We start from the raw sequence: 72089 nt of genomic DNA on the forward strand, positions 1-72089 counted from the left end.
TTTGAAACTAACAACAATCATTTAATTATACTTTTGACTGTAAAATTTGAGAATTTAACAACAATTATTATTATAATCATTTTAAAATGATAATATCATTTTGATTAAAATATTTTGTTTTACTTACTTATTTTGTTGTATTTTTTTTAAAAATATGTTGTTTTTTAAATTTTTAGAAAAATTAAACTAGCTTTTTGAACAGGGCTACAACTATTTGAGACAAGAATTTATCTCAATTTTAAACTATCTTGAGTCATTCTGAGTTTTTGAAATCCTTTAAAATACATTATTAAGCTTTAAAATATTTAACAGACTTTTCAAATGTATAAAATCAGGTTTCTGTACTAAATTGGTTATTAAGGGCATAGAGGGGTAAACACCCTTTTTTGGTTTTTGATCTTATTTTATATAGTTTTTACTAAGCTACAAGATGCTTTTTACAGATTTTTAAAATTCAAAATAATTTTTGAGATATAGCCGGTCAAAGTTGGAGCCAACAATAGGTTCCTTATAGGAGGCGCAAACTAAAACTGCAAAAATAGACTATTTTACTAAAAATCTATCTTCTCCTACGTTTTTTGAGATAACTACCTCAAACTTTTAGGAAATGTTCCTTGATATATTTAGAAAATTCTGTAGGAAGGAATTTTGAAAAAAATAAAAAATAAAAATTTTATATAAAAAATAAACAAAAAAAAACAGTTTTTTAGTACTATGAGTAACTAAAGTATAACTCACCTTAAATTTTCTTAACTGAGAAAAAGTTCAATATCAGAAAAAAACTAATAATTTAAGTTCTACAAGCAACTTATAACTAGCCTCAGTCATGCTGAATTTTTGTAAAATATTAAAACCAGCCTGACTTGGTTTAATTTTTTCATAATTTTAGAATAGTCTGAAGTATCTTGAGAGACCTAATTATTAGAAAACTCAGATAAGCTTATTTAAAGTATAATTACATTTGAGTTTTTTAGGTTAAAATAATTTTTATTTTCAAATAATAATTGAACTAACTGATTAATATAGTGATTTATAAGGTAGCAAAATGCTTAAACTACAAGTTGAATAAAATTATACATAACTTGAACACTAACCTTTTTAATTTGTTTATTAAATTAAAGCCTATGATATTTGGTCAATTTGAGATTTTCTTTGGGTGACTTTAGCAGAAAAATAATTTATCATTATGTGACTGAATATAACTATGAGAGTACAAAAATGGTCTTTTAAGAACAAAAGGGTCAATAAGAAAAAGTGAAATAAGATATTAAATTTAAACTTGACGACCACTGATTAAATTTTAATAAATAACTTGAAAACTTTAAGAAATTATTTATTTTAAAATGGCTGAAGAACTGTGATATAGTGCAAATAAATTTCTAGGTGTTAAACATTTGACAAAATGTTAGGTTCCTGCATAATAGTTTATTTTGAATACTAGCCATGTTAGAATCAACAATTAAAATAATAACATGTCAATGAAAGTATTAAGGTTAATTAAAATATAGTATCAAAAATAACATATAACCAGTACATCATCTTGAATTATACCAGCATTTTTATTTTAAAAAATTGTACAAACCTTAACAGATGTAACAGGATACCAAAATGCAATTGATAACTTTTTAAATAAAAGTTTTGAGTTAAGTTTCTTGTTCATCCAAGCGTTTCAGTGAAAGCTCGCAAGGCTACGTGTTATACTGATGCAAGTTCTGACAAGGAGAAAACAAAGAGCAGTCACGAGTTTACTGATCCAAGTTTAGACAAGGAGAAAATAAAGAGCAGTCACAAGTTTACAGTTGCAAGTTGAATCCTAACATCTCAGTAATTTATAAACTTTTAACAGTTGGAGCATGCATACTAGCCACATCCTGCTGCAGTAAACATGTTATTTCAAAATTTAAATAATATTGTTTTCTTGTCTTATATAAAGTATTTTTTATTGTTTATGTTCTAAATAGTATAATTAATTTGTATTTTATATATTTCTAAAGTATAGTCCAGTTAGATTTGTGTTAGTGTCGTGTAAAAGTTTTGACCACATTTAAAGTGTTTACTTAAGTATTATGTTAAACATTTGTAAGTGTTTGCAGTTGTTCTTTAACACCATGTGTTCATTTATGTCTAGTATTATATAGAGTAGCCTTAAGTTTTATTTAGCATTAATGTTAGTATAGTTTAGGTTTAATTTAATAATGTACTTTAGTGTGGTTGTACTTTACACTAGAACCCTACATAGCTATTTCTTATTAAAATAAACTATCATCGACTAAATACTTGATAAAGGTTATTAATAGTATTAAGCAAATAAGCAAACTACTAAATATTTGTAAAAAAATGTTAACTAAAGTTTTTAGAGCTATTTTCAATATGTGTTTTTTATTTTTTTATACCTCTTACCTAAGATCTGTAGTTTGCAAATTCAACATTCTGAAGTTGTTTAGAAAGTTAGAACACTTGTATTAAAATATGTAAAACTTCTGATTTCTGAATAGGTTTCGAAGAAATTTAGACTTCTCATTTTATTTTGTACTTTTCAGGGTTAGAAGAGACGATAAAAAACTTCGAGCATGACACTTTTAATAAAATAAAAAAAAACTTTATTAAGTATTCAGTGTTCAGAATTCCTAATTTCTAGATAAAATTTGGTTAAATCTTAGAGTTGAAAATATTTAATATTCTAGTTAGTTGGAAAACTTTAAATGAAAATTTACAAATTAAAACACAAAACATACGGTGGAAAAGCCAACTTAAGCCTAAAAGAATATTTTAAGGTTCAAGATTGTTTGAGTTTTTATCACATTTGTTTTAAAAACTCAACCTGTTTTAAATTTTATGTGCAAGTATAAAATTATGTGATATATATTATCTAAATTTCATGCTACTTTATAAAAAAATTGATATTATTTAAGCTCATTTTTGTTTCCAACAATTCACAAGTATGACATTCTAAGGTTGGCCAGTTTGTTTCAAAGAGCTAAAGGCCAGTTTGCTTAACTAAATACGTTGTTTAACTAAATACGTATATATACCAGCGTAGAAGATATTATGATAAATCAGTATAGCAAGGAGGGCCAGGGGTAACAGCTCAGCTTAGGATGTAAAATACAACCATATTTTTAAGTTGAGTACAGATGAGGTTATATACAAATTGTTTTGTTGATTTTATAATTAACTTAGTGAGTTTGTATGTATATCAAGAAAATTAAAAAAAAGTAACACAAAAATTTGTTGCAGAATTTAAAAAATAATTTTAGTAATACAAGATTACTTTGACTTTTAAGTACTTTTACTGATTTAGGAAAATAATCTAAAATATTCAATAAAAATGACTATTCATTTTACAAGTTTTAACCTATTATCGCAAAATTATCTTTCTTTAACTTTTTTAATTATATTTAAAAGTTTAAAAAAAAATAAAAAAACTTCAAAAATATTAAGCATGGAAGGAAATTAAACCAACTACCTTTATTAAAGTATTTATCATTGTTACTCATTTTAACAGTACTACTTAGCTAATTCAATTTACACAAAAAATGAACGGAATTAAACCTGACCATTTAAACCTTGATAAGCTTTAAAGAAAACTTTTCATGCACAATAACTATGCATAAACTTAAGATATAATTAAATTAAACTGAAATTTTAAGATGTTAAGTATAGATATTTATATTTTACAGTACTACCAATCCAACTAAATATTACACACAAAAATAAACATGTCTAAGACGCAACTTCAAACCATAGAAGAAATTGATGATGAAAAAAATTCCTGAAAAAATTGGAATCTATGAAAATCACCACTCCTGCGCATAAAATTCAGATAAAAACTGTCAGGTTTAATCTTAAAGTAAAAGTAGGAACATCATCAGGAATTACGAAGTTCAGTGGAGCGGAACAACATGAACGGATGAGAGTTGACAGAAATTTTAATGACCTTTTTCTAAAGAAATATAAAATCAAAAGGAGTCGCAAATCAGTTCGTTTCGCCCCGATTAGTAGGCCGGTGTCTGGAAGGGAAATTGAAAAGGTCGAGATAAAAGTTCTTGATGAAAAAACGGCTCCTACACTATTAGTTTCCATTTTAAAAAAGAGGTAAAGGGCGAAGTAGAGCAGGATGTGACAGCAATAGCGTTGGAAAAACTTCATTTGTAAATTTTTAATTATTGTGTTTCTATTTTTTCTTGGTACAACTCGCATTTGGATTTTGGTCTCTTTAGATGTTTAATGCATTACTTTAAATAAAAAGTGTAGTTTACAAAACTGTTATTTTTTTAATTAGACATTTTTAAACTCAGCTTATAGTATATATATTATAAGTATTTATATCTGTTAGGAAGTCTTTTTGGAAATATAAAACAAATTACTTTTTATTTTTGAATTATTGTAAACTAGTATTCACTTATGACATTTCCGTAAAAAACTCTTTATTTCTCTTTGTTTTTATTTTACCAATTTTACTTATAGCTTAAATCTTTTAACCAGAAAACAAAGATGTGATTAAAATAAGTTTGTATTGCTAGTACTTTTTAAAATTGTAAAAAGTTGTTATTTGGTAAGTTTGACTTATGTATTTTCATGAACAAAAAAATTCTTAGATAATTTAAGATGAATAGAATAGATATCAACTCAGTTTGAAACAATAGTAAAAATCAAAACTGTTCTGCTTTCTAATTATTTTTCTACGTACATCCTTAAATAATCTTACTAAAATCACTTTTAAAAATTGACTTGGAATTTGCAACTATAAAAGAGAAAGTTTATTAGTATGAAATATTAAGATGAAAATATTGCCTTACCGTAAAATTATTTATTGTTATACAAAAAAAAAATCATAAGTTAAAATTATAAAGAAATATAGTTATAAGATATGGGGTTTTAATTTAAATTAGATAACTCGATAGGACTTTTCATCTTTAAAACATATTCACAGTAAATTATCTTGTTCTACTAATTTTAAAATTGTTTAAACAACCTCTAAAGCTATAATGTTTCATATTAAAGTACGCAGTTATGTTGAAATTTTTAAAATAAATTGAATGTTGAAGTATGAGAAACAACTGTTTACACTATACAGGGTAGCTTTTGTTGCTTCAAACCCATTATGAATCCTCATATGTATATGCCACATTTGTTAACTTAAAAAAAGGTCGGCTGCGGTTGTAAGATTTTGGAGCTTTTCTCTTTCATAACATTATACAAATGAGATATATTAATAACACAGCAGTATGTAAATGACACCTACAACCCTAACCATTTTTACCCGAAGTTTTTAGTCTATACCCTTATCTCTAACTAACCTTACCCAAATATATAAAATATAAATCAAAAAAAAAATTCTTAGGACCTAGTAAAACTCTACCAAAATTTTTTAAAACACCTAATATAACCTGTAGTTTTAAACTAATTATCAAGACAAACACTTCAAATATATAAATAATATGTAAATCATGGCCATAGTAAATCTAAATTATGTTATCATTGACAAAAGCTTTAAACATAAATTTTATAAAATTATTTATTGCAATAATGAATATTATAAGCATTAGTACTTGGAAATTATGGTTGAATTTATTTTTGCAAAAAAAAATTGCAAATTTTGGTAAGTATCTATAGCATCTATCTATTTCGTAGCAACATCATATATCATTGTATAATGTTAACACTCAAATTTTTTCATTTATTGTTTTTTGCCCTTAAGAACTTATCTAGTTCTTATTAAATTAAGTTTTCCTCCCTAATAAGATAGTGTATGTAAATTTACTAATTATACGCAGTGCCTTTTGGTTAAGCTACAATATGGCTTCCTATAAAACTTTCATTGAAATAAGTAGAAAAAAATCATAAATTTATTTTTAACAAATTAGCTAGGCCTAAAAAGTAAATTTTGGTAAATCTTAATTTGTTTTTTAATACTGTTGCTTTTATTATATTTAATGTTTAACTTTTAGGATATTATTAGGAAACTAAACAAATATGCAATAATGAAAATCAACATGTTTTATTATTTTATTTAACTTACAATATAAAAAATATATTTTATACAAAGTTAAGGTTTAAAAAATGTTCAATTATCTTAATTTTATAAAAATTATTTTTTGAAAAGCATGAATAGTATATATGGCTTGTTAAATGTTATTTTTAGCATTGGTTGCATAAAACTGTAAAAAAGAAACAAATATATTTTTCCTATAATGGTATACTCTAAAAAAACGACTTGAATAAACACAATAAAGCAATTTAAAAAATACAAATTAAAACTTTTTGCACTGTTATTTTAAGATAATGATAGAATATCTTAAAGCGAAAGTTTTTCATATTAAACTTTTTTGTGAACAATAATAAAATATCAAATTTGTTACTAACAAAATATTTTAATTATGTTCATTTTATCTTTATCTTTTTTCTATTATTATCCAATGAGTTTTTCTTTTCTAATACCAAATCTAATTAATTTCAAGCTTTTTCCATGTTTCAAAGTAAATTGGCTGCCCTGATATTTTAAATAAGGTTATATTTTTTTATTTGGTCCAAAACTACTTTGATCTTATTTTCTAATTATCAGAACATATATTTTTTTATATAATACGAGAAATTGTGAACAATAAAAACTCATAAATAATTACATAGGAAACAGATGACAACAAAATTTATTACTATCAACTCAAAGTTCTTAGACAGTTAACAATAAAACAGATACACTAAACTTGCTGAATTTAATAAAATCATTTACAACCTTGATTTTTTAAAAAAGCAGCGAAACAGTAATGAAACATTTTTCATCCTTGGTAATACTCAAATCGCACGAACAAATGTAGAGACGCTTCTCAAAAATGCGGAATCTTCAAGCTGCTGAAGTAGTGGATCCTGTTTAACACCTCATCCGAACCTATCTCCTTCACGTCCGACCACTCTCCCGTGCCCGTGTCATACTCGATCATCTCGAACGAGTGAAGCTTGAACAGTAAAATTTTGCCGCCGAGCGTCACTGGTGACGTCGCGAAAACAAATTTGCTCCTCGGCGCTGTGACGTACTGAAACGTGTTGCTGAAAACGTCAAACACTTCAGGTCTTGTTCCGTCTAAATAACTACTGAATACGTACAATTTGTTCCTGATGGCTGCAGAGGTGTGGTCGCGTCTTTCTTCCAGCATGCTCGGCGCTTCGACCCATCTGTTTTCGAACTCGTCATACGAAAAAACAGAATTCTTTTTTCGACGGTGTCCGACATTACAGCCCCCTGAAACAAATATCTTGCCGGCAAAAGTTGAGCAGGCAGCTTTGAGTCTTTGCTCCTTGAGATTAGCTCTTACTTTAAATCCTTTTGCAGGGTCAAAACTTATGAAATTGGATTTGTTTGTCTCGACAGGGTTACCTAGGATGTATACTTTGCCCATGAGAACACAAACGTTGTGATTGTTCTCAATGCCCGGGCATGTTATGGGCGCATTCCATTTGTTTTCAGAGATTGAGTAAGAAGCAATCGAGACTGTTCTGTTCACTTTAAACACTGAATATAATGATCCGTTCAGGAAAACTATGCCATGACCATGTTTCACCTTGTCAGAAGTTGCAAGCGTAGTTGCTTCTGAAAATTTATCACTTTCTAAAAGGTAAAGAACATTTGTGAGTTTTCCATTCAAATAGTGTCTGCCATCACTTAAAACGACGTTAAAATTCTCTTGACTGCAGTAACGGTGCTGCAAGTTAACAGAAGTTGCATCAATATGCAACTGCTTTTTAAAACTCAATGAGCTTTGAATGTAGTTTTTACATCTGTAACATTCAGAAAACACGCTATTTCTCAGTAGCAATGTGTTTTTAGCTGCATCAGACAACAACGGCAAACGAACTGTTTCGAGCAAATTGATCGCGAGCCTGCTTCTTTTGATTTTGTCGTGTTTTATCCAGCTCTCAATGGCATGTACAAGTTTCATTTCAGATGTGATATTGAGTTCAGAGCTCCGGCATATTTTAATAAAGGCTTTAAAACTCAGTTCCAATTGCTTTTGATTACTCATTATAAGACAAAACCACCTTTCAATGTACTTCAAGCATTGCATGATCGCTTGTTCATTGTTGAAAAAATGACTAATTTCCAACAAAAAACAAGCGCTATCTTGATTTAAAGCATCTTTTGTACTGAAAAACAAGTTTATATTGTCCTTCAAGTTCAGTGTTTTGTCCACTTCGTAAGCCTTCAAGGCGTTTGGGCAGCAATATAGTTTGTTATCTGTAAATAAACGTTGTTGATAATACTGTAGTAAGTTTTTCAAAGTTTAATTTTCTTAAAACTTTAAATGATAAAACAAATTAAGATATAAATGATACATATGACTTTTTTTAAAACTTCTGTTGTTCAAGATTTTTCTAAAAACAACTTAATTATCTATTTATTAATGCAATAGATTTGTTTTTTTTCTCTAATACAGTATTAATACTTTAACATAAAGTTTAGGTATGTAAAATTTCAAGTACACTTAGCAACTAAGTTAACTATAAGTTATATAAATACTATAATTGTAACAAAGCTTTAATAACAAAGTCAAGCTTAAAAGTTTTTTGGTTATCCTTAAGTTTGTTTTCTATAATATATATACATATATATATATGTAGATATATATAAGTAGATCGATTTTTGTACTGAATTTTTGTAATGCACAATATTACGTCATACTGTTTTTTGTTTTTTTGTATAACTTTTGCATCTATGTCTAGCAAAGTGCTTTTTATTTAAAATTTAGATGGCTGATGATTAAGGCGTCTAGTCTTATGAAACACGTGTACCAGTAATTTTAAAATCTTATTTTTCTAATAAATTATCTAAAAGCCCTTTAAGTGGGCTCAGTAGAATGTGTTTAAGTTTAAATAATAACCTTGTTATATATATATTAATTCACTGAAATTAGCTGAAAAATTCACACCAATCACAAACAACGATCAAAACTTAATACTACATTCCTGCAAATCTACAATCTTTCACGAAAACAAAACATGAAAAAAAAAACACCTCTGACCTCTTTGACGTTAGCATGGGATCCTACAATGGAGCCGAAGTGTGCGACATGGTAGGACTTTTCATGCTAAGCGAAATAAAAAAAAAACTAATATATTCAATGAAGAATAATTCGGTATATATAGAGACGACGGCCTTGCGGTCATCCAATCTAAATCGCCGAGAACCATAGAAAATACCATATAATAATTACACAAAATTTTTAACAAATGGGGTTTTAAAATAACAGTGGATGCAGGCCTGATCAAAACAAATTTTTTAGATATCGAACTAAACTTACCCAACAAAACATACATCCCATTCAGAAAACTAAATTCGGATATCCTTTAAGTAAAAAATAAATCAAACCACCCTAATCAATTATTAAAACAATTACCTATAACTGTTAACGAAATACTACACAATTTATCAAGTAACGAAGAATTAATTAACCGTATAAAAGATAGTTATCAATTAGCACTAAAATCCGCCAACTACAAATTCAACCTAACATACCAAAAAGCAAATAAAAAACAACAAAAAAGCAAAGAAAAAGAAAATTTATTTATTTCAACCCACCTTTTTCCCTAACTGTTGCAACTAAAATAGGCAAAGAATTCTTAAACCTGGTAAATAAACACTTTGACACAAACCACCCATATCACAAAATCTTTAACAGAAACACCCTCAAAATTTCTTATAGCTGTATGGAAAATCTTGAAACAAAAATTCTTAAATATAATAACAAAATTTTAAACAACCTAAACTTTAAACAACAAGAAAAAACCTGCAACTGCAGGAAAGAAAAATGCCCGTTAAACAATAATTACCTATCAAAAAATATAATCTACAAAGCAACTATAAAAACAGAAGATATAACAACATTTTACGTTCCACTAGTACAAAATTTAAAAACAGGTATAGCAACCAGAGTTGGTAAAATGCTAATAGTTACTATGGTAATTCAGCAATGAAGCGTATAAACTTTGGTTTGTTTTAAGTTAGTAATTTCACGCTCGAGTAAACAAAGCAGAGCTTTTTAACATGTCTGATAGCAACCATAAATCAAGCTTTACTAACAAATTAAAAAGTCACAGTACCGAATTATCGAACCATATTTGGGAAATAAAAGACGCAAAAAAAGACTATAATTTAAAATGGGAAATACTCTGCAGAACCAAAACAAAACCGAAAAACAATAAAACATGCCATTTATGTTGCTTAGAAAAGTATAAGATTGAAAAAATTAGAAAATATTTATCATTAAATAAAAGAAAAGAAAGGCAGCAACCCTGCCTCCATAATCAAAACATGTATTTTAAAAGAACAAAAACCACTAAATAATAACAAAACAATAACAACAAAATAAATCCAAAAACACGAACAAACAAAGCAAAAATAAGTTGACTTATACATAAGTTGTTTTTGAAATAGGCTAGTTAAAATTATTCAATTTTAGTTGAAACGTCACAATGTGTTTTTTTTTTGTGTGATTCTTTAAAAATTTTACTTTGTTCTTTATTTCGTTCTGAGGATATGCACAAAGCATTGAAACTAAGTAAACGATTTGAAAGTTGTTTTTTTTTTGATTTCATAAATATATATATATATACGCATGCGCATGCGTGACTCGTAAAAAAGAAGAAAAGAAAAAAAAAAGAATATAATTTCTTTGGGTAGCTGTCTAATTTGCAAGAGCGTACAAAAATGCAGGAGTGCACAAAATTGCACGAGGATATTTTTGCACGAAGATAAAATTGCACATAGGTACATTTGCAAAAAGGGTCACTTTTGCACGAAGACAGTTTTGCACGAGCAGACAATTTTGCACAGGTTAAATCTTTTTTTTTAATTTTATATACATATATTATTTTTGAGTTTTTTTTTTATTATCACTGTTACCCCTAATCCTTACCCTCGGTCGGTAAATTAATATTTTTTTCAATATTTTTTGTTTTAATATTTTTTTACTCTCACTTTTACCCATAACCTTTACCCTCGGTCAGTAGCTTTATTTTTTTAATTAAATTATTTTTCAATTTTTATTAGTTTTTTGTTTTAATTCTACTATCACTTTTACCCCTAACCCTCGATCAGTAATTTTTTTTATTAAATTATATTTTAGTTTTTATTTTTATTTTAATCTTTTTCTGTTTTTTTTACTCACGTGCAAAGATGTAACTCGTACGAAATTGACCCTTGGCGAAAAATCGTCTTCATGCAATTTTGTTCTTTCGTGCAATTTATACCTGTTCCCTTTTAATATAGCTTACAATAATAGTTTTAAACTACAGGATTTTCTTTTATTAAATTAGTAAATTTTGTGCAGCCCCTAACAAAAATACCACGCTACGCCACTGGTATATACGTAGAAAACGTGGCAACGGGTCAAAAGTACACGAGAACAAAATTGTACGAGTGCGAAAAAAAATTGCATGAAGATACTTTTGCACGAGGGCGCAAAATTGCACGAAGACAATTTTGCACGAAGACAATTTTGCACGAAGGGTCAATTTCGCACGTGTTACATTTTTGCACTAGAGTATTAAAAAAGGGAAAAAAAAAACTAAAGTATAAAATAATAAAAAAGCAAAAAGAAAAAAAAAACTGATCAAGGGTAAGGGTTAGTAACAGTAATATTAAAAAAAATAACTAATAAAAGTTATAATCAAAAAAAAAAAAAAATTAAAAAATAAAACTTTTCGACCGTAGGTAAGGGCTAACAGTGAAAGTAAATAAAAAGTTAATAAATAAAAATTCAAAATTTAAATCTGAAAAATATTGAAAAAAATATTTAACCCGTCCAACAATTTCTCCGTGCACAATTGTCTGATCGTGCAAAAAAGTCCATGTACAACTTTATCCCCTCGTGCAAAAGTGTCTACGTGCTAAAAACTCTTCGTGCAATTTTGTGCACTCGTGCAATTTTGTCCCCTCGTGTAATTTCGTACGCTTGTACAAATTTGACAGCTACCTACAAAATGTTGATGTAAAATCCAAAACCATTAAAACAATTCACATACATTTTCCGCTAAACTTGGTTAGTTGATATAAGTTTTTCATATTTGTATTTTGTGTTACATGTTTTGCAAAAGCATCTAAAACTTTTGTATCTTCTATATTTCTATGTACATCAAAGTTGTTCAGAAACTTTCCATTAGAAGAAGTTAACTTTAATTTTTTACTTGTACTTCTTTCAGATTCTGAGTTGCTCTTTCTTTTTATATATGACATTTAAATAGACTATTTGTCCATGCAAAATCAGCAAAATTATAAAATTTATTTAGTTTTCTGTTTTTAGAAAAAACGAACAATATATAAAACTTTAATTTATTTTATACTATTTGTTAGTTAAACTCATGTAGTTTTTAATTTTATTTTTATATTTCTTTTAATACGGATTAGAAAATTTTAAAACTTTTAAAATTAAAAGTTTCAAAAAAGGCTAAATAACATCTAAATAAATCTTCTTTTAGTTGATTAAATTAAAGTAGACTAAAAGTAAAAAAAAAAAGTTGTTATAGTAAAAGTTTTAGTTTTGGTAAAATTAAGTTTTTTTGTACAAAAAGAACTTTTTTTTTAAATAGTACCTGTATTAAATTTACTTACAGGTATTACATGAAAAAAAATACTAAAATTAAATTAAAATATTTGCTTCAAGGAAATTTTGATCTTAAAATACAAATCTTTTAGAGAAACACAAAAGGTTAAAAATAATTATTTACTATGTTTGTAAAACGTATACCCTTTATCAAATTTTTAACAAAGTTTAAATAAAAAATATCCAATAATAACATTTGTTGTTTGCTAAATTTACAGCATATTAGGTGTAAATAAACATAAACTAGATGGTATCTTTTAAAGCAGGGTTCCCAAACTTTTTCTTCAAATTGCCCCTTTTAAGAAATTTAAAAAGCTTTGGCCTCCTTGTACCAAGATTACTCAAAAACTACCGTAATAAACACTTAAGACCAATCCCAGAATATCTAGTTTAAATTTCAATTTATGACCTCATGGCCCCGTAGTGGCTCCTATACTGCTAATGGCCACTATCTTTGGCCTCTTTGCTGCTCATGGCCCACTTTGGGAAAACCCTGTTTTAAAATTATAAATTAATTAAGTAAACACTTTAACAGCAAATTTATTTATGTCAAATTTAATATTAGAAAAAAAACATGTTCTATAATCTTATAACTAGGTGGTAATATTTTTAAAAAAATTTAAGAAATTTGAATATAAAAATTTTCTTTATTACAAACTATTTTTTGATAACAAATAATGTAGTATAAATTATGATGGGTCAGCATAGGTAAATAAAGATGCAAAACTCTCAACCAAAAATATTAATGTTGGTATCAACTAAACTAACTCTCAGGTAAAATAACAGAACAATTTAGAAAATAGAATAAAGAATGTTGAGTTTTTTAATATCTTCATAACTAGTCTTTGTGATAAATAATTTACATTTAGACTTAGTATGTCTTCGTACAATAACAAAATTACATTTTAAATTTTAGCCATATTAAAAGTATTTGTATTACTAAATCAGTTTTCTTATTAGTTTTATTACAATATCAAAAAACTTACACAATTTAATTAAACAACTATAAATATTATGATAGTCAAGTTATTTATTACGTTTGTAGTTTTAACATTTGTTAATTATTTATTTATAAAAATAAGAAAAAAAAAATATTGTGTAAATGGTACTCTTGTTTAAAAAAGTACCTAAAATTTGAAGTATTAATTATAAAGATATTCATTGTTTTAAACTAAATAAAAAGAAAATGTAAACTACTTTAGATGTTGTTTGATTTAATTATTACCCACAATAAAATAAAAATTGTTATAAACAACTAAAAAGCACTTTCAGTTTTGTTAACACCATAAAAAAGTTAAGCCTATTTAATTTGAAAAAGCTTTAGCTGGTTTTATAATCAAAGAAACATTACGTCTTCAACAAGATTTTTTAAATTTGTTCAATTCTACTTCTGACCTGGACTTTGGTTCTCATAATCTACTTAAAACAAACAACTTATTAAAAATTTAACCTTTAAATTACATAGTTTTAAAACTAAAAATGGCTTAACTAACAAAAACTTAGGTCTTGTCAATCATGCTTTAAAAGACCGAAAATTTGTATGTTTCAACATTCAAAAGTATAGTTATAGATTCGCTAACCAGAGTTAAAGTTAATAAGTAAAACTAAATGACGATACAAGTTTAATGTACCTAATGTTATTGTAAATAAGCGCGGTAGATGCAAGTTAAAAGACTGCGATAAACTAAACTAGTTTGACTATTGAATTGTTTAGTTTAAATATTTTAGTAAACTGTTACTATTTTTAAAAACACAGTTTTAATACTTTGATTGTCAAACAATATCTATAAATAAAAAAAAATATAATTTATAATTTATTAGTAATAGTTTTATAAATTACTTAAGACATTTCAATCATATTAATTTTAAGATATGCAAAACTAAATATAATACTAAGTTGATCTTTTTCTCCAAAAGCTTGTAAATTTTAAACCTTCGTAATTCGTAACTTATGAAACTAACCATATATTAGTAATTGTTTATAATAAAAACTTTTAACTTATATACTTTGAAGATAAAAAAAAGTAAGCTTCAAACGTATGATATAAATTAACTATAAAAAACTCACAGGTTTTATTACTACCATAGCCTTAAAACATGAACGTTGAAGTCTTAAAAATATGAAGAACATTGCCTATGTCACCATTAAAAACTACAAATTAACATAGTAACACGTGCACTTGTAAGACAAGGTCGGCAGGCTGGAGCTAGCCTGGTAAAAGGCATTGTTTTGTTTACTCGAGCGTGAAATTACTAATTTAAAACAAACCAAAGTTTATACGCTTCAGTGCTGAATAAGCATAGTGACTATTAGCGTTTTACCAACTCAGGGCTGGAGGTATTCGCGAGCCCAAATTTCGAATTTAAACATCTACGCAGGCCGCAGTTTTAGTTTTAATCACATAGTTGAAATTATTTTAATTTAGTTTCAACCCGTCTGATATATGAATCAGTCTGAGTTTTAATTATACATATAAGGGTTATTTTTAAAAGGTAAAATCTAGATTTTCGTATTTGAATTCGCTACCTGTCTAATAAACAAGTATTTTTATGCTTAGTAATTTAGTTACTCAATTATCACCTAGCACCGACACAAAAGATCTTAAAAATTTATATTAAGATCACTTTTTTCAGTTGTCTTTATCAATCTCTTTTCAATGTGACTTGAACATAATGCTTTCCTACTCAGTTTTTAATAGTGATGTACCGGACCCACAATTTCGGGTCCGGCCGGACCCGGATCCGGACTTTTTTTTTAAATTAGAATCCGGCCGGAACCGGATCCGGACTTTTTTTTCAAATTAGAATCCGGCCGGAACCGGACCCGGACTTTTTTTTCAAATTAGAATCCGGCCGGAACCGGATCCGGACTTTTTTTTCAATTTGGAATCCGGCCGGATCCGGATATCAGACAAAAATGGCAATATCCGGCCGGACCCGGACCCGGATAGTGAGTCCGGTACATCACTAGAATAAACTAGCCTGAGTCAGAATGAGGTTTTTAAAAACTGAAAAAAAAGAACTTTAATCTAATAATAAGTAGAACAGCTAGCCACAAGGTTTACAAATTTAGGTGTTATTTACAATTAAAAATCTGAAATCAAGTTCTTGAACAAAATACACTAGAAAATAACAAAATATTAAAAACTGGATCAGCTCAAACTCATTCAAAATCTAAAAGAAAACTAGCCTGAGTTTTTATAAAAAACTAAACTAGCCTGAGGCAGTCCAAGATTTTCTAAAATTCCCAAAAATTTTCAAACTAGCATGGTTGCCACTGTTTAAGTCAATAAAAATAGCCAGAGTGAGTATAAACAAGCCTGAGTCAGAATGAGGTTTTTAGAAACTGAAAAAAATACTTTAATCTAATAATCAGTAGAACAGCTAGCAAAGGTTGACAATTTGGTAGTAAAGTTGTGGACTGATTGTGGTACACTTAACTTATTAGTACTACCCATCATGATTAAATCCTACCTTATTTAATTAATATCTAACAAATACTAAATTCTAGCTGAGACTACTTTCTATAATCAGAAACGATAGTTTTGAGTGATGAATCTTTTATATAAAACACAACAAGAAATACTAGCATATACAAAATTATTAATTACTTTGGTAACACTTTTAAAACTGGAAGCTATTTAAATCTATATCAAAAGACTTAAAACAAAAAACTAAAAATTAAATAAAACCTTTAGTAAACAAGAAAATGTAAAATTTTTAATAAACTAACAAACTATAAACCTAGCTTAAATATTTAAACAATTAAACACCTGTTGAAATATTCACTTTTAAAACAAAAACTACTTACAATAAGCATTAACAAAAACGTTCAAGATATTTTGTTACTTCAAGCTACACACCAAACTAACTAACTGCTTACATATAAACTGCGTTGCATGTACTGATGTTTTGTTGCATCAGTATTTAGTTTGAAACATTTCGTCATATGATTCTCATTGGCTCGTATTTCAACCGTATTAACTCTAAATATTCTCTGAGTTCAACTTTAAATAATAAATAATGCAAGTATTCATTCCAAAGTTTTCAATTTTACAACATATGTAAAGAGTTGCATTTCATGAAATGTTTATTTCATAGTTTAAATGTAAAATAATGTAAATTAGTCACGTGTACAAAATGAGCCAATCACGGTAGGTGTTTAATTTTAACTGTCGAAAATGACACTTAATAATTTACACAGGGTTTGTTTTTGAAAAAATACTTTTCAGTATGCTCTTTTTTACTAACTAGATCCGGGTCCGGCCGGATCTCTGTTAGGATCCGGCCGGACCCGGATCCGGACTATTTTTTCAAATTAGAATCCGGCCGGAACCGGACCCGGACTTTTTTTTCAAATTAGAATCCGGCCGGAACCGGATCCGGACTTTTTTTTCAATTTAGAATCCGGCCGGATCCGGATATCAGACAAAAATGGCAATATCCGGCCGGACCCGGACCCGGATAGTGAGTCCGGTACATCACTAGTTTTTAATAACATCGTAAGTTAAAAAAAACTGCAATTTTTAAAACTAGTAAACTAAAATATATATAAAAACAAATTGTACAGTAATATTCCTTTATTGTACCAACACACATTTCTTTGTGTTAAAGAATTAACACACTTCAACTGGGTTCTGTAAAAAACACTATAATGAAAGAATAGAAGCTAAAGTAGGTGTATACATGTGTTTGTAAAAATTTAAATAAAATAGTTTCTACAGATTTTGGAGGTTAATAGTAATGATAGGTAAAATACTCAATGTTAAATCCAACTCTTATAAAATTATATATAACTATATATTTATGTAACATTTGTATACACCTACTTTAGCTTCTATTCTTTCATTACAGTATTTAATATTTTACAGAACCCAGTTGAAGTATGTTATTTTGTTAACATAGAGAAACATATGTTGGTACAAGAAAAGAAGATTACTGTATAATTTGGTTTTGTTTATATTTCAGTGAACTGGTTTCACTAAAATCTTTTATTAACAAGCACTTAAATCTGTATTTTAAAATGTTAAAATAAAATATATAAAGAAACTAAAAAATATTAACTTGGTTTATAAAAAACTAAGGCATTATACGTTTAAACCTTTCAGTAAGCTGTTTATTTTCAAACAGGGCCAAACTTTGAGACAAGAAAGTTAGCCCAGGTAGTCTAACCTGATTACTTTAAAATGAAAATAAATATTATTAAAGATAGTTGAAAGAAACAATGCTAATCAAGTACTAATACAATTATTATTGTTTTGATTACATAAGTACTTAACTTTTTTGCTAGAAGACATAAAAGTTTAAAAAGTTTATATCAAAATAAAGAACTTATCTGCACTAGCTTTATATTTTCAATATAATATTATCAAACTTATAATATATACACATTACATTTATTTAGTGTCATAAGTAGTTGGTACAAACAGAACAACTTGTTACTAGTTTATTGAATGTCAAAGCAAACTCTCAAAATATTTGGTTCTAGGACTTGGTGCACGAAGAACCTTTCGGTTATCGATTCGTACACAACGGATACCATTTAACTTATTTTCCAGGACAGGACTTACTGTTCTCAAAAATTTTTAATAGGTGAAAACTTTTTCTTACCTTAACAATAATATTATGATTTTTTAAACATATGTTTAATAATGAATTATAAAATGCAGTGAAAAATATTTTTTAATGGAATGTTGCACAGAAATTAATCGTTTAAAAAAGTACTTAGTGAGATTAGAACTAACTTGATAGTTAATTACTGTTAAAAATTTAAGTTTAAATTAGATTCCACTAAAATTTGTATTAACAAAAGTTATTTAGTATGTATTGAACAAAAAAACTTACAAAATCCAAGAAAAACTCAAGATAGAACAGTATTCTACAGTTTTAACTAGTTAACACTTAGAGATGAAGAAGAAAAAAGCTGATTTTTCTACTATGAAGAAACATCCATAAACAGACAATCTGTCTTTTTAAGTTTAAGTTTAAGTGGCAAAACTGGTAAAATAGTTTTTATCAAGGACATAAAATATGATAAGTCAAAATACAGAACTCAAACCAAAACAATCAACACAAAATATGATATTTAGTGTGCCAGATCAATATGCTCACGGGCCGCAGATTTACTCTTCGAGGGCCGCAGTTGGCCCGCAGGCCACGTGTTGCTAATCCCTGTTGTGTGAAGCAGATCTAGTGAGGCTTCAATATATTGTACTTTTACCGGTTTCTAAGGAATTCCAACATATGCATTTGTTGCACTGTAAAATATAAAGAAATAAAAATGATTATTGCGTAGTTACTCCACTTACACAATAAGAATAGCAGCACACACTATACAGTAAACTACAAACAAGTCAATCAATTCTCATAAGTAGAATACAAAGATAACATGAGATATGTTTCCTAAACTTATACAGTAACAAAGTAATCATAGAGCAATCAAAAGAGTAATAAGAGATAAAAACAGTTATGCTTATTATGCTTTTTATAAGAAGATTTGTTTTTAATTAAAATAAACTTACAGGTAATATTTAAAATTCTACATTAAGTTTTGAACAAAAACAACTTTTAATTAAGTCGTTGACCAATGTCATTGATATATAAAAGATAAATTTTCAAATTATTAATTGCTTTTTGAGCAAAACAAAAACTTTTGAATGAATAATTTAGGAACAGGTCTTTTTGAGTTTGTGATTAAAGCTTTTTAAATTATTTTAATAAATGTATTTTATGACATATTTAAAAGAAAAGTAATTTTCGTGTCAACAGGTTTTATTTGCTTAAATGTGTTTTAGTGCAAGGTTTCAAAGCTTTTAAACTTTGAAAGCTTTAAGAAGTTTTATAACTTATAACAAAAAATAAACAGACAGAGTAAACAAAACATCTCAGTTTTAAACTAACTAACTACTGAACAAAAAATAATTATTGAAACAATAATCCAGCATGTAGTTTTCTAGTTTACAAGTTTCAGGATTTAAATACAAAGACTAACAATTAACGACAAAGCTTGATGTAAAAAAGTGCTTATCAGCTAAAAACGAATAACTTCAAGAAATATTCTTGAACCTTTTAATAAATAACTCATTCTTTATACAAGTTCTACTTGTACCATGCAACTAAAAAAAGTTAGCATACTTTCTAGTATTCAAATTTAATATACGCTCGGGGTCGCCCTTAAATTGCAACTCAACTTCGCATCCGAAATGCTTATTGTGAATAATGTTAAACTGTTAAATAATGTTTAAAAAAATTGTAAATAAACATAAGCTTTTACTACTACATAAGTAAAGCTAAATGTTTCTGTTTAAGATGTACTGTAATTTGTATGAAATTAATTAATTGTATATACTTTTATTTGCTTCGATTTGCTTTCATTTATGTTCAAAGTGCTTTTATATATCAATAAAGGTTTTTAATTAATTTTCTTTTTTTTTTACACACGCATGCACAGCAAGTACAAAAACAAAACATTCAGAGTAACCGACCTCGCTTTTAAAAACTACACAACCGAGTAAGCTTGAATCTGTTTTACGAATCGAACTTTGAAGACATCAAAAAAGAAGTTTTGCCAAAAAAAAAGACATCAGTCAAAAAGGAATCGAGTTACAGAAACCGTCACCAATAAAAAACAAAGAGAACAAATTACCCAATTTCGCTAAGAGACAATTCGTTGCCATGCAACAGCCCCCTAGAAACATCAGAAGCTCTTTTAATTTTCCGCTCCACCGACTTCACCTCTCTCTCCCCCTCTTGCTTAGCAACGAGATGCGCGTTGTCATGCCAATCAAGGGTACGCGCGGGTCACACGGGCGACTGATTGCTTGTTGTTGTTGCTAGGGATCGTTCTCTGTTGTTGGGGATGACTCTCAGGGATTCTTTCGGGGCTGCAGATTAGTTTTCTAACATTTTTATTTACATTCGCTTTGAGTGATTAAGTTTAAGCAGGATAATCTGATACCAGAAAGAATTTTTACGGGATCTTGTTTTGAATGGTTGGAATTTCTATTTGTTAGTTTTATTTGGTAAGCTTATAGCTGTATGTATGGAGTTTGCATTTTAACTTAAATATTTTTAGCAAGCAAGTAAATAAAAGATGGTGTTAAATACAGTTTGAATTGATAAGGATAATATAAAAACGTGCATCACTAATAAAATGTAGTAATAAGAAATATTCTTTTTTAGTTTAATTATTGATTTTTTGCAGTAATTAACATATAAAGTTTAAAAATTTTAGTATAAAACTTTTATTCTTATATTATGAGTTTCTGATGCTAAGACTAACCAAAAAACCACACAAAATTAATGTACAATTAAGTTAAAATAATACTTCACCATTTAAACAAAACTAGAAATAAAAGTTAATTGTGATAAAGTTTTTTTTACCTATTTTTATTTTGTCGGATTTTGACCAAAGTAAAACATCTTATTTTGTGAGCTGAAATCTTTCAAAGTTTGTCAATTTGATATGAAATAACTTTACAAAGTATGGGTAATCTTATAAGTAGAAAGCTTATTGCGCAAAAACTGACTACTTTAGATAACTGGCAGAAAATAGAAAAACGAGTTTCTTTGTTTCAAAACACAAAAAACACAACTTAAGCAAATTACGTCACTGAATTTAAACTAGATTTAATTATAAAATTTTTACTTGTAAATATATTAATGCATACATTTTAAATACAAAGACTTTATCATCCAATTATAAATCATTTCAAAAAATTAGTATAAGCTCTAATATTTATACTTTTTGAAAAGTACAAAATTTGTTGTTTATATAAATTTTACTCTAAATTTTTTAATTTATTTGTACTATTTAGCTTTACTTTAACTCAAAGCTGCCAAATTTACTTTTACCACATAAACTTAATTGTTTTTTCTGTTTCTTACGTTAAAAATTAAAATTTATTTTTTGTTGAAATCATTTAAATAAGCTCTAGAATAAAAGTCATTATCTCATTCAGTATCTTTAAATGCTATGTTTGCTTTTTTACATCAGGTGTATTGATTTAACCTTTTTTAATTGTTTTAATAAAAACACTATCACATTTCAACTTAAAAGTAAACTCTTAGTTGTATCTCAATATTCTTTTGTTTTGCATTTTCAAAATTAGCTTAACATTTAATTTAAATCAAACTTTATTAGTTACAACTGTTACGTTTACACTTATTATCTGTTTTTTTTAGTAATGTACCGATTAAACTTACATTCTATTTAGACTTTAAAAGTAATCGTTTAAAAAAATCTTGCTATAATTTGAAAATGTACTATTTTAAGTAGTTTTCAAAATTATTTAAACAAAATTTAATTATTGTATTTATAAAATTAAATAAAGTCAAAAGTATTTCCTTTTAACGCAGTTACGATTGTTAACGCAGTTACGATTTGTTATAACTTTTATAAAACCTAGTTCATTTTAAAACTAAAAAAGTGAATCTATTTCTAAAAAATGATAACAATGTTTTATATTTAACGAGTTGTGCTAGTAAAACTATAAATTATACATTTTTAAGCCTTTTACGCGAAAGCGAAGCTAAAATTAAAATGTTTATTAGTTTAGATCGATGCAATCTTAAAAAATGGTGAATTTGACCGAAAACAAAGTAGTAAAACATTTATCAAGTTTCATACATAAACTTGAACACAATCTGAAGAAATAAAAAGAAAGCATAAGTGGTTATTTTGAAAACATTATAAATCACGTTAACTTTAAAAATATATTAAATTACTGTAAAAAATTCTATAAAGTTATAGTTATTTGATGAAATTTTAACAACTGTGCCTGTGATTGGTAGAAAATGGCTAATAAAGCACAAAAATCCTTTAACATATATGGTGATTTAAAAAATTGTATTTTTTAGAAACTGATGTAAAACATTAAACAGTTTTCGCTTTACACAAAGAATTGATGTTAAGCTAGAGTTAAAATTTTTAGATTCAAAGCGTAATTTCTTAATACTGAAAGCATTCAATAATGTTAAACTTACTTAACCTAGAAATAATTTAGATCAATAACTATAAAAACAAAACCAAACGGCGGCATACAAACATTTTCGTTAATTGCACTATTTTTATTATTTTGGAACTTTTTGAAATATAATTTTATTTTTATTAACTTAGCTTGAACTTTGGTTATTATGCTTATAGTTTTGTTATATCAAACTTCACAAGTACAATCTTGAAATTATGTCGTACTATTATTACCTATTAAAGATATTTTGAAAGTTTTCATACTTTTTGCAATTTTATTAGTGAAACTACAAGACCTACCGGCAAAGTTTTGCGCTCCTCGCTCATCAAGCCCGCGCAGTGTTTTCGAGCGTTTGTACAAATCAAGTTTAGCTTATTCGCATAAAACATTTCCTGCTATTACTTAATCAACAAAAACATTAAGTTTGCAGAACAGAAGCCTGGACTTTCGGTTGTCGTGAGGCAAGCTCAAGTTTAACAAAAGGGTTAATCGACCGAATCGATCATCAGACCACAAGCTTCCGTAGACTGAGACCGGTTTCGTCTTGATTAGGACTCATCAGTCAGTCGAAACTGTAAGTACTGAAAAGTAAAAATTCATTATGAGCAGATAACAACTCAAGTCCTATAGTTTTTATTTAATATTATAAGAAATACCAGTTTGCACGTACATTGTTTTCTTCAGGATACTGTTTTTTATCATTCAGTTTGTAGTTGCCTTAGATGAAATTTACAGTAATTTCAACTAATCAATACAAATAGTTTTTTTATACTCGGACCTTATTTTAAGAAAGAATATTTTAAGAATTTAACTATTAAGAGTTTAAGTTATGCAAAGGAAATTAAATAAGAACAATAATTTTCTTTGCTAATTATTGTTTCCTAATTGTGGCGTATCTCTGTATATAAAACTTAGTTAACTTGTAAAAATTGATAAAAAAAAAACAACATTAATGATGAAGCAAATTTTTATTTCTAATATCTTCATTCATATAACGATTCAAATAAGTCTATGGAAAAACAATTTTGTAGAGAAAAAGAAACAAAGTTTAATTGTGTTTACATAAAACAATAATTTTATAGACACTTAACGAAGAAAGGCATTTGAAATATATGTTAACCTTTTGATAATAGAGCGTATTGACTATCTAATAAAATCGCAAGCAATTGCGAGCAAGTAAAAACTAGAAGTGCATTTTTTAGAAAACTGTTGTTGCATTTAAAATACTAGAAGTGCAATTGTTGAAGTAACTTACAAATGAAGATTTTCCAACACTCTCGCCGCCTTGTCTTGCTCGATTCTCGTCTCTCCTTTCATCTGGCACATCTTCAGAAAACTACTTTGCTTGGCGGTCAATTTGACGTCAGACACCTTCTCGGTTTTCCCGCCACCAACCGGCCTGCTGATCGGGGAGAAGCGTGGCGACTCGCGGCTCAATTTGTACGGACCGATGCTACTCACACCCCTGATTTTGATTGGTTGATTCAACCGCATGCGTCTGTATTCTACAATACTTTTGTTTATTTTTATAACGCCAGGTTTGTTCTTGTGGCTTGCGAAATTGCACCTGTATCTTCTGACAACCGGCGATACACCCAATTTTTCTTCAAGTTTCGTCCTGGCGGGTTTTTTGGCAACTTGTGGCGCGGGAGAGGTGGTTACCATGGATTCCAATTTTTTCAGGAACTCTTTTTCCTCGTCAACTCCATCCATGGGTTGAGGTTTATCAGGATTAGACTTGTCCATTTTGTGTGTAGTTTTAATAAACTTAGCAGTTCTGCAATATAATAAAAATAATATTGATATGATTTTAATATTAAATGTTTAGTTTAATTAATTCATATCTTTTGTATACCAACAGTTATTGTACATGAAAGTTTTGAATAAAATTTTATAGAAATTTACTAATAATAAAAACTTCATTATTTAACCTATTAATTAATTTTTAAATCAAGTTTTGTACTAAATTATATTTTTTTCATAGTCAAATATAATAATTAAATAACATATCAGTATTTTTAACTAAAAATTTTTAATAACAATTAGCAACAAAAAGTTACCACTACAGTACACTTAACATATATTTTTATACTTAACTGTGTGATTTTGTTTTAGAGCAACTTTTATTATATTTTATATTTGTAGTATCAATTTATCTCTGTTACTCTTAGCCGTTTTACAGGGTTGCCCCTTTTTTGGTCATATAAAATGTCCGGAGCCACCCTGAGTTTCTCATTATATCTATAAGTTAATTGTAACTAAATCAAATATAATTAAGAAAACACTGGGGTAAATATTCAGAGATCTAATATTTATCCAAGTTTTTTATAAAAATATAAACTAGCCGGAGTAATCCTGATTTAAATAGAAAACTTGTAATATCCCATCGTGGATTAATCTAACACACTCTAGATTACTATGATCATAATATTTAAAGTATTTTAATTTTTTTATAAAAATAAACTAATGAGTTTATTTATACAAATTGATTCATCCTGAGTTTAAACAAAAACATCACAATATCCTGTATTAATCTATTTCACCCTGAGGTTTTCATAAGTTTAAAATATCTTGAGTTGTTTTAAAGTCCAAAGTATTCTGAATATGTGTCTATCCTGTTTCTTAGCTATAAATAATTTAATTTAATGCCTTATTCTATAACATAGTTTTATTCTAATAATATTTCTCATTGGAGTTCCTTATTGGTTTCACTCATAAATAATTTAGAAGACTTAGTAATACTAATTAACTTTTTAAAACAAAAGCCTGATTTTTTTGTTGAATTTAGGACTTAACTTCTAAAAAAGAAGTTAATTTGGGGTACTGGATAAAAAGTCGTCAAAATTTATTACGACTTTTAAATTAATTAAAGTATGAAAAATACAACATATTATCAAAAACTAAATTACTTAAAAGTTCAGCAAAAACAAAATGTTTGTCAACAAATCTACAAAGAAATAGCTAAATATTTTCCAATATGAAGCAGTTATTTTTATACATAAATAAGAGCATACAAAAAGAACATATATAAACAATCACTGTTTAACTTAATCTAAATGAAAAACACTTCGTAAAGAAATTTTTTATAAAATAGATTAATAAATTTATATTTGATTACAACTGGTATTTTATTTGTATCTTTTACCTATCATTTTAACAATTTGTAGCATATATTTTAGTAACATTTGGAATCTTTTTCAAATATTTGATTCTACTTCTTTACATTTAGAAAACTTTAGTAGATATAGCTAGTTATTTGTTCAGTTATTAGATCAAGTACTCATTTATTTTGTAAATTTAACATGTCACTACCATGAAAATTAATGTTTTAAACATTAACTTTTTAAAAAAAACTTTAAAATATTTTAATATTTAATTAGATGTAAAATTTATTGAAAAAATAAAAATATCACTAAAACCAAGTCATTTTCCTAATAATTAAAGCAATTAGGTCAGTTTTTTGAAATTAGAGATTGAATAGTTAAAAAATATACAAGTAATCTAATATTAAAAAGTTTAAGCTAAAAAGACTAGGGAGCCTGATTTAATGTATCCCTACTTTAAAGTGCTAAGTATTTCAACAAATATGTTACACACACAAAATATTTTTTTTATAGAATGCAACAAATAAAAACTGTAAATAAACATGTGTTAAGATTAGACTTATAAAGTATTTTCTATTAAAAAAAATTACTCATTGAATCAATTAGAATACAAAAAGTGTTACGGTCAACAAAATATCTAAAAATTTAAAAAAATATTGTAAAACTAATTTCTAAAGATTTGTGTAAAATTCATATATGTAACAAAAAAATAAATCATAAAAACTAACATGAAGTTTAAGAAAGTTTTCTAAACTAACCTTAGTTTTGCAAAGAACTTGAACTTGGGTCAACCAAAGTTTTTCAATAAAGTTCAAACTAGACCAAATGTGTGAGAACAGTGAATTTATTATTCAAGCATACTTTTACTAATTTTTTGTATTTACTGTATAAAAACTTTATAAGGACATGAAATAATTAAACTCTTCAGGAAAAAAAAAGTCAAAAAATTAATTATATAATTAGTTAGTCAGTAAATTAATTTGATACTTTAAAATTCAAATATGTTACTGTGTTACAGATATGTTTTAAATTTTGATTTAAAATACATTTTGAAACTGACAACAATCACTTAATTATACTTTTGACTGTAAAATTGTAGAGTTTAACAACAGTTATTATTATAATCATTTTAAAATGATAATATCATTTTGATTAAAATATTTTGTTTTACTTTTTTATTTTTTTGTATTTTTATTAAAAGTATGTTGTTTTGTAAATTTTTAGAAAAATTAAACAAGCTTTTTGAACAGGGATACAACTATTTGAGACAAGAATTTATCTCAATTTTAAAACATATTCAGTCATTCTGAGTTTTTGAAATCCTTTAAAATATATTATTAAGCTTTAATATATTTAACAGAATTTTCAAATGTATAAAATCAGGTTTCTGTACTAAATTGGTTATTAAGTATGAAAATATTGTTATTTGATTACATAAAACTCATTCAAGGTAATAAAGTAAAACTACTACAGTTTTCAAAAATTCTTTTAACTATCCCAAATTAAAAAAATGGCCTGATTATTTCTGAGTTTAAATAAAAACAAAACTGGATTGAGTTATCCTGTGGTTTTTAAAAATTTCAAACTGTACTGAGTTATTTTGTGTGTACTAGTACCTTGAGTGTGTGAAAAACCTGAATGAAGCAAAAAATGGTATTTGGAATTTGTTACTTATTTTAAACACGTTAGACAATATTACACGCTTACCACTCTTTGAGGCAGAAAGTGAGCATGCGTGTCTAAAGACTAGACTTACCTTTCTTTTTTTTAAACTGAAAAAAAATTCAATATCAGGAAAAAACTAATAAAAAATTCCAATGAAGTTTAGATATTTAAAAATCTTAAAATAGTAACAATATGAATATACAATAATACAAAAATTTAAAGCAAAACAACAGTGGAAGATTAAAAAAAGATACTCAAACAAATGTAAGTTCTACAAGTAACTTATAAATAGCCTCAGTCATGCTAAGTTTTTGAAAATATTAAAACTAGCCTGACTTGGTTTAAGTTTTTCATAATTTCAAAATAGTGTGAGGTATCTTGAGAGACCTGATTATATTAAAACTCAGAAAAACTTATTTGAAGTATAATTACATTTGAGTTTTTTAGGTTAAAATAATTTTTATTTTCAAATATTAGTTGAACTAACTGATTAATTTAGTGATTTATAAGGTAGCAAAATGCTTAAACTACAAGATTAAATAAAATTATAGATAACTTGAACACTAACCTTTTTAACTTGTTTATTAAATTTAATCCTATGATATTTGGTTACTTTGAGATTTCTTTGGGTGACTTTAGCAGAAAAAGAATTTATCATTATGTGGCTGAATATAACTAGGAGAGTACAAAAATGGTCTTTTAAAAACAAAAGGGTCAATAAAAAATGTAAAATAAGATATTAAATTTAAATTTGACGACCACTGCTTAAATTTAAAATAATAACTTGAACTTTAAAAAAGTATTTATCATAAGACGGTTTAAGAACTGTGATTTAATATAAATAAATTTCTACGTGGTACACATTTGGTTAAGTGAAAGGTTCCTGCACATTAGTTTAGTTTGAATATTAGCCATGTTAGAATCAACAATTAAAATAATAACATGTCAATGAAAATATTAAACTTAATTAAAATATAGTATCAAAAATAACATATAACTAGTACATCATCTTGAATTATACTAGCATTTTTATTTTAAATAAATTGTCCAAAACTTAACAGATGCAACAGGTGTAACTAAACTGCATTTGACAACTGTTTGAATTTAGTGGAAAGTTTTAAGTTAAGTTTAAGTTTATCCAAGCGTTTTAGAGAAAGCTCGCAAGGCTAAGTTTTATACTGATGCAAGTTTAGAAAATGAGAAAATGAAGAGCAGTCACGAGTTGACTGATGCAAATTGAATCCCTATATATCAGCCATATTTAATTTTCAGTAGTTGGAGCAGGTATGTCACCGCCTGCTGCAGTAAACGTGTTATTTCAGAGTACAAATAATATTGTTTTCTTGTCTTATATAAAGTATTTTTTATTGTTTATATTCTAAATATTTTAATTAATTTGTATTTTATATATTTCTAAAGTGTATTCCTGTTAGACTAAATGGTGTGTAAAAGTTTTGACCACATTTAAAGTGTTTACCTAAGTATAATGTTACTTATACACTTGTTTGAGTTTGCAATTGTTCTTTAACACCATGTGTTCATTCATGTCATATCTAGTATTATATAGAGTAGCGTTAAGTTTTATTTAATGCTAGTATAGTTTAGGTTTAATTTAATAATGGATTTTAGTGCGGTTGTACATTACACTAGAACCCTATACAGCTATTTCTTATCAAAATAAACTATTATCGACTAAATACTTGATAAAAGTTTAAAAATTGTATTAAGCAAATAAGCAAACTACTAAATATTTGTAAAAAATTGTTACGTAAAATTTTAAGAGCTATTTTCAAAATGTGTTTTTTTCTATACCTCTTACCTAAAATCTGTACTTTGCAAATTCAACATTCTGAAGTTGTTTAGAAATTTAAAATATTTGCATCAAAATATGTAAAACTTCTGATTTCTGAATAGGTCTCGAAGAAATTTAGACTTCTCTTTTTATTTGTAGTTTTCAGGGTTAGAAGAGACAATAAATAACTTTGAGCATGACACTTTAATCAAAATAAAAAACTTTACTAAGTATTCAGTGTTGAGAATTCCTAATTTCTAGATAAAATTTGGTTAAATCTTAGAGTTGAGAATATTTGATATTCTATTTAGTTGGAAAACTTTAAATGAAAATTTACAAATTAAAACACAAAATACACGTTTGTTCAAAGAAGTAGAAAGCCAACTTAAGCCTAAAAGATTATTTTAAGGCTCAAGATTGTTTGAGTTTTTATCAAAACTGTTTTAAAAACTGAACCTGTTTTAAATTTTATGTGCGAGTCTAAAATTACCTTATAAATATTATCTAAATTTCATGCTACTTTTTAAGAAATTTGATATTATTTATGCTCATTTTTAACTTCTAACAATTCAAAAGTGTGAAATTCTCAGGTTGGCCTGTTTGTTTCAAAGAGCTAAAGGGCAGTTTGTTTAACTAAATACGTTGATATACCAGCGTAGAAGATATTATGATAAATAAGTTGCAGCAAAGAGGGCTAGGGGTAACAGCTTAGCTTAGGATGTAAATTGTAAAGTACAACAGTTTATTTAAGTTGAATATAGATGAGGTTCTATACAAGTTGTTTTGTTGAATTTAAAATTAACTTAGTGAGTTTGTATGTATATCAAGAAAGTTTAGTGAAAGGTACTAAAAAATTTGTTGCAGAATTTAATGAACATTTTTAGTATTACAAGATTATTTTGACTTTTAAGTACTTTAACTGATTTAGAAAATTAATTTAAAATGTTCAATAAAAATGCCTATTCTTTTTACAAGTTTTAACCTATTATCGCAAAGTTGATTTTATTTAACATTGTTTAATTATATTTAAAAGTTAAGAAAAATAAAAAAAACAACTTCAAAAACATTAAGCAAAGAAAGAAATTGAACCAACTACCTTTATTAAAGTATTTATCATTTTTACTCATTTTTACAGTAGTACTTAGCTAATTCAATTTACACAAAAAATGAGCGGAACTAAAGCTGACCATTTAAACTTTTATATGTTTATAGACAAAACTATATTTTTCATGTACATTTACTATGCGTAGCTTAAGTTATAATTAAATTAAACTAAAATTTTAAGATGTAAAGTATTTAAACATATAGATATTTATATTTTACAGCACTACCAAACCAATGAAATATTAAACACAAAAAAAAAACATGTCTAAAACGCAACTTCAAATCATGGAAGATATTGATGAGGAAAAAAAGTTCCTGAAAATATTGGAATCCTTGAAGATCACTACTCCCGCACAAAAAATTAAAATAAAAACTGTTAGGTTTAATTTTAAAGAAAAAGTGGGAACGTCATCAGGAAATACGAAATTCAGTGGAGCGGAACAACATGAACGGATGAGAGTTGACAGAAATTTTAATAACCTTTTTCTAAAAAAATATAAAATCAAAAGGAGTCGCAAATCAGTTCGTTTCGCCCCGATCAGTAGGCCGGTGTCTGGAGGGAAAATTGAAAAGGCCGAGATAAAAGTGCTTGATGAAAAGACGGCTCCTACACGACTAGTTTCCATTTTGAAAAAGAGGTAAAGGGCGAAGTAGAGCAGGAAGAGACTGCAATAGCGTTGGAAAAACTTCATTTGTATATTTTTAATTATTGTGTTTATAGTTTTTTCTTGGTTCAACTCGCATTTGGGTTTTGGAATTTTTAGATGTTTAATGCATTACTTTAAATAAAAAGTGTAGTTTACAAAACTGTTTTTTTTTAATTAGACATTTCTTAACTCAGTTTATAGTAAGTATTTTTAACTGTTATGAAGTCTTTTTGGAAGCATAAAACAAACTCCTTATATTTTTGAATTATTGTAAACTAATATTCACACATGGTATTTGCGTAGAAAACTCTTTTTCTCTTTGTTTTTATTTTACCAATTTTACTTATAGCTCAAATCTTTTTACCAGAAAACAAAGATGTAATTAAAATAAGCTTGTATTGCTAGTACATTTTAAAATTATAAATGTTGTTTTTTGGTAAGTTTGACTTATGTATTTTAATGAAAAAAAAATTCTTATATAATTTAAGATGAATTGAATTGCTATCAACTCAGTTTGAAATGATAGTAAAAATCAAAACTGTTCTGGTTTCTAATTATTTTTTACGCACATCCTTAAATAATCTTACTAAAATCACCTTTGAAAATTGACTAATTATTAATATGCAACTATAAAAGAAAAAGTTTATTAGTATGAAATACTAAGATGAAAATATTGCCTTACCGTAAAATTATTTATTGTTATACAAAAAGAAAATCATAAGTTAAATTTATAAAGAAATATAGTTATAAGATATGGGGTTTTAATTTAAATTAGATTGCTCGATAGGACTTTTCATCTTAAAAACATATTCACTATAAATTATCTTGTGTTACTAATTTTAAAGTTGTTTAAACAACCTCTAAAGCTATAATGTTTCATATTAAAGTACGCAGTTATGTTAAAATTTTTAAAATAAATTGAATGTTGAAGTATGAGAAACAACTGTTTACACTATACAGGGTAGCTTTTGTTGCTTCAAACCCATTATGAATCCTCATATGTATATGCCACATTTGTTAACTTATAAAAAGGTCGGCTGCGGTTGTAAGATTTTGGAGCTTTTCTCTTTCATAACATTATACAAATGAGATATAGTAATAACACAGCAGTATGTAAATGACATCTACACCCCTAACCATTTTTACCCGAAGTTTTTAGTCTATACCCTTATCTGTAACTAACCTTACCCAAATATATAATATATAAATCAAAAAAAAAATTCTTAGGACCTAGTGAAACTCTACCAAAATTTTTTAAAACACCTAATGTAACCTGTAGTTTTAAACTAATTATCAGTGACAAAAACTTCAAATATATAATTAAATTGTAAATCATGGCCATAGTAAATCTAAATTATGTTATCATTGACAAAAGCTTTAAACGTAAATTTTATAAAACTATTTATTGCAAAAATTAATATTATAAGCATTAGTACTTGGAAATTATGGTTGAATTTATTTTTGCAAAAAAAAATTGGAAATTTTGGTAAGCATCTATCTATTTCGTAGCAACATCATATATCATTGTATAATGTTAACACTCAAATTTTTTCATTTATATTGTTTTTTGCCCTAAAGAACTTATCTAGTTCTTATAAGATTAAGTTTTCCTCCCTAATAAGATAGTGTATTTAAATTTACTAATTATACGGACTACGGAATGCCTTTTGGTTAAGCTACAATATGGCTTCCTATAAAACTTTCATTGAAATAAGTAGAAAAAAATCATAAATTTATTTTTAATAAATTAGCTAGGCCTAAAAAGTACAATTTTGGTAAATCTTTATTTGTTTTTTAATACTGTTGCTTTTATTAGATTTAATGTTTAATTTTTAGGATATTATTAGGAAACTAAATAAATATGCAATAATGAAATTCAACATGTTTTATTACTTTATTTAACTTACAATATAAAAATATATTTTATACAAAGTTTAGGTTTAAAAAATGCTCAATTATCTTAATTTTATAAAAATTATTTTGTGAAAAATATGAATAGTATATATGGCTTGTTAAATGTTATTTTTAGCATTGGTTGCATAAAACTGTAAAAAAAGAAACAAATATAATTTTCCTATAATGGTATACTCTAAAAAAATGACTTGAATAAACACAATAATGCAATTTAAAAAACACAAATCAAAACTTTTGCACTGTTATTTTAAGATAATGATAGAATAAATATTCATATAATTAAGCGAAAGTTTTTCATATTAAACTATTTTGTAAACAATAATATCAAATTTGTTACTAACAAAATATTTTAATTATGTTCATTTTATCTTTATCTTTTTTCTATTATTATCAAATGAGTTTTTCTTTTCTAATACCAAATCTAATTAATTTCAAGCTTTTTCCATGTTTCCAAGTAAATTGGCTGCCCTGATATTTTAAATAAGGTTATATCTTTTTGCTTTGGTCCAAAACTACTTTGATCTTATTTTCTAATTATCAGAATATATATTTTTTTTATATAATACGAAAATTGTGAACAATAAAAACTCATAAATAATTACATAGGAAACAGATGACAACAAAATTTATTACTATCAACTCAAAGTTCTTAGATCGTTAACAATAAAACAGATACACTAAACTTGCTAAATTTAATAAAATCATTTACAAACTTGTGTTTTTTTAAAAGCAGCGAAACAGTAATGAAACATTTTTTTCATCCTTGGTAATACTCCAATTGCACAAACAAATCAAGAGACGCTTCTCAAAAATGCGGTATCTTTAAGCTGCTGAAGTAGTGGATCCTGTTTAACTCCGCTTCCGAACTTATCTTCTTCACATGCGACCACTCTCCCGTGTCCGTGTCGTATTCGATCATCTCGAACGAGTGAAGCTTGAACAGTAAAATTTTGCCGCCGAGCGTCACTGGTGACTTCGCGAAAACAAGTTTGCTCCTCGGCGCTGTGACGTACTGAAACGTGTCACTGAAAACGTCAAAGACTTCAGGTCTTGTTCCGTCTAAATAACTACTGAATACGTACAATTTGTTTCTGATGGCTGCAGAGGTGTGGTCGCGTCTTTCTTCCAGCATGCTCGGCGCTTCGACCCATTTGTTTTCGAACTCGTCGTACGAAAAAACAGTTTTCTGTTTTTGATGGCGTCCGACATTACAACCCCCTGAAACAAATATCTTGCCGGCAAAAGTTGAGCAGGCAGCTCTGAATCTTTGCTCCTTGAGATTAGCTCTTACTTTAAATCTTTTTGCAGGATCGAAACGTATGAAATTGGATTTGTTTGTCTCGTCCGAGCTACCTAGAATATATACTTTGCCCATGAGAACACAAACGTTGTGATTGTTCTCAATGCCCGGGCATGTTATGGGCGCATTCCATTTGTTTTCAGAGATTGAGTAAGAAGCAATCGAGACTGTTCTGTTCACTTTAAACACTGAATATAATGATCCGTTCAGGAAAACTATGCCATGACCATGTTTCACCTTGTCAGAAGTTGCAAGCGTAGTTGCTTCTGAAAATTTATCACTTTCTAAAAGGTAAAGAACATTTGTGAGTTTTCCATTCAAATAGTGTCTGCCATCACTTAAAACGACGTTAAAGTTCTCTTGACTGCAGTAACGGTGTTGCAAGTTAACTGAAGTTGCGTCAACATCCAACTGCGTTTTGAAACTCAATGAGCTTTCAATGTAGTTTATACATATGTTACTTTCAGAAAACACGCTTTCTGTCAGTAGCAATGTGTTTTTGGCCGCATCAGACAACAACGGCAATTGAACTGTTTCGAGCAAATTGATCGCAAGCCTGCTTCTTTTGATTTTGTCGTGTTTTATCCAGCTCTCAATGGCATGTACATGTTCCATTTCAGATGTAATATTAAGTTCAGAGCTTTGGCATATTTTAATAAAAGCTTTAAAACTCAGTTCCAAGTGCTTTTGATTACTCATTATAAGACAAAACCACCTTTCAATATACTTCAAACATTGCATGATCGCTTGTTCATTGTTGAAAACGTGACTAATTTCCAAAAAAAAACAAGCGCTATCTGGATTTAAAGCATTTTTTGTACTGAAAAACAAGTTTATATTGTCGTTCGAGTTCAGTGTTTTGTCCACTTCGTAAGCCTTCAAGGCGTTCGGGCAGCGATATAGCTTACTATCTGTAAATAAATGTTGTTGATAGTATTGTAGTAAGTTTTTCAAAGTTTAATTTCCTTGAAACTTTAAATGATAAAACAAATTAAGATATAAATGATATATATGACTTTTTTTAAAACTTCTGTTGTTCAAGATTTTTCTGTATACAATTTAATTGTCTATTTATTAATGCAATAATTTTGTTTTATCTCTAATACAGTACTAATACCTTAACATTAAGTTTAGGTAAATAAAATTTCAAGTACACTTAGCAACTTTAAGTTAACTATAAGTTATATAAAAACTATAATTGTAACAAAGCTTTAATATGAAAATCAAGCTCAAAAATATTTAGATTATCTTTAAGTTAGTTTTCTACAATAAACAATTGATAGTTTAAATAAGTATATATATATATATATATATCAGGAGCGTAGCGTGGAGTAGGACACTGGCACATGCGTGATTCGTAAAGAAAGAAAATAAGAAAAAAAAGAATATATTTTTTTGGGTAGCTGTCTAATTTGCACGAGCATACAAAATTGCATGATAGGACAAAATTTCACATAGATACTTTTACACGAAGGGTCACTTTTGCACGAAGACAGTTTTGCACGAGCAGACAATTTTACACGGAGAAAATTTTACACGGGTTAAACCTTTTTTTTTAATTAAAAGTATAATTTATTTTTAATTTTATATATATTTTTTTAATTTGATTTTTTTTTTTCTTATTTTGTTATTTTTTTATTCTCACTATTACACCTAATCCTTACCCTCGGTCAGTAGCTTTTATTTTTTAATTTCCTTTTTTTTTTTTCAATTTTTATTTGTTTTCATTTTAATTTCACTATCACTTTTACCCCTAACTCTTACCCTGGGTCAGTAATTTCTTTTTATTAAATTATTTTTTAGTTTTTATTTCTATTTTAATCTTTTTCATTTTTTTTGATTTCGTGCAAAAATGTAACTCGTGCGAAATTGACCCTCGGCGAAAAATCGTCTTCATGCAATTTTGTTCTCTCGTGCAATTATGTCATCGTGCAATTTAGTCCCCTCGTGCAATTTAATAACCTCAAGCAATTTAGACCCGTTCTCTTTTTATATAGCTTACAATAATAGTTTTAAACTACAGAATTTTCTTTTTTGAAATTAATAAATTTTGTGCAGCCCCTAACAAAAATACCACGCTACGCCACTATATTATAGAAAATGTGGGAACGGGTCAAAATTTCACGAGAACAAAATTGTACGAGTGCTCAAAAAAATTGCATGAAGATACTTTTGCACGAGGGCGCAAAATTGCACGAAGACAATTTTGCACTAAGGGTCAATTTCGCACAAATTAAATTTTTGCACTACACTCTAGTGACTAGAGTGACACCAAACTCTAGTGACTAGAGTGTAAAAAAAGGGAATAAACTCAAAGATAGAATCATAAAAAAAAAAATCAAAAAAATACTGACCTAGGGTAAGGGTTAGTAACAGTAATGTTACAAAAAGATAAAATAATTAATAAAAGTTATAATCAAAAAATAATTAATAATAATAACTAAAAAATTAAACTTTGCGACTGAGGGTAAGGGCTAACAGTGAAAGTAAAAAAAAGTTAAAGAAAAAAAAAACAAATAAATCAAAATTTAATTTTTAAAGTATTGAAAAAAAAAAATTAACCCGTCCAACAATTTCTCCGTGCAAAATTGCCTGATCGTGCAAAAAAGTCATTGTGCAACTTTATCCCCTCGTGAAAAAGAGTCTTCGTGCTAAAAACTCTTCGTGCAATTTTGTGCACTCGTGCAATTTTGTCTCTTCGTGCAATTTTTTACGCTCGTACAAGTTTGACAGCTACCAAAAAATGTAGATGCAAAATCCAAAACCATTATAACAATTCACATACATTTTTCGCGAAACTTGGTTAGTTGATAAAAGTTTTCCATATTTGTATTTTGTGTTACATGTTTTGCAAAAGCATCTAAAACTTTTGTATCTTCTATATTTCTATGTACATCAAAATTGTTCAGAAACTTTCCATTAGAAGAAGTTAACTTTAATTTTTTACTTGTACTTCTTTCAGATTCTAAGTTGCTCTCTCTTTTCATATATGACATTTAAATAGACTACTTGTCCATGCAAAATCAGCAAAATTATAAAATTTATTTAGTTTTCTGTTTTCAGAAAAAAAGGAACAACATGTAGAACTTTAATTTATTTTATACTATTTGTTAGGTAAACTTATATATTTTTTAATTTTATTTTCATATTTCTTTTAATACGTATTAGAAAGTGTTAAAACTTCTAAAATGAAAAGTTTCAAAAAAAGGCTAAATAACATCTAAATAAAACTTTTTAGCTGATTTAATTAAAGTAGACTAAAAGTATTTTAAAAAAAAGTTTTACAAACTATTTTTTTTTACAAATAATGTAGTACAAAGTTATGACGGTTTAGTATAGCTAAATAAAGATGCAAAACTCTTAACCAAAAATATATTTTAGTTGATGTTGGTATAAATTAAACTGACTCTCAGGAAATATGACAGAACAGTTTAGAAAATAGAATAATGTTTTTCAATATCTTAATAAGTAGTCTTGTGATAAACAATTTATATTTAGATTTAGTATATCTTCCTACAATAACAAAAGTATTACTAAGTCAGTTTTCTTTTTAGTTCTATAACATTATTAAAAATTTACACAATTTAATTAAACAACTATAGATATTATGATAATCAAGTTGTTTATTACTTTTATAGGTTTAACATTTGTAACTTATTTACCTATAAAAATAAGAAATAAGATTTTGTTGTGTAAATGCTACTCTTGTATAAAAAAGTACCTAAAATTTAAAGTATTAGTTATAAAAATATCTATTGTTTTAAACTAAATAAAAAGAAAATGTAAACTATTTTAGATGTTGTTTTATTTAATTATTAACCCACAACAAAATAAAATTATTATAAAAACTAAAGAGCACTTGCATTTTTGTTAAAACCACATAAAAAAAAGTCTATTTAATTTACAAAAATTTTAGCTGGTTTTATAATCAAAGAAAAATTACCTTCTAAACAAGTTTTTATAAAATCTATTCAGGTTCAACTTTTGACCTGGATTTTGGTTCTCATTAGCTCCTTACAATAAACAAATTTTTTAAAAGTAAACCTTGAAAACTTCATAGTTAATAAAACTAAAAATTGCTTAACTAACAAAAATTTAGGTCTTGTCAATCATGCGTTAAAACACCGGAAATTTGTATGTTTCAACATTCAAAAGTATAGTTATAGATTCGCTAACCACAGTTAAATTTAGTTAATAAGTTAAACTAAATAACGATACAAGTTTAATGTACCCAATGTTATTGTAAATAAGCGCGGTAGATGCAAGTTAAAAGACTGCGATAAACTAAACTAGTTTGACTATTGAATTGCTTAGTTTAAATATTTTGGTAAACTGTTACTATTTTTAAAAACATTTATTTAATACTTTGATTGTCATACAATATCTATAAATAAAATAAAAATGTGATATATAATTTATTAGTGCTAGTTTTATAAATTAGTTAAGACATTTCAATCATAACAACTTTAAGATATGCAAAAACAAATATAATGCTAAGTTTATCTTTTTCTCCAAAAGTTTGTAAATTTTAAACCACCTAATTTAGCTTCTATTATTTCATTACAATATTTATTTTTATACAGAACCCAGTTGAAGTGTGTTAATTCGTTAACACAAAGAAACATATGTTGGTACAATGAAGGAAGATTACTGTATAATATTTTTTTATTTATATTCCAGTGAACTTGTTTCACTAGAATTTTTTATTTACAAACACTGAAATCTATATTTTAAATAGTTAAAATAAAATATATAAAGAAACTAATAATTTTTAACTTGTTTTATAAAAAATTAAGGCATTTTGCGTTTAAACTTTTCAGTAAGCTGTTTATTTTCAAGCAGGGCCACATTTTGAGACAAGAAAGTTAGCCTAGGTAGTCTAACCTGATCACTTTAAAATAAAAATAAAAATTATTAAAGATAATTAAAATAAATAATGCTAATCAAGTACTAATACAATTATTATCATTTTGATTACATAAGTACTTAACTTCTTTGCTAGAAGATATAAAAGTTAAAAATAAATTTCTCAAAATAAAGAACTTATCTGCACTAGCTTTATGTTTCAGTATAATAATAACAAACTTATAATACATACATTTATTTAGTGTCATAAGTAGTTGGTACAAACAAATCAGCTTATTGTTAGTTTATTGAAGGACAAAAAGTGCTCAAAATATTTGGTTCTAGGACTTAGTGCACGAAGAACCATTCGGTTATTTAGCCCATACCACGGATACCTTTTAAAGTTTTGTCCAGGACAGGACTTACTGTACTCTAACATTTAAAAAAATTTGAAAGTATTTTCTTACAAGTATATTTCTACCTTAACAATATTGTTACGAACTTTTAGACGTTTGTTTGAAAGTAATTTATAAAATGCAATATTTATTTGGTAGAATGTTTCATAGAAATTAATCTTTCAAAAAAATACTGAGTGTAATTAGAACTAGATTGTTAGTTAGTTACTGTGCAAGGTTTAAGTTTACATTAGTAATTACTAAAATTTAAATTGACAAAAATTGTTCAGTAAGTATTAAATAAAAGCTTTACAAAATCCAAGTAGACCCTAGATAGAACAGTATTTCATAAATTTAAGTAGTTAATACTTAGAGATGTAGAAAAAAAACCTGATATTTCTACTGTGTAGACGTACTCATAAACAGAAAAACTGTCTTTTTAACTTTTTAAGTTTAAGCGGAAAAACTACCGGACATAAAATGGAATAAGTCAAAACACAGAACTAAAAAAATCTGTATAAAACAATTTTTTTCCTGTGCCAGATCAACATGCCTGCGGCCCATAGAATTACTCTTCGAGGGTCGCAGTTGGTCCACGGGTCACGTGTTGCCGACGCCTGTTGTGTGAAATACAGTTAGTTAGGCCTAAATGTATTGTATTTATACCGGTTTCTAAGGAATTCCAACATAAGTATTTGTAGCACTGTGAAGTAGAATGAAAGTACATTAATTCATGCGTAGTTACTCTACTTACACAATCACAATAATAGGACACACTATCCAATAAACTAGACGAAATTAGACCAATTTTCACCAGTAGAGTACAAAGCTGTCATGAAACAGATTTCCTAAACTTATATAGTAACAAAGTAATCATAGAGTATTTAAAAGAGTATTAAAGGACAAAAACATTTAGAACAAATTAAAATTAATTTAACTTACTTATTATGCTTTTTGTAAGATGGTTTGTTTTAAATTAAAATAATCTTACAAACAAAATTTAAAGTTATTCATAAAATTTTGTCTTACGTTCGAACAAAACCAACTTTTAGTTCAATTATTAACCAATGTCATTGATATATAAAAGATAAATTTTTAAACTAATAATTGTTGTTTTGGCAGAACAAAAACTTTTAGATGAATTATTTAGGAACAGGTCTTTATGAATTTATAACTTTTTACTATATTGTTTTTTATGATACGCTTTTTAAACTTATTTTCATATAGACAGGTTTTAATTGCTCAACTGTTTTTTTAGTGCAAGATTCCAAAGCTTTAAGAAGTTTTATAAATTATAACAAAAAGTAAACAGATAGAGCAAGAAAAACATCTCAGTTTTAAGCGAAGAGTAATTAACTAACTAACTATATATGTACTGTACAAACAATAACTATTAAAACAATAATCCAGTGTGTAGTTTCCCAGTTTATAAGTTTCAGGATTTCAACACAAAGAATAACAATTAACGACAAAGCTTGATGTAAAAAAGTGCTTATCAGCTAAAAACGAATAACTTAAAGAAATATTCTTGAACATTTTTATAAATAACTCATTCTTTATACAAGATCTACTTGTACTATGCAACTAAAAAAAGCTAGCATACTTTCTAGTATTCAAATTTAGTATATGCTAGGGGTCGCCCTTAATTTGCAACTCAACTTCGCATCCGAAATGCTTATTGTGATTAATGTTAAACTGTTGAATAATGTTTAAACAAATTGTAAATAAACATAAGTTTTTACTACTACATAAGTAAAGCTCAATGTTTCTGTTTAAGATCTACTGTAATTTGTATGAAATTAATTAATTGTATATACTTTTATTTGCTTCGATTTGCTTTCTTTTATGTTCAAAGTGCTTTTATATATCAATAAAGGTTTTTAATTAATTTTGTTTTTTTTTACACATACATGCACAGCAAGTACAAAAACAAAACATTCAGAGTAACCGACCTCGCTTTTAAAAACTTCGCAACCAAGTGAGCTTGAATCTGTTTCACGAATCGAACTTTGAAGACATCAAAAAAGAAGTTTTGCCAAAAAAAAAGATATCAGTCAAAAAGGAATCGAGTTACACCAAGCGTCACCAATAAAAAACAAAGAGCACAAATTACCCCATCTCGCTAAGAGACAATTCGTTGCCATGCAACAGCCCCCTAGAAACATCAGAAGCTCTTTTAATTTTCCGCTCCACCGACTTCACCTCTCTCTCCCCCTCTTGCTTAGCAACGAGATGCGCGTTGTCATGCCAATCAAGGGTACGCGCGGGTCACACGGGCGACTGATTGCTTGTTGTTGTTGCTAGGGATCATTCTCTGTTGTTGGGGATGACTCTCAGGGATTCTTTCGGGGTTGCAGATTAACTTTCTAACGTTTTTATTTACATTCGCTTTGAGCGATTAAGTTTAAGCAGGATAATCTGAAACTTTTTACCAGAAAGAATTTTTACGGGATCTTGTTTTGAATGGTTGGAATTTCTCTTTTGTTAGTTTTATTTGGTAAGCTTATAGCTGTACGTATGGAGTTTGCATTTTAACTTAAATATTTTTAGCAAGCAAGTAAATAAAAGATGGTGTTAAATACAGTTTGAATTGGTAAGGATAATATAAAAACGTGCATCACTAATAAAATGTAGTAATAAGAAATATTCGTTTTTAGTTTAATTATTGATTTTTTGCAGTAATTAACATATAAAGTTTAAAAATTTTAGTATAAAACTTTTATTCTTATATAATAAGTTTCTGATGCTAAGACTAACCCAAAAACCACACAAAATTAATGTACAATTAAGTTAAAACAATATTTCACCATTTTAACAAAACTAGAAATAAAAGTTAATTGTGATAAAGTTTTTTTTACCTACTTTTATCTTGTTGGAGTTTGACTAAAGTAAAACATCTTATTTTTTCAGCTGAAACCTTTTCAAAGTTTGTCAATTTGATATAAAATAACTTTACAAAGTATTGGTAATCTTATAAGTAGAAAGCTTATTGCGCAAAAACTGACTACTTTAGATAACTGGCAGAAAATAGAAAAACGAGTTTCTTTGTTTCAAAACACAAAAAAACACAACTTAAGCAAATTACAAATTTGTTAACAAGTTTAAAGCTTCGATGTATAAATAACAGCGAGATTTAAATATTTACGTTTCTCAATGCAATAATCGCGCAAATTAAATCGCAAAAACGAGGTTAAGAGATTATTTTCGGCAGCAAAGTATTGAAGTAGGGGTGCTTGGTTGCTTGCCAGAAAATAAAGTAGTAGAAATTTGTTAAAATATCTCCCTATCTAATATCTGGCATGCAGAACAAAAGAACACGAAACGAAACTACTAGTTTCTCTTAATTGCGTTTAATTAAAGTTTATTTACGGTTTTAACTGTACGGTTTTTCATTGTTTTTATTTTTACCTTTTGTAATTTTAAGTGGTAAAACCAGAAATTTTAGTTTGCTCTTAATTCTTTTTTTCAACTTGATAAAATTAAAACTTTTTAAAACTAGTGCAAATGTTATAACACCTGTTGAAGTGTTACAAATGACTATTTAAAATAAGTATCTTATGTATAAACAAACTTTAAAATATTTATATATTTATCAACGACTAAGCATACATTAAACAAAATGTACGCATTGAATTATTTTTGAATCGTTAAATATGATTAAAGTCATTTTTCTTTTTATATTTGTTTTATGGTAAAATAGTTTATTCGGAAGTTTTGTAATTTTTTACTAAATTAAGTTTTATTTTTTATGACGCTTCATGTAAAAATTAAAAGTGTAAATAACTTTAAAATAAATTATTACCAAAAAGTAGACGTAGACGAATTAAACGATTTCACCAAGATTACAAATTTATAAGTCCTTATTTGGTTAATAGCTTTAAACTTTGTAACCCTGAAAAATGTTAATTGTTTAAGCTGTAATACTTTGCTTTGTTAGGCTTTGTTACAATATTATTAAGCAACATTATTTGTTTTTTGAATTAAAGTATATTTTATATTTAGTAATATTTTTTGCGTATTTCTGACTAAGTATTAAAACCATAAATGGAAAACTTTTGAAATTTTTATAATAATTAACCTTTTTAACAAATAGCTGTGAATACCAATTATTTTAACTAGAATTTTTTTTTCTATTTTTAACAACCAAACCATTAACTACAATTAACCTTTTAAATGCTTTAAAAATTAAGTCAAGTAGTTTTTGGCAAAGCCGTAAACTTTCAAGTAATCAATAAGCCTGTCACATTCTTACCGAATTAAGCAAACCAAATTTAATTAGCACGTTCAGCGTAAAATAATCAATAAGTATAGTAAAACAAAATTATTACACCTTTTCTACTAAACTTAAGCATTTCTTTTTCACGTTTCAAAACTACATGAAGTTTTTAAACGTAAAATTTGCACTTTAACGTGATAAAACGCTGTACGTGTAATTTTAGTTACAAGAAAACTGAAAAGTTCAGAGAACAAGTGATTGATTAAAACGTGTAACGCCAGCTCAATGATGACGTTTGCTACTAACGTGAATTTCTACAAGATTTTTTTCTAATTTTAAAATATTATAAAAATATATACGAATTGCATTCCAAGTAGCTTTTAATGCTTTTGCAAAGTTTATATAAGTTAATTTTAAAGAAAAGTTTGGGCTTAATGTGACCCCAGTTACTTTTTTTATGCAAACTGTATTGCTGAATAAAACTTTATTTTTTAAACTAAATTTGAATTAATAGTTTCATTATTCTGTTGATGAAAATTAGAGCATAATTAAATAAATATTCTTTTTTTTTTATAAGTATATTAACAAAACTGTTTGTTTTTTGTCAAGCTTATTTTAAATTTATTAAATAAATAAAAAACATAAAACGAACTAGAAAATATGATTGAGAATAAGAAAAATCAGACAAAAAAAAATACCAAAAAAAAAAATTTAGCTTTGAGAAAAAAAAAAGTTATTAAAGATTATGGTGACGTTATAGTCGTTGCACTGCAGAAAAAAAAGCTAATAAATATTGGTTGAAGGCATAAGAACTTCAAATAAATACTGAAAACAGAAAACAAAGTTTGAAAATAATTTCGATGATCTTCTACAAATAATAATAAAATAGCAACTAAGTCGACAAACTTTCCTAAGTAGAACAAATTTTCAATTATTTAATACTTTTTGACTGCACTTGGTAAATAAATTTCAAGTTTTTGTGTTTAGAATAAATTTTAATAAAAACGTAAAGTTAAAATATGCGCAAACTTTAAACTGAATTTTGTGTTAGAACTAGATCTATTAGAAATGTTGTGTACTTTCATTTGATGCGCAGGTTGAAATTGCATCAAGTTTTGCTAAGAATTTCCTAATTAAAATAATACAGAACTATATGACGTAATATACAGAACAATATGACGTCACGTATTCGTCGCGACGAGCGATATGCTCGTTATGTCATGTTTCGAGTTCTTTTTCGACTTGTGTTTTTTGCCGGGCCTGGAGCTTCGCGAGTAGCACTTTCTTTTTAATCTTCTTCTCGTAGTTTTTTCTTTGAACAATTTTTCGTGAAATCCCATTTTCTTTCTGTATGTCTTCCAGTGTGTGTCGAAATTGTCTATGAAGAAAAATTAGTTTCATAACACTTTTTATGAAAAAAGTTATTTCTTAATGTTTATTTTTGTATAAATTTATTAAAACTTATGCTTTAAATTGTATAACTCTTAAATTTTTTTATACAAGTGTATACTAGTTTAAAAAAAATTTAGCTTAGAACTTGTTTTTTTTTTAAATAAAAATACTGTTTTACTTTGTACTACCTTTAGTTTTAAAAATATTTTTAATATTGGCACCTAAATAAAATCAATTACGAATTAACATTTTGTAAGACACAGTTTTATGAATACTGTGTTGAACCACAAAAGAGTGAAAGTAAGTCAAAAATTTTTGATACAAAACTAAGGCTTGACTAACCGTTTTGACAGTGCTTCGATCTGTACTTCAATTTTTTTCTGCACCTCTTGAGCCTTTTGTCTGTTTTACCAAAGCATTTTCTGATGTCAAGGTAGCAACAATCTAGCTTGTGATGATCTTTAGGGTGATCTTTGGGGTGATCTTTGGGGTGGTCTTTAGGGTGATCTTTATGGTGGTCTTTAGGGTGATCTTTAGGGTGATCTTTAGAGTGGTCTTTAGGGTGATCTCTGTCTTTCTTCTTCTTTTGATTATTTGTGTTAGTGTTTTTCGGTGTTTTGTGTGGGTCTTTGACTGTGAGAAATATATAAATTTTAAAAAACTTCAACACGTGTTTTATTTTATTTTGTTTAAATTGAAAACAAATATTTTCTAATACTAGAATGTAACTTAATGAATTATGATTATTCAACGCAAGTATTAGATATCAAATTTTTATATGAAGATAAACCGTACTTTGTTTATAACATAAAATAAGTTACTTATCATACAAGCTCGGTTAAATATACAGCTTTTGAAGTATAAAATAAAACAGCAAGATTGTATTCTTAAAGAAGTTAGTTAAAGTTAAAAGCTAAGCTAAGGTTGTTTAAAACTATGTTTACACTTGCGAAGCAATCGTCATTTTAACTAGACTTATTGGTTTGTTATTATATAAAACGTCAACAGTGTATCTGACATTTCAAAAATTGTAAGTCTATTAATGGTTGATAAAAAATCAGATTTTAAGTAATTTTTTTTTAAGTTTTGTAACCAAAATTTATGGATCAAATAGCTTTTTGACAATCTATCGATGATAATTTAAATACTAAACACACATACGTAATAATCTCTTTGCCCTAAACATTAAAAAAATGTATAACATTATTTTATAAGCTTTTAAGTATAAGCTTTCGAAGTTACTCTATTATAAACAGCTAACAAACCTATCAAATGGCATGTTGAGGTTTGTTTCACTAAGGTGTGATTTCTATAGCAACCGCTGCATGAGTCTGCCCTAGTTAAACATGTTCTACATGGGTACTCGCAACCTGTAAAATATACCTCAGTTAATTTCTGGTAAGATGATTTTAATAACTTAAAACCATAACAGTGCAGAAATTTTTTTGTGGACAAAAACAGACAAATGAGGAGCAAAAAAAAAAAGATTGAAAAAAGTTGTTTATAATAATTTTTACTAGGAAACATTCGAAATTTACTTATTAGAATTATTTTCAGTCTATCAGAATAGGTTTAAGTCAAAACTTTAAAATAAGTTTATATATTGACTGATACCCCTTTAAGTATGTAGTCAGTGTTTCAAACAAACAGTGTGCTTTATATATAATTAATTAGTTATTGTTACTTCTATTTAAACCTTGTAGCAATATTACTTAAGCAAAAAGTATTTCTTCAAATGTAATTAAGTTTATAAAAAATGCACAAAAGAACTCTTGCAGCTATTAGTTAAATCCATGTTATCACGAATAATCTGACAATGTCAAACATTTTTTAATATCGCCTTCAAACTATTCAAAACTCTTAAATTGTGGCGATTACGGGCTATAAAATTACAATAATTGTGAGCAAAAGGACCGCCCAAAAAGTTCACACATTCGAAAAGGATTTATATCAAACTTCACTTAATCTCTTCAGCAAGAACAAATAAAAAACGATCTGTTCAACTGACAGAGCAGTTTGTGAGTTTTCAGCGTTGTTTTCTACTAATTTGTCTTGCTTAAGCTCGCAGAATTTTTGAAAAGCGTTTAATGAGTTGATGTTATCACTGGCGTAATTGATAGAGTCAAAACGAGAAGCATAAAAAGCTCAACTGTTAAGCTCGAACAGTTTGTAGTAATTTATGATGGTTATTTTACTACAGGTTTTTCTACAATTTAGTAGTTAAATTAGAACAAGTGTATTAGCTTAACTTTCAATAACAAAAAAAACTGGTTAAATAAATTTAAATAATGAAATCAATAAAAACACAGTTTTCGAATTTTAAAAAATAACCAATTAATAACTATCAGGTCAAATTTTGAGTGCAAAAAAAGTTAAAATAAACAACTTAAAAGCGCTACTTATAACAAAATTCCACTTGAAAGCTCTTAAAATTGTATAACTTTCTCAATAACTTCGACTCGCATAAAACTCGTCAATCAGCTTTTCACTCGAACAACCAACACGCATCGATTTCAATCATCCGACACGTGATTATCCGTTCTTTTATTTTTGATCTCTTTTGTTGGCCTTTCATGTGGCCTGTTGTACGTGGGAAAGCCAACAAGTTGCGCAAACAGTAACATTGAAGATTATAATAAAAAGAGCTGTTTACACTTCTGTTTTGTGACGAATGTGTTGAAAAGTTGCATATCGTTCAACAAGATTTTATCAGCATGATAATGAAAAAAAGTTGGTGACGTCACTTACACCTTTTGATTAAATATGTGCTTAAAAAGTTGCCAGAAAAATAAAAAATTGGATAATTTCAAGTTTAAAAGCAAAACTGTACCTCAAAACTTATAGACTTTGAAAAAAAAAAAATTAAAAAAAATAGTATTAAACTGAAATAAAACTGGTAAGACTGTTTTTATGATACCACTCTGAAACTCATTAGTTTTTAAACGATTATTAAATAAAAAATATTATTTTTTAAAGCAATTTTTTTTAACTGATCAGAATTGAATTAATTTCTGAAGGTGTAAATTAAATTAATTTTTTAATTTTACATGTAACAGTTTTCGAATTTAAAAACATTACTACTGCCAGATACTAGAATCTAACAGCAAAACCACAAACTTGTTATTAATGTTGTTTTTTGTTATTCAAAACTTAAACAAAACCACACAAATTACATGGTGCGTTTCAATTTCGTCCAGCAGTTTCTACAAACTCCTTTTTACTTTAAAAACAAAAGACCACACGTAGGGTGCACTTAAAACCTACGGAATCTTTAAAAAGCGTGCGAGTTATGCTCACATCATGCTGACCGGAAGGAAAAGGAATACTTATCAGCCGTTACTCATACTTGCTCCAATATTCAATTATCCGCTTCTAGTTCAAAATCACTGTCAACTGCACGGCCGAGGTAGGTGGCAATTGCAACCTGACACGGTCATTACTGAAATATTTTCTCTCGTTCGTTTCAAGCGTACTCATTGCATAAGTAGCAGCCTCTGGGTATTCGCGAAACGCTTGTTGCAGCTTGATGTATTATTTACACATGTGGATTTGTATGTTTACGCCAGGATTAGAGATGATTAGATTAAGTAAACCTCAAACGCAAGATGTTTTGCTCATTTCAAGATGATGTTTCTGCTAACAGCCGTACAAGTTGTTTTCTGAATGTGCTTAATTTAAGCAGCAACGTTTAAACCGTAGTTTATATATACATAATAATTATTATCAAACTTTACTTATACCCTTTGTTTTAAAATAACACTTAAATTTGTCTTTTAAGCATTATTGTTTTTTTTTTTTTGTTTTTTTTTTTCAAAAATGACTTTTTAAAATCATTTGTGTGTATAATATTTGTACGGTTTTAAGTTTGTTAACAAAAGTTTTTGTTAACACCGTTTAATAATCGATTATGAAACCACAAGCCCTCGGTACGCTAAGACCCGGGTTTCGTTCTAGAATTTTGGGTATTTGAAATGAAACCCAGGTCTAAGTTTACCGAAAGCTTGTTGTCTAATGAGTGAATTGGTATGATAAAACCTTAATGTTAACTTAAGCTTGCCTCACGACATATGAACGTCCAGGCTTAGGCTCTGTAGACTTACGATGATGTTTTATTTTGATCAAAAATCTAAATTACTTGGAAAGTTGTATTTCAGTGTTACTGTAAAACTGTTAAGCAATGCAAAAGTGTTGTTTTAAACTTTACACTGTATAAAAAAGTGTATAAAATGGTGTAAACGACTGTTTATATTGAAATTTAAAAAAAAAATGCAACTTTTTTTAATTTTTCAACATTTGTTAACTTATAATAAAATGATTTGTTTATTTCTTTACTTTAAATATCATCAAAAATTTTTAACGACTTTTTGTTTTTACTTATGACATCTTAAGAAATATTTTTAAAAGTAAACGTAAATTTTAAGAAGTATTTTTCTTTAACTATAAAATAATATACCTTAATCGAATGCAAACACCAGTTTATAAACATTTGTTTATTTAAAACTATTTTTTTATTTTAAATTATTTAAAATAATATAGCAAACATAAAACCAATTCCATAAAAATAAAAGGATATTGCTCAACATAACGTACAAAATTTATCAAAACAAACTTTGATACTTTTTGATTTTTTTTGCAAAAATAACAACTAAATAATTTTTTATCTTTGCAATTACCTACAACTATTTTATGAACTATTAATGATAGTATTAGTGAAGAGTGAAACAAAAAAAAAACAAAAAAATATTTTCTGCATAAAAAAATTATAAAAAAATATATATATTCACTCGACATAATTTGTACAAAATATTCAAAAAACTAACGTTTGCACAACCAGGGTCTTTGTCCCCTTCCAAGTTCCAACGTGTATTTTGTGTGCATTTCGTTGCATCTAGTCACACACTCACCACCTTGCAGTAACTTTCTCTTTTGTCCACATTTCAGCCTCTTCCACAGCTCGTATTTGTCGTCGACGTCTGAAAATAAATATAAGAGTTTGTGATCATGTGCCGCTAAAAGTGTGTTGGTAGAAACGTTCAAGTCTTTATAAGAATGGAAAAGTGTAAATATAACTTTTCTGGTTACTCTGGAGTCTTTAATTAACAAAACTAAGTACAAATTAACAAACATATTTGATTAATTTAAAATTTAACTTTATAGTGTTTGAAAAAAAGGTAATTATAATAAACTATTTAGGCAAAAAATTATTTTAAAGTAAAATATTTAAACATACCATTAATAGCAGTTTTTTATAGTAAATTTCAAAAAAAACAAACATTGTATAATTTTTTTAGAAAATTACTTTCATAAGTAGCTTTCTCAAAAACTGGTATAGCTTCAAAGTTTTTCAAAATCAGAAACGCATTAGAAACCGCATTAAAGTTCAAAACATTTTGATCATTTGTTCGAAAATGCACTGTATATCGTAATTACATACTTTAGTGAACCGCGAGAAACGAAGTTCTCATAGAAAACGCACTTTTTCATTGTCAAATGTGATGTTACATGTATCATTGTAGTTAACGTATGCAGAATAGTTTGATGTTGCTTTTTTACACAGCACACATAGACTTTGTATAATGTTTGTAATGCACTGTAGTTTACTGTGTTGTGTAATTTTTATGTAATAAGTATTTAAAATGATGTTTAAAACAGTACAACTTTGATTTTTCGTAAAATCACAGTGATAACAAAACATTCTTTTGCTTGATTTCGTAATTTTTACCTGTTTAAAACTACACTTTTCCAAACTGAAACCCGCTAAATCAACAAAAATTAAAACCACTTTCGCTTACGAAAACTTTGCTTTTGGCCGTGATGTCATGTTTAAAAATAAGCACGAAAAATAAAAACAAGCAAAAGCATGGTTTAGAAAAAATGTTCGCTAAAACAGCACGCTCGAACCGAACAATAACATCAACACTCAACAATGCAACCCCCCCTTGGAATATTTCGATTAAAAATGTCAAGATTGTTTTAAGCAGCTCAGATCAAAGAAAAATGGACAATGGCCCATCCCTAAGCTGTGTACTTTGCTTAGTGCCTCCCCGACAATGGGGCCCCAGACCACATGTTGGTCTTGCAATGTAAATTTTGGTGGCTTCATGTTTTTGATATTTTTCTACCAAAACAAAAACACGCTTGGTCGAAAGTGAATGAAATTTTTGCAAAAAGGAAATGTTTTGAAACTGAACGTAATTAAGAGGCTCTAGTGTAAAGCATTTTGGGCTAAAAATAAGTTTTATTGACCACGTAAACAATAAAAATTGCAGCTGAAAATTTTGTTTGTTTGCACAAAGAGTTTAACGTTTGTGTTTACTTAAGTTCTATATTTAATTCTTGCTATTGTTTAAATCTCATATCTTAACCACAACTAAGTGATGATTTAGTTTATAAATTTTTGATATAACCTTTATGTAATTAACAAAAATAAAATTATTAAGATATAAATAAAAGGCTTAAAATCAACATGTAACTGTTAAACATGGTACTTTTGCTAAAATTTGTATTTTTAAGTTTTATTTTAAACTATAAACTTTATATATGTAAGTAAAATAAAAATTATAGCTGAATAGATGGATTAGGTTAAAACAAATTTGTTTTATGTTAATAGAAAAAACAACAATTAAGAATTAGGACATTTAGTGCATTATAACTGAAATAACTCTCAAAATATATTCTAAAAAAAGTTTATGTTTTGTCTAGTTGCAAATAATAATGAATTAAAAATATAGATTATTCAGTAAAAGTAAACATTAACTTTAACATTAAACAAATAGACTAAATATAATCTTTATCATTATTAAACGATCAAAACGAAAAAATGTCATTGACATTGAAATTTCAAAAACTTATTGAGCAAATTATTATTTTAATATAAACGATTTGTGTTTAACTAGACAATTTGAACAAAAAAATATTTCACAAGATTAATCATAACAAGCGGATTGCAACAAAAGTTGCAGGTGAAAACGTAACAGTTCGCTGGTTGAGCGGTTTCGCGGTATTTTCCCTTTTAATTTCGCACAAAGCTGATTTGAAACGCACATGTTCGCTCGTGTTTACATTCGGCCGCTTAACTGGCGATTTACCGAGAAACGGCAACAAGCCACGCAAACACAACGCTAACAAGATGAAAATATTTTCAAGAAAATTTACAACAAAATCCATGAAATTTCGAGAAGTTCGATAATGTATGCTTGATTTCTGCTATTGTGGAAGTTGTATAACCCTGTACAATCTGTTGAATTCTTGTAATTTGAGCCGAATATAGCTGTGACGAAAGTTCATTACAATCAAATCCGAATAAGGGCTAAATGTCATCGTAATTTCGCTTCTTCGGCAATTTGAAAAGCTAAATTGAATTCTATTTAAGTTTCAGTAACCTTTAAAATATGTCTTTAAAATTTCCTTCACAAAAATATTTCTATGCTTTAGCGATTGCTAATAGCTTTTTAATAAAGTATTTATTATCCGTTTATGCAGTTTTGATGGACAGAAACTATTGTTCAAGTAATAGATAATGATGGACAAAATTTAAAAGGATATGAGTTTGTATAACAGTTGAAAGTATAAAAGGTGGATTAATTATATCCAATATCAAACTTTTTAACTGGGCTCATTGTTAGAAGTATAACATCTTAGAAAAAAGCGTTTATTGTTGAGTGAAAATTTGTAGTATTTATAACACTAACCTTGAAATAGTTTCTATGAAACTGGCGAAAACAAATGACAAAAATATAGGTCAGACGGAGAAGAAACAAATAAAATGGACACAATAAAAGCAAAATAAAAAGGCAGTTATTTTTTTCACGACCTGGTCATGGTGAAATTGGATTATCGTTCGAAATTGCCGCTTTTCTACAAACTGCCAACGCTTGAGCAGGAAAACTTTAATTTTACGGACAATTTAAACCTTCACCATTCAAACCAAGAAAATCTGGCTATTCCGCATCCTTCGAATATTTGCCTGTACTTTTTAAAAACTTGCGTTTGAGTGAATTATTAATCGCTATTATGTCGATACGCATCACTTCTGAACGCTTTTGAACGCACGCAAGGCATTTGTTGTCTGTTTTTGACAGTCGGAATCGATTTCGAGTCAATTAACTTAAACTTGCTGACCCCAGAAAAGTTTTGGGTCAGCCGACACTTGTAACTAACACAGTAACTTTCGCAATGTGAACTCTGTATTGACATTGCCACATGCTTTATTTTGTAACAGGCGCACACAAGAAAGCAAGCATAAGCTTCGAAAAATACTTTAAACACAAAATTGAATAATAGTCGAGAGCAGCTGCCTGGCACAAACGCAAAGTGCAGACGAATGCAATCAAAAAAAATACAAACTCCTTTCTGCTTGTGCTCCAAAAAGTCGCTTTTTGACGGATTTTAAGCAGCTTACGAGCGTTTGCATGCAAGAGCTTTCATGTCGTTCTTTGTGGATGATCTGTGTTTAAAAATTGTTGAGTATTTGCTACCGTGCCGATTGTGTGGGAAAAGTTTACGAGCCGCAAAAGATTATTTGTAAGTTTAAACTGTTGGTACTTCAAATCTGATTAGAGAAGCAACGTTGTTTGGATGACTCCGTCAAGGTTGCAATCAAAACAAAAATTGTAATTCGAAGTTTTTCGTTTACTGTGGTTGCTCGAGCTTTTAGTTGTTGTGTTTTTAGATTTCTACTTTTAACTTTCCTATACTTAAAAAACTTAAATATAGGTACTGTACAGCCGTAAAAAAACATACAACAGTTTATACAGTAAAGTAAATTGCATTTTAAGCATGTAAAGCAGGAACAGCTATTAGTAAGTAAGCCGGGTCAATTCAAACAGCTTAATCGTGCAAAAACTTTTGATGCATTGCGAAAGGCTGAGAAATAAGTTTATACTTCACCAGTATTGCGAAATAACATAAATTAATAAATGTAGCAAAAAGCAGTTTTGCAACAATCAGTAAATTATGACAAGGCAAAACACGTGTTCTGTTCTCAGTTCGAAATTTCAAACAAAAAGAACAAACGTTTCAAGGCGCTCTCACTAAGCAGATTAACGGCAACAAACCCAAGAAACGTTTCCATGGCAACGTTTAAGCGGGGATTAACAACAATTGGGTGTCACTCGAGGTGGTCACACGGATTACGCGGCACCGAGGAAGTGGTCTTAATCGCCATGGCAACCGCCGAACAGCTGGAAATTCCGCCACCGAGTGGTGAGAATTTAGAAATCGTACGATAATGGTCGCATCCAAGGTCGAATTTAAAAAACAACGAGAAAAAAGAGAGGAATACTTAGAATTGAAAAATAAAAAGCACTTATTGGTTAAATCAGCGAAGGTATAATTCTAAAAACACAAAAAAGAAATTATTTTAATATATATGAACACAACAGTTTAATTCAGTCAAAAAGGAATAATAAGTTTAACAAAAAAAAAATAATAAAATCTTATCAAAAGATAAACAACCACAGTTTTAAGTGGCATTCAAAAATGTTTGTGTACCGTTTATTTAGTAAAAAAAACATATTAGAAAAGAGTAACATAAGTAGTGCATCAAAATTTAATTCTTTAAAAAATATATTAAAAACTTTAGAAAGTATAAGTTTAATACGCATATCAAATTTATAAAGGTTTTTATCAGTAATTATAAATTATAACCATTAATAGCATGTTAATTTACATTGTTCATTTGGGTTGCTAAAATAAGCTTAAATAAATCACCAAATAAAATTGCTGGTATTTATAGATTTTATGCTGACTTAGACATTCATTAACAAGCTTTGTATAACTTGTAAAAAACGCTTATCTTATACTTCACGTCAGTGATTGAAAAAAATATAGCACGACAACTTTTACATAAGAGTAATATGCACGATAAAGTTACACTTGTAATTGTCAATATACAAGAAGCTTAGCTCTTTACAAGATTTAAGGTTTTTAAGTTTAGATTAAATGCAAGATCATAGATAAAGAAGTTCCATTGGTACATGCAACAAACTTGTGTTTATTAAAATACGAGAACTTTAGCTTTTTATGAGATTACAGATCTTCTGAATTAAAATGCAATACAGTTTAAAAAACTTCGTTTACAAACAACAAAACTCGTTAGTTTTTTGAAAAGAGTAGAATAGAAAATTCTTTTCCGCATAAACGTTAACAGTATCGAATACACATAAAAAATGTTAAGACGAACAGCTTTGCATATAATTGGTGCATTGAAATTTAACCGACTAAATCGCCTACTTAACAGTTTAAATTCGATCTGCACGTTACAAACCGATATCAAATTATGTTTCAATACAGAAAACGAAAGCATTGTACCGTCATAGACAATTATATAAAGTCTGTGCCATATTTTTGAAACTTAGCAGACTAAATCGTCCCGTAATGGAACCGCTGGTATCAACTAGCCAGTTTAAATCCGTTAAAAGCGTTAAAAGGTTCGTGAAATGGACCATTTTTATTTTAGAAAAAAAATTGCTGCCGAAAATTATTTAGAGTTAATTTGGGCTTTGATCGCCTTTTTAAATCTTCATACGCAATGAAATATTTTAAGTATATCCAGAAGTCTAATGCGATTAATCTCAAAATTCCTGAGTGTTATAATGTTTTGAATTTGAGAAATTGTTTGGCAAAATGCTGTAAAGTACAGAGATGTAGTTTTCTATATCAAACTTTATGTTTTTTGTTCTGTACAAGTCTAGTTAAAATGTGTTGGCAAGAATAAAAAACGTTATATAAACAGGCTTTTTGAAAAATTTAAGTTGACCATGAAAAACAAAGAGCAAACGTTTAACCTTTCATAACTTTTGGAAGCCCGTCAAAAGCTGATGAGTGCAATTAGCTTGATAAAAAGCTCTTACACCAGAAAGAAGCATAAGTTGTGCTGGCAAAAAATCCAAGCCTGTTACACATTTAACCTTTTTTTAACCTTAAATAAGATTACGCGCAACTTCGCAAAGTGCAACTTCGACCACCTTTTAGTCTGCTAGGAAAAAGGAAAAAAATCATCAGCGTTTTAGCATATAAGAAGCAAAAATAAAGGTAACTTAAGCTAGTTTCTTAGTACTTTAACAGACTGTTTTGTATACCTGTTAGTAATCAAGTATGCATTGTTCCTTATTATAACTGAATGAGAAAAAATTAAAGTGTTATGCATCTCATTTTGTTTAGAGACGAAAATAAACAAATAAAAAACTAGATGCATACTTTTTTTAATTAATTAATTATTGTACAAAAGACCTTAATTAGATGTAAAACTTTAACCTAAAGTGTTTCTATTTTTAACTAGTATTAAGCATGCTAACAATAAAAAAATTAATCAACAATCAATTACAACAACCTATGACTAACACAATCAACAAAAAAGTTATTAAACTAGCTTTCCAAAACTAACAAGACATTTGTGCTTATCAAACAAAAGTAAACAAAGTGTTTTACAAATCTATTGACTGTTTTAGTTGCAACGTTGTAAACTGTTTAAATATATTTAAAGCAACTTAAAGAACTTAGAATATAATTGATATTACAGCTGACACAGCATTGTATTCCACAATATAAAAATAATTGAATGACCATTCAACTGACCTCTTTTGTTCCTTGATGAAGATCCCATTTCGGAGGATTCCATGGGAGACGGCGGAGGAGAGTTGACCGTGTTGTTGGAGGAGTTGTAACTCAGTATGATGGCGGAGAGTGACAGGTACAGTAGTATGAGGACTGCGGAGTAAAAGTTGAAGTAATTGTCTTGTGCTGCTTTCTTGCGTCTTCTACTTATGAGAGGAGTGTTGTGTTGAAAGCTGAGGCGCATTTTATAACGAGAGCATTGTTTACTTGGCACATATTCTTCGCATGAAAAATTAATTAAACTAACACCTCATTATATATTACAACTGTAGAAAACAAAGAGTTAGTTTTTATTTTAAGTTCTCAATTATTGATAAAACTAATTTGTTTAACGGTATTATAGAAATAACTTGATTATGGTTATTATAAACTCGGTATAAGTACGTTTGTTTTTAACAAACTAGTAACAATTCAAATCAATATATAATAAAACTGTAAACAAAAAGTTAGTTTTGAAGTTGATTAAAACTACTTTGATATTTGTTTGTTGCTAATCTTAATTTTTAACTCTTATGAAATGGTATGATAGTATAAAGAAATAAATAAAACGACTCAAATTTTTTAAATACTTTTGTTTGTCTAAAAATATTTTTTTGGTCTTATAAAAACGGTACAACTACGTTTGTTTTTAAAAAATTAATAACACTTTTAGTCACAATACAAAAAAAATCTGAAGCTAAGTTAAATGGAATTTGATAAACTATTTTAAATATTATTTTAAACGAAATAAACAGCGTAAAGTGAGAAATTCGTTCTGTTTAAATAATATCTCCTTTAACAAAGCAAACTTTAGTCGAAATTTTTAAGTTTTCGTTGCCACCACTTACACTTCTCTCCATTCCTGTTGAGTGGGTATAATTATTGAAAAAATTTATAAAAAAAATTTGGACATATAGAATTTTTGAGAAGCTTCCAAAATAAAAAATGCTAGATTTAAGTGATTAAAACTTTTTGGTAAACTTTTTTTATATTTTTGTAGAATTTATAAAAGTTGCAAACATTTTGTCCTATGTATCTTAGTATAAAAAAAAGTCAATTAATGTGTTTCTGTCAAGCAAAATGATTTAAATTAATCGATATCTTATTAGACACCTGTTACAAACTGGTAAGGTGTCAAAATTTTCTTGTTGCAGTAGTTTTACAAGAAAAAACAACTTATCACAAAAAAATATTACCAGTTTAATCTTTTCATGACTTATTTTGGTAATAGTTTTGAGGCCACTCAGTTTTGCAAACAAAACTTTAAATTGTTCGAAATAAGTTTATGAAACTGAAAAGTTATTTAAGTTCACAACTAAACTCGAACTGAATAATTACTTTCTCACCCTTACTCCTTATATACTTAAGCAATTCACTGTGGATTACAATTTAAACAGTTTTTAATCTTTATTTAGATTAAGCTAACTTTATTACTTAATGAAACTGGTTCAAAACAAAAAAATGTAAAATACAGCTTTACATAAGTAATGCATTAATATTCTAAACAAAGTTTAACTTATGTTAATTCTTACCTACTTAAATAACTCATTTAAAAAAGTTTTTTTAAATTTGAGAAACTTAAATCAATGCTTAATTAAACTAATTTTATACCTATTAAATGATTTTACATGAAAAAAATTATTAAAAGCTGAAAGACTAAATGACAAACCAAATTTTAAATCCAATAAGATTAAAGCAATAAAAAACTAAAAATATAGTAAACTCTGGAATGTGTTTATACTTAAAATTTCTGTAAATATTTGTCTGTATTGTTTTAAAATTAAAATACTAAGTAAAAAATCGACCTAAGCACATAAAAAAAAAAACATTAGAAACCAACAAAACTCAAGCTTTTATGAAAGCGTTTTAAAACGTAAAAAAATCAATGTTTTCTTCATTAAGAGATTAGTTTTGTGATAATTTCAACAAAAATTGATCAAATTAAATCAGCTGTATCGTTTGCATGCGTAATAAATTTTGTCTATCAAATACCAATCAAGTTAAAACGTCAAGTGGACATTCATATCTTTTATTCAACTAATTCCGGTTCATTGTAAAACATATTGTTTACCATTTAACAGAAAAAAAGCATCACTATCATTAACTAATTTCAAATAAAAACTTGTCAACAAACTAAACTTCAGAAATTTAAAATTGCTCCAGCACCTTATACAAAACGGCTTAATATCTCATTTTCCCATTAGAAAATACAAAATAAATATAGATACCACTAATAAAAACTTAAACAAAAATCCTGTCAACAAATAAAAACTTAGTGCACTACTTGCTCAAAATTTTCCTTCAACACGTCAAACTAAGCAACTTTTTATCGCATATTTCCTATAAAAAAAGCAAACAAAAAAACATACTAACAAATAATTCTTATACTTCAAGTAATCAAAGCTCGTATTAGAACTTTTCAAACAAAAATTCAAAAGCACTTCATGAAAAGCGGCTTACGAAGCAGCTTCGCCGAGCTCACTTCGGCCGACTGCTCGGATTTCTTCTTCTTAAAAACCGCTGTTGTAAGTCGGAAAAAAATTCGCCAGCTTTTTTTTCCTTCGGCTTTCGCTCGCCGCTTGTCTTTTTCGTTTTTTTATTTATTTTTGTTTTATTTGCAGGACGAATTATGATCGTGTAGGTACACATGTAAGCCTGATGTCATTAGCAGACGACAAGTTTTCGTTACGTAATACCTACAATTCAACAAATAAACCAATAAAAATCAAATATTCGTTTTTCTGTTGTTTTTGCAATCAAACGTTTCAAAGTAAGTTTTTCTTAGAAAACTTGAGCCTTTTCGTTTGTTGTTGTTGCCAATTAAGAAGGAGCAAATTTCGTAGCCTCTGACCTTTCAAAACTGACTGACACTTATGTTACAAATCAGAACAAGAAACCTGAAACTTGTTGTTGTAATCGGCTGCGTACTCAGCTAAGGTTGTTGAACGACTTTTAGACAAACTATTATTAAAATTATTAGAATCATTAGAAATTTAAACAAAGACAATTTTTGCTGAAGAATTTACAAGAAATAGTTTGAATGATAACAAAAAATCTATATTTAAGTAGACTCCCACATGCAAAGCACGTCTAGCCTAATAATAAACATAAAAAACAACACCAACACAAATTACTACTGTGAACAAATTGGATTTTGTCGAAACTCGCGCGCAAGTATTTGAACTTCACAAATTACCGGGCTTACGCCTCTCCCGCCGCGCAACTTTCGCGCCTCCGACTTTAATCTGCGTCGAGTTTCGAGTCCGAACTCCTGCGAAGTTCACGACTGTAACGAGTTTACGGTGTTTGCACGACTTATCCTCACAAGCCTTCATCGGTTGTACAGGCGTTGAGAGGGCAAGTTGCAATTTCAAGTGGTTATTTGCGCCGCTAATGCACCTCATACACGCCACCCACCAACTTGTAATGAGGGCAAGCGTGAATGTTGCGCGGGCAAATTTGTTTATTCGTCGCGATTTGCGTTCGTTTGATCGAATTTTTGTATTTAATGGCAAAAAAAAGCTTTTTGTTGCTTAATAAAACAGTGAACGTTTAGCAAAAAATTTTTAGAAAGCATTTTTTTGAAAACATTTTTACTAAAAGAAACTTACGGTTAAACTATTTTAATTGCGTTTAACTTATAAACTGAACTTATTAAAACTTATCAAGAATTTTAAAACGTGTATTTAATTAGTTAGCGGAAATGGTCAACTAAAAAACAGTAAGTCAGTTGTTTTTCTTTAAATTTAAAAAAAAAAAGTTAACTTATGGTTTAGTTTTTGCTTGGAATTAAAACGGCTGAAGTAAGTGCAACCTAGAAGCTTTGTATTAACCCGGAAACGGTTCAGGATTCTAATTGACTCATGTAAACAGTTTATTCGGGTAATGAGCTTACAGAGGTTATATAAGTTACAAGTTGAATTAAAAACAAGTGAGGAGAAACTTTGCAACAATCTCGAGTGTCAACAGAAAAACTTTCGCAAAGCAAACAAAAGCTTATGAGAAATTTGAAACACTTGACGCTTGTGGAAATCGAAAGCGTAATAACTCGTGACGCCTGATTGCACACCACACCCGGTAGAACGCGCCCTCCTAACGACACTTCTGCAACGACCGCTCTCGTCAAAACCTTTTAATGTGTTGTGACTAAAACACAAACGCGAATGTAAGTAAAAGAGCGTTTATCACAATGACGGTATTCTTCAGCTTTTGCGGCGAAATCAGGAATTTTCAACGATTTTGTTGCGTCACGTCAAAACACATGAAACTCGTTACAACCCCTCACATAGTGAACTTGTGCACACAGCAGTGAAGAGAGCTCACATAAGACGCCTAATGACCCCTGCGAGCTTAAATTTCTGTCGTTTGCGCCTGTACGCCCGCTGCAGTCGGGTGTTTAGTTTCCATGCTCGTGTACGGGCGTGCACCTGTATGCTCGTGTATATTGTGCGAAGTTCTCATGAAATTTCTGCTAATTATCTTTCAGAGGCTGTCAAGTGAGCGATGGCGGATCCCGTGAAGTGAAAACATCGCAACCACATCAATTTGCAGAAAACACGTTTCTGTGTTTTGTGTTTTGAAACGAGACACTCTTAAATTGCTTAAGGGATTTGCCTAAGTTGTCAGAAGCACCAGCTTTACATTTGTTTTTAGACGGCACCATAAGCAAAGTTCGAAAATTGATATTGGTGTAATTGATCAATTTGTTTGAACAAAATGTTGTTTGTTACTGCTTTTAACAAAAGGTACTTAGTTGGAATTCCGACCTATAAAATCTACATCGTAAAATATCTGTCAATTGTTCGAGACAGTGCATAAATCATCACCTGGATTTAAAATTTTCTCATCTCGTCAATTTTCCCATATGTTCGGCTGAAGTCAGGCACGCAACTACTCAGAAATATGAATTATGACGTCACACAAACCGTTTGAAACGCACTTGAAGGGCTGATGTATCTGAAGGGCGTCGCGACTTAAGGCTTTATCTATATTAAACTCAAGTTCTTCTGTTTCCGCCCCTCATTTTACAATAAGAGAAGCTTCTGTGGAGTAGCCAGCATAGCTGGAAGTGCACCTTCAAAAGCTTCAAGGGTTTTTCGCACTTAAGCTTATATCCTCTGTGAGAGCTTATTATTAGTGGCTCTTGTGCACAAACCATCGCGTTTCGTCGCATATGGCAATTTTTCCGTGAAAATTAAGCGATTATATTAAAGCATAATTTCAAAAACGAAGTGTTTGTGTTCAATTCGTTTACTTTTCTTTTTTTTAGACATATAAAGTTTATGCTAATAACTTTAACAGTTTAAGTAGAACAATAATAGCCTAATCGTGACAATAAATTATAAAAGTAACGCATGCACTTAACTATATGCGTTTTGTATTCAACTAACTTAATGTTTTATTGAAAAACAAAAGAACTAAACAAAGCATTTGGATTGGCGTTTGGCGTTTAAATCATTTAAAAACAATAAATTATGATAATAAAATAAATGTAAAAAATAACAAACTAAATTTTTGAAGTAACATCAATTTAAGAAAGAAATATTATTATTAATATACTTTTATAAAAACTGTTCACAATGTTGTTGTTTAATATTGTTCAACATTAATGTTTTTTGGTATGTTTTATCTATATGCAATGATAGTTGAGTTGAAAAGTGCTTCAACTAAAATAAAACCTTTTTTTAAGTTTTTTTTTTCTTTTTTTTTTAATTAACAATATACTTGACTTTTGTAAACTAACACTTTTTAACAAATTTACACAAACACTATTTGCTTTCGTAGAAAAAAAAAAACTCAAACTATTTTACTCAAAAGAAACTTTAATATTCGTATACACAAACTTTTGTTTAACTACTTATCTAAATACGCTTGAAAAAAAGGAGTTTATAAAACGCGCTTACGTCGCACTCAAGGAGAAAATGCTTCGGTTTGCAAAATCAAAAACACCAGCATGAAAACACCTTGTGAGCTTATTTCACATCGCAAATCCTCGACAATTACTCACAAAAGAAGTGACAATCGCCAATCCGTCTCAATATTTGAAATCCAACATTAAAAAGAACTTAAAATCATCACGTACCAGATTACAACACTTCGTTGGATTATTAGCAACAAATTGTTCACAACTAATGGATTTGGGGTCTGAGTGGGTGGCCCCCCGCACACTGCTGCCCCTTGTTTTTCACTCGCTAATCTCCATGGCAACGGATGCGAAGCGTTATCGCCACAGAATCTCACCGTGTTTGTGGTATTTGTGATTGATTCTTGAAATTTTTCGTTTTTTTGTTTACTGTTTTTTATTGCCTAAGTAGTTTTGTTTTATTTCGCTTGTTTGTGGTTCACTTTGCGTAATCCGCAAAACAATTATATCTGTTGATTTATGAACACTTTGTTTAAATTTAAAATTGTTCTGAGATTCTTTTTTGTATTCATGTTTAATGCTAGATTTCCTTTCGTTCGATTGATTTTCATTAAGTCTAGTAGAGACTGATAATAACTCAGTTTCGTTAATACTTTTTCCTTACAGGTTTTAATTAAATAATAAAACGGATAAAAGATTTAAAAGCAATTGGTAAACAAACTTTATTATTTAAAAATGAAATACTTTCTTAATTTTTGGAAAAACATATTTATGGTCGTCTAGACCTAAATCCTCAAACTGCTCATTACTGCTTTAAAATAATGATATAATAGTATATGAGATAATCAGGTGATATAAATTTCCATGTTTACGAAATTTTGTTTTTAAACAAATTATCACCAGTTAAGATTTCAGTACATTAAAAACATATATCATTAATCACTAAAGCTTAAAATATAATTTTACAATTAATTTAAAAAAATAGTTTATAGAAAATATCAGTTACTTATTTACTGTATTTTATTTATCCCTGTTATCTAAACAAATATTTTCAAGCTTAGAAAACATAGTGTTTCTAGACAAGATAAGGTAGATGTGTGATAAGATAGTTTTGAAACATTTTAATCTTAGATCAAATTGAATTTGTTCTATTATATGAACCTTGTTCTCACTATATCGCATCAGCAACAATTTTAGCAATACAATGATGTTTGAACTTTATCACCAGTAGAATAACTTATATCTTACAAGAATTTATATGTTAGACATTTTTGTTCAAAATCTTTGTAAGCATAGGTGTGCAGGTAGAGTATTTTTACCATATTAGTTTCGAAAATTTCTAGAAAGCACTTATAAAAATAACTGGAACGGTATGCTGAACTTAACTTTAAATATATAAATTACAATGCACATGAGATTAACTTTTAAACTAGGTATACGTACGTCAAAACTCAGGTTCTCACTACGTAATATGTGGTGTACCAGATGTAATATGATATGGTTTTATGGCTCAATTTCTTTATCTGTACAATTTAATCTAATTACATATAGGGGTTATGAAAAACTATTACATTTTTTAACATATAAAAATATAGTAATATAAAACTATGTACATAAGCATCTACAACAACCAGCTTTGATTTTTATTCAAATATTGAAATTTAAAAATTTAGAAAAAAAATTGTGATTAGACTTGTAACCGCTTTATTTTTACGTAGTGTATATAAATTCAGAAGTAAAATTAATAGGTTAAATAAAAAAGAATGAAAAAGGCGATAGAAATTACACTTTATCATTGAATTTCAATTTGATTTGTAGCATAACAATATACTCTTTTAATAAGCTTTATCATATGATAATGATTTTTGTTAAAACAACCTATATGCTAAGTTTGATAAGTTGCTAAAATAAACTTTGATTATAAAAAATCCTTAGTTTTTGCAAAAATATGTCTGCTTTCAAAATGTTTGCAAGTAAATTAAAACTAACGGGTAGATAACATAATACTGCCGAAATTAATCTTAAAATTTAAAATAGGTTTAAAATATTTAAACTTTATTTTCGACCCTTTTAATGATAATGCCGTGTTTGCATGGGCACAAAAGTTAAGAAAAAGACTAAAAAGTATATTCTAATAACTTAAAAAGAACACAAGAAACGTTTAGTTACAGCTCATTATACCGGTTTTGAACATAAATATAACATCTAACGATTTCACAGTGATTATTCGAAACATGAAAAATTTTCATGGAATACTCTTGTAGAATCTGATAATTCAATCACCTTCCTATGCATATCAATCATTGTACAAATGTATGTCTGATTTAAAACCGCAAAATTTTGATAGATTAGCTCATTATGCAAGCATCTACAACTTTGTGAATATTAACTTGAAAATCTCACTTTTGAAGTCTGTGATTTTTTATATTAAGTGGACTTTTGATTAATTTTGTTAGAAAAAAAATAACAAAATAATTTAAAACAATGAAAAAAAAATTAACGATTACACATAGCCAACCACGTTTGAATTAGCGTATTATCGGATTAACATAAATTTTTGTGCAGATTAAAGATATTTGCATAATTATTTCAATATTTTTAGATATATATTTGTATATATTGCTTAAATCCGGATACTTTTTAAACATAAAAGTTTTATTTGTAAGAAGATTAGGAACAAACACTTTTTATTTGAATTGGTTTTAGGTTAAAACAGTTTAAAGTTTCACAAAATTTTGTAAACTTTTATTGGATTAAGTTTAAAAGTTTTATGTTTTGCCTTATAAAAAGTTCTTCAGACAATAAAATTCCAACTTCTATTTTTTATGTTATACAGACTTATAAAAATGCTATTATAACATATTAAGCCATTATTAATCAGAATCAAAGTATTTTTATTTCACCAACGACTGTAAACATCTGAGTAAAAATATTTTTTTAAGGAAAAAGTTAAACTACCAAGTGAATTCATGTTTATACAAAAGTTTATTTTTTCCTAAAACATAATTAAAAAAAAAACAAAATTCATTATTTTTCTGTATTAGAAAAAATAACTCAGTTGTTTAAAAGGCACTTTCAACTAACTTACAAAACACTACTTTAAAACTTCTTTTAGTCAAGTAAAGTATCATTAAAAATCATACATTTAAATGTTAGTTTTTTCGAGTTATATGATATATTAAATTTACTTTAACAAAATATAAACTATAAAATTTTCCTACTGTTTATATTCAAAAAATGATGTACAAGTTTTAAATAAAAACATTATATACTGTTTTAAAATGAGTAGTTTTGGAATTTTTTTACACATCGGTTAATTGTAAATTTAATAACAAATAAAGGCTATAAAGTGAAAAGACTCTATTTACTAAATTCTTGCTTCCGTTGAGTTGTTTTTGAATAGATCTAATTACCAATATATTGAAATTTACAAAAAATGTTGTACATACTTTACAAGCTATACTTTAATTCAAAATCAGCTACAATATATGTTTTCGACGAATAAAACAAATTAGTTAAAAGCTAGTTTAACAAATTCTTTAACTTAAGTTTTTTTAACTAGTTTAAAAAAAACCAAAGCAATCGTCAACAAAATATAAAAAAATCGACTTTTTATAAACACAAAAATGCCCGAAGTTTATTTATTTAAGCACTCTTCTTTAAATTATCTAATAATTTACATATATAAAAAGTTTAAATCAAAACATTCCGATTTCGCACATTCCGCTTATTAGTTTCAAAACAAACAAAAAAATATTATTATTGTTAAATTTACACTAAAACAAAAAAAAAACAAGTCATTGTTACATTAGAAAAAAGAAATGGAAACAAAAACAGGCACACTGCCTTACCATTCCACTCTTTGTTTAACCAACAAACGTTTTGACGTTTGTAATTGTAAGCCGTAATATTCGCAACCGCCTTCTTATTTTTCACCATGGCATAATCCCTGTTTTGCCATAACAACCCGAAGTCGTGGCTGCACAGTTGGTTGTTTGTTTCGGTGGCAGGTTTCTGACAGAAATGACCCCATTGCCGGATTTGTTGACGGTTTTGATTTATTGCGTTTTAATTCAGTAAAGGTGTTGAAAATTTAAGAAACAGGTTTTTAGTTGTTGATAACAGTATTGTAAAACTTTCCTTTTTCATATTTTTTGAACTTAGTTTATGCTCTAACAATCAAAAACATATTATTCTTGCTTTTTTAAGACTCGTTATTAAGCATTACTACTTATAACTGTAACAGCTTATGTCATAAAATTGAAGTAAAAATATAAAAATACTTGTTTTGTAATCCAAAAAAATTATTTTAATCAGTTTTTATCTTTAAGATTTCTAATAGATTAATAATTGAAACTGGCGTTGTTTTTTTCTTAAAACTTTTGTATAAACTATAAGTTTTATATAAAATAACGAAGGTTACACTATAGCAAAACTATGATTATACTTAACTTTAGTGTTATAAAGTTAAAACATGGAATATGCAATATATATTATTTTAGCCTGCGATCAAGCTTTATAATATCTTTGATTAAATTTTTCAGTAAAATATTTTAACATAATTTAAGAACATCATATCAACATTCTTTTGGTATAGTAAACAAAAAACTGTTAGTTTATTAATTGTACATCATAGTTTAATATGCAATAATTTTTAAAACCAATAAAAAAGATTTCTTAAAAAAGTATAAGACATTGGCTTGATCATATTTTTTTAAATGTGATATTTTCCTAATTGAAAACACTACTAATTGTATCTAAAATCAGTATTGTTAGCTTATAATAATGGTATGTAATACGTTTACCACAAAACAGGATAACATTAAGCAGATTAAAATGAAACTGATGTAATGTTACATATGTTTCGTATTCATTTTCGTTGGTTTTGGAAGGTTGAAATTGATAAATTTAGCTTAGTATAAAAGGTTTTGTGTTTTTGTAAAATATATAAAGTTAATTACAATAAATAAATTTACTAAAAACAGTTTACGAATAAAGCATTTTAACATAAGTTTGTATACAGTGGTTGAAAACAAATTAAAAGTTGAAAAATAAACATTACAAAGATACTTAAATGATTATAGTTAAAATAAAAGTTTTTTTGAGTTAAAAGTCCTAGTCATTACTGGTAAATATGATGTATTGTTTTCCATAGTAATGTTAAGTTAAAAATGTTATCAAAGTTGCACAAAAACTTCATTAGAATATGTTTCACCACAAAAGCGAATTATAAAGTTTAACAAGTTTAATCTAAACTGATGTAATCTTGCTTTTTTTTTTCTTAAGTTTCGCTTATTCTATAGGTTTAAACGAGTAAATTTAGCTTACTAAAACCATTCGAAGAGTTTTTTACATTGCTTTTTAAATTTTTTTTTAGTATTTACGTTCTTTTTGTGGGACATTTTTTTCGTTTTTCAGTTTAGGACTTTAGGTTCTTTTGTTTTTAATTTGAATGTACCAAACATTTTATTTTTAAAAGTCTTTTAAATTTTACACTTACTTAAGTGTAAAGCGACAATAAACTTAGAAAACTACTTAATAGAAATTTTCGTTAAATTAAAATTTATAACTTTAAAGATTTTTCCACTAATAGTATTATAAAAAGTAATGCTTTAAAGTTTGTTATGACTATAAACAAACTATAGTATAACAACTAGTTTAAACCAAGGGAATTTTGAAGTATGGTTGAACATATTTTCTGTTCATTAATAAAGTTTTTTTTTCAATTGATTTTAAATATAGCATTTCAGAAAATGGAATAAGTAACTACTGTTATGATATAGAATTTGTACTTATAAGGTAAATAGAATTTATTTTCATAAATTAATAAAAAAACACTAAAAATAAACAATAAATAATAAGTATTATAATTATGACAAAGTAATAAATTATAATAGTATAAAAGACAAAAAAATTTATATAAAAAAAAAAGAACAATGTATGCTTTAAATTAATAAAAGCTTTATAAGTTTTGAATCATTTTTATAAGTTTTGAATCATTTTTTTACTTGTTTTCTTTCGACGAAATTTGTTTTTAATGATTTCTTAGAAATAGTAGTTTTAACTTATTTCTTACAATAACTTTAACAGTTATTGACATACATTTATAAAATTTTTTTACGATTACCAATTAATAAAATGAACTGAAAAAATTTAACTTTTCGTTTTTAAGTTTAAGATTAAAATCAATTTTTTAAACTGAATTCGATTTTTTAACTTTATGACAGTTTAATTAATAAATTAAGGTGATTTATCAAACAAAACTTTAGAACTGTGAAAAGTTTTGCAGCAAGAGCTAGTTTTATGAAAAAATTGTTTCAAAGCAATATGTTAAAGTGTAGTAAAACTGATTAATTTAAATAGGCTTATATATAACATGATTTTCTTCACATTTCTTTAAAATCCAAGTTTTTTAGTATGTTTTCTTAAATTGATAAAAATTATAAGTCTTTTATTTGACTTCTCTGCTGGGCTATAGTGTATTGTTCAATTTTAGTTACAGTAAAATTTACAGTTTTCAGAAAAAGCAAGCCATCAATCAGCAAAGACAAACGTTTGATAAAAGCTCTGTTGATCTTTAAATATACTGTTCTAATTAATAGTAATTAGAAAAATAGTTTATAAAAAACATAAAAGTCGATCTTAAAAAACTATTTTTGTGTAGAGTTAAGACTGTTTTTATAATTCCGTCAACCACTGGGTTTCAATGTTGCAACTCGTATAGTTCTTAAAACGACATTGGTAACCTTGCGTTGTTAGTTAGTAATTTCTTGCAAGAACTTTTTTTAACAGTATTCGAGTACATTTTAATAAAGATTTTTATATTTGATGGGCTAAAGTAATTTTTAAAAGTCACTAATCGGTTAGATTTTCTTGACAGGCCGTAGTTCTTAGATCCCTTACAAATAAAATTTATTTAACCTCGTGACTAAAATCTCACATTTTACAAACAACACAAGAAAAATGTTTACTATGCATAACTATGTCTTTTGTAAAATAATTGTTATTTATGGGCAAAATTAAAAAACAGATATGCATTTACAAGGATAAAGCAGATCAAGTTAAAAAAGGTTTCTTGAAATGTTAAATTCAAATTCTTAAAACCGATTCAATAATACATTACCAAAAACTGAAAGACTTTAGTTTTTTTCAAAGATTAAATTATACCCTAAAAAAAATTAAATTGCAAAAGCAACTTTTTAGAATATAACATTAGAAAAGTGCAGTTTTAATTAATGATACGTTTTTTAGAGAATGTTTATTTAGAATTTCCTGACTTTTTTCAAAACTCCTGTTTTTTTCTTACTTTTATTTTTCTCGACTTTGTGGTAACCCTGCAATCAAAACTAAATGATACTTTAGTTATTAATGACATTATTTTATTGCTTTAGTGAGTGATATGTAAAAAAGTTTTAAGATTTTTTACAAACAAGCTATTTCAACAACTAAATTCTAAAAGCAGACACTGCTAAAATAAACAAAGTGTATTGGTATCTATTGCAGAATGTTTCGTTGTAATTTCGTTTATTGCAACACTGCTTTCGCAATTTGTAATACAAACTTACTGGTACAGATAACTTGATGGTATATCGAAAACTGAACTTACCCTTAGAATATGGCGAACTCTAACGGTTAAAATAGTTACTTTAGACACTCAAGTCTAAATAAGTTTTGAATTTAAAATCTTATTTATCGCTTTTTTTAGTAAAATATATTTTTTAAGCTATTGTACTTTGTGATTTCCAATCATGTGAACTTGTAAAATTTGATCATTCGTAGTAAATTTTAATTTTTGACTTGGAAAAAATGAAAAAAAGTTTTAGTATTATAATATTTTATATTTAAAATTTATTCAAAAAAATACTTAGATTCTTATTTATATATAACTATAAGACAGACTGAAACACCAAATACTTTTATAGAATAAAACTATGAATCAATTAAAAGAAACAAAAACATTTTATTTTTATTCAAAATATTGTACAAAACAAACTTAAACTATGATTATTTTTAATACTATATACTTTGATGATATTCAACATCATTAACCTTTTATGTTTTAAACCATTTATAAAGCTTTGTGCACAATGCAAGTAAGTTTACTTTTGCTCACAACAACACACTAAAATACTAATTAAGTTTAGTAAAGTTAAGCTGTTCCTAAAAGCATACTCTTGAAATAAATCTCATTATAAATATATATTATAATATAAATTACATCTACACCATACAAGATATATTTAATTATAACTGTATTTTTATTAAGTTTCAGTCAATAATGCTCGATTAGTTAAATTGGAACTAAATATTTAATTATATTATAAACAACAGTTTTATACAGCTGTTTCGTAAATTAGATATTTCTATCTTATATATTCCTCTATAAAGCTTACAATTTATAAATATTATGACGTAATAATGAAGGCTTTTGTGCAGTAAGTTTGGAAAATACGCTGATTTTAGTTTTATTATTGGTTTGAGAATTAGTACATTTTGAATAGTTTTTAGTAATTGCTACTTAAAATTTTGTTAAGTATGAAAAGGAAAGGTTGTATTAGAAAAATGTGTAGAACTACTCGTGTGCACAGCTTAATTTTACTTTGATTAATCTTTGAGAAGTCTAATTAGGTTTAATATTGTTAAAAAAAAATAAAAACATTTTTCTCATACAACCTTTCTTTTCCATTACTTTACAAAATTTTAAATAGCAGTTACTAAAAAAATTCAAAATACCTAAATTCTTAAACCAATAACAAATTGAAATCAGCATATTTTTTAACTTAACTTACTGCACAAAAACCTTTATTATGACTATGTTATATTATGTATAAAAATTATAAATTTCTACATAAAATGTTTAATAAACAAAACTTTACTAAGAAATAAATGAGATAGAAATATCTCATTAACGAAATAACTGTATAAAACTGTTGTTTATTATATACTAAAATAAACAATTAAAAATTTACTTACAGTATAATGTAAACAAGGAGATCTTATGTTTTTGTAAGAAAAACTATTTTGGTGTATATATAAATGAAAAGTTTTTAATCTACGTATAAAACTTTCCATATAAAGTGTTTTGTGAAATGTAATACTACATATGAACGAAAGAAAATTAAAATTATAAAATTCACTTGAAGTGCACATACTTTAAGATTTGCTTTAATGAAAAGTAACTTTGTAACAAACACTTCTGTCTAAACTTTATTCTATAATACTTATACTTGAACAGGAATTAAATCACACTGACTATTATTTGAGTAAAATTAAGTGCTGTGAAAATTACTTGAAAAATCTGTCAGAAAAATTCTTTTATTTATGTGTTTGTAAAAACAAATTAAATACTTGTAAAAAAAAAAGCTTTTTTACAGTAATAACGAAAAAAATATTTTGATGTAAAATCACTGCAATACATTTCTTTTTTTATACCAAACACAAAATTTTTCACAAAAAAAAAACACAGTTTTTTAATAAAAAATTATTTAAAAATTTTCCAAAACCAGCTTTAAAACAAGCCAAATATTTCGGCAAACAGAAAACATTAGTAAACTTTTAATCATGACGTCACAGTTTCATAAAATCGTCTTATGAAATTTACATTATAACGTCACACTATACTTCATCGCCGTTTCCGACATTTTCACCTTCGATTGGTGACGTCACCATATTGGCTGCCTCCCCTCCCAACTG

The 72089-nt window shown here is 27.4% G+C and overlaps 3 protein-coding genes across 3 annotated transcripts in view; all 3 read right to left on the minus strand.

Annotated features, from left to right (window-relative positions):
• Nucleotides 1-6827: 6827 nt before the first annotated feature.
• On the minus strand, nt 6828-9317 carry LOC145845216 (kelch repeat and BTB domain-containing protein 12-like). Its single transcript, XM_082952640.1, has 2 exons — nt 9311-9317; nt 6828-8233 (listed from the first exon to the last, which is right to left on the minus strand). Exons 1-2 carry the CDS (start codon nt 9315-9317, stop codon nt 6828-6830), a joined length of 1413 nt encoding a protein of 470 aa, XP_082808766.1.
• A 35108-nt stretch (nt 9318-44425) lies between these two features.
• Nucleotides 44426-56757, minus strand: LOC145844518 (uncharacterized). Its single transcript, XM_082951915.1, has 5 exons — nt 56516-56757; nt 49759-49911; nt 46204-46308; nt 45281-45571; nt 44426-44924 (listed from the first exon to the last, which is right to left on the minus strand). Exons 1-5 carry the CDS (start codon nt 56736-56738, stop codon nt 44728-44730), a joined length of 969 nt encoding a protein of 322 aa, XP_082808041.1. The 5' UTR covers nt 56739-56757; the 3' UTR covers nt 44426-44727.
• Nucleotides 56758-71604: 14847 nt separating this feature from the next.
• LOC145844206 (tetratricopeptide repeat protein 29-like) overlaps nt 71605-72089 on the minus strand; it is a 13398-nt gene continuing 12913 nt past the window's right edge. The window contains exon 10 of the mRNA XM_082951578.1: nt 71605-72089. This exon is cut by the window's right edge and continues 89 nt beyond it. Within this exon, the coding sequence (XP_082807704.1) occupies nt 72012-72089 (78 nt within the window). The 3' untranslated portion in view covers nt 71605-72011.

The sequence above is a fragment of the Thalia democratica genome, chromosome 9 (genome assembly GCF_965202585.1).
Source record: "Thalia democratica chromosome 9, ktThaDemo2.hap1.1, whole genome shotgun sequence".
Taxonomy (NCBI): Eukaryota; Metazoa; Chordata; class Thaliacea; order Salpida; family Salpidae; genus Thalia; species Thalia democratica.

Coding starts and splice junctions, on each gene's coding strand:
- LOC145844518 (XM_082951915.1), bottom strand. CDS start 56,738: ATGCGCCTCAGCTTTCAACACAACACTCCTCTCATAAGTAGAAGACGC. Junction 49,912..56,515: donor TTCATCAAGGAACAAAAGAG/GTCAGTTGAATG, acceptor ATTTATTTTCAG/ACGTCGACGACAAATACGAG. Junction 45,572..46,203: donor CTCAACATGCCATTTGATAG/GTTTGTTAGCTG, acceptor TATTTCTCACAG/TCAAAGACCCACACAAAACA.